The 72,089-nt window shown below is 45.3% G+C and overlaps 2 long non-coding RNA genes across 3 annotated transcripts; both read right to left on the bottom strand.

Moving 5' to 3' along the window:
* Positions 1–15,735: 15,735 nt before the first annotated feature.
* On the bottom strand, positions 15,736–25,217 carry LOC140742123 (uncharacterized). 2 transcript variants are annotated; one of them, XR_012102227.1, is made up of 4 exons: positions 24,141–25,217; positions 22,276–22,451; positions 20,866–21,150; positions 15,736–16,549 (listed from the first exon to the last, which is right to left on the bottom strand). It is a non-coding gene; the product is annotated as an uncharacterized lncRNA (long non-coding RNA). The 2 variants fall into 2 exon arrangements; XR_012102228.1 differs by having other exon boundaries at positions 24,927–25,217.
* A 14,062-nt stretch (positions 25,218–39,279) lies between these two features.
* Positions 39,280–68,193, bottom strand: LOC140742122 (uncharacterized). Its single transcript, XR_012102226.1, has 3 exons — positions 68,101–68,193; positions 41,593–41,665; positions 39,280–39,382 (listed from the first exon to the last, which is right to left on the bottom strand). It is a non-coding gene; the product is annotated as an uncharacterized lncRNA (long non-coding RNA).
* Positions 68,194–72,089: the final 3,896 nt, after the last annotated feature.

Genomic DNA, 72,089 nt, shown 5'->3' with positions numbered 1-72,089 from the left:
GTGTGAGCTACTGGTCAGTGTGGGTTACAGGTCAATGTGAGTTACTGGTCTCTGTGTGTTACTGGTCAGTGTGGGTTACTGGTCTGTGTGAGTTCTGGTCAGTGGATGTTACTGGTCAGTGTGGGTTACTGGTCAGTGTGTGTTACTGGTCAGTGTGGGTTACTGTTCAGTGTGAGTTGCTGGTCAGTGTGTGTTACTGGTCAGTATGTGTTACTGTCACTGTGGGTTACTGTCAGTGTGGGTTACTGGTCAGTGTGTATTACTGGTCACTGTGTGTTACCGGTCAGTGTGTGTCACTAGTCGGTGTGAGCTACTGGTCAGTGTGGGTTACAGGTCAGTGCGTGTCACTGGTCAGTGTGAGTTACTGCCAGTGTGTGTCACTGGTCAGTGTGAGTTACTGGTCAGTGTGTGTTACTGGTCAGTGTGGGTTACAGGTCAGTGTGTGTCACTGGTCAGTGTGTGTTACTGGTCAGTGTGAGTTACTGGTCAGTGTGTGTCACTGGTCAGTGTGTGTTACTGGTCAGTATGTGTTACTGTCACTGTGGGTTACTGTCAGTGTGGGTTACTGGTCAGTGTGTATTACTGGTCACTGTGTGTTACTGGTCAGTGTGTGTCACTGGTCGGTGTGAGCTACTGGTCAGTGTGAGTTACAGGTCAATGTGAGTTACTGGTCTCTGTGTGTTACTGGTCAGTGTGGGTTACTGGTCTGTGTGAGTTCTGGTCAGTGGATGTTACTGGTCAGTGTGGGTTACAGGTCAGTGTGTGTCACTGGTCAGTGTGAGTTACTGTCAGTGTGTGTTACTGGTCAGTGTGAGTCACTGGTCAGTGTGTGTCACTGGTCAGTGTGAGTTACTGTCACTTTGTGTCACTGGTCAGTGTGTGTTACTGGTCAGTGTGAGTTACTGGTCAGTGTGAGTTACCGGTCAGTGTGTGTCACTGGTCAGTGTGAGTTACTGTCAGTGTGTGTTACTGGTCAGTATGTGTCACTGGTCGGTGTGAGCTACTGGTCAGTGTGGGTTACAGGTCAATGTGAGTTACTGGTCTCTGTGTGTTACTGGTCAGTGTGGGTTACTGGTCTGTGTGAGTTCTGGTCAGTGGATGTTACTGGTCAGTGTGGGTTACTGGTCAGTGTGTGTTACTTGTCAATGTGTGTTACTGGTCAGTGTTGGTTACTGATCAGTGTCAGTTACTGATCAGTGTGTGTGTTACTGTCAGTGTGAGTTACTGGTCAGTGTGTGTTTCTGTCAGTGTGTGTTACTGGTCTGTGTTGGTTACTGGTCAGTGTGTTTTACTGGTCAGTGTGTGTTACTGGTCAGTGTGGGTTACTGGTCAGTGTGAGTTACTGGTCAGTTTGTGTTACTGGTCAGTGTGTGTTACTGGTCAGTGTGTGTGTTTCTGGTCAGTGTGAGTTACTGGTCAGTGTGAGTTACTGGTCAGTTTGTGTTACTGGTCAGTGTGTGTGTTACTGGTCAGTATGAGTTACTGGTCAGTATGTGTTACTGGTCAGTGTGTGTTACTGGTCAGTGTGAGTTACTGGTCAGTTTGTGTTACTGTCAGTGTGGGTTACTGGTCATTGTTTGTTACTGTCATTGTTGCTACTGGTCAGTATGAGTTACAGGTCAGTGTGTGTTACTGATCAGTGTGTGTTGCTGTCAGTGTGTGTTACTCATCAGTGTGAGTTACTGGTCAGTGTATGTTACTGTCAGTGTGTGTTACTGGTCAGTATGTGTTCTGGTCAGTATGTGTTACTGCTCAGTGTGTGTTACTGGTCAGTGGGAGTCACTGGTCAGTGTGTGTCACTGGTCCGTGTGAGTTACTGTCAGTGTGTGTTACTGATCAGTGTGCATTACTGTCAGTATGTGTTACTGGTCAGTGTGTGTTACTGTCAGTGTGTGTTACTGGTCAGTGTGTGTTACTGGTCAGTGTGAGTCACTGGTCAGTGTGTGTCACTGGTCAGTGTGAGTTATTGTCAGTTTGTGTCACTGGTCATTGTGTGTTACTGGTCAGTGTGAGTTACTGTCAGTGTGTGTTACTGGTCAGTATGTGTCACTGGTCGGTGTGAGCTACTGGTCAGTGTGGGTTACAGGTCAATGTGAGTTACTGGTCTCTGTGTGTTACTGGTCAGTGTGGGTTACTGGTCTGTGTGAGTTCTGGTCAGTGGATGTTACTGGTCAGTGTGGGTTACTGGTCAGTGTGTGTTACTTGTCAATGTGTGTTACTGGTCAGTGTTGGTTACTGATCAGTGTCAGTTACTGATCAGTGTGTGTGTTACTGTCAGTGTGAGTTACTGGTCAGTGTGTGTTTCTGTCAGTGTGTGTTACTGGTCTGTGTTGGTTACTGGTCAGTGTGTTTTACTGGTCAGTGTGTGTTACTGGTCAGTGTGGGTTACTGGTCAGTGTGAGTTACTGGTCAGTTTGTGTTACTGGTCAGTGTGTGTTACTGGTCAGTGTGTGTGTTTCTGGTCAGTGTGAGTTACTGGTCAGTGTGAGTTACTGGTCAGTTTGTGTTACTGGTCAGTGTGTGTGTTACTGGTCAGTATGAGTTACTGGTCAGTATGTGTTACTGGTCAGTGTGTGTTACTGGTCAGTGTGAGTTACTGGTCAGTTTGTGTTACTGTCAGTGTGGGTTACTGGTCATTGTTTGTTACTGTCATTGTTGCTACTGGTCAGTATGAGTTACAGGTCAGTGTGTGTTACTGATCAGTGTGTGTTGCTGTCAGTGTGTGTTACTCATCAGTGTGAGTTACTGGTCAGTGTATGTTACTGTCAGTGTGTGTTACTGGTCAGTATGTGTTCTGGTCAGTATGTGTTACTGCTCAGTGTGTGTTACTGGTCAGTGGGAGTCACTGGTCAGTGTGTGTCACTGGTCCGTGTGAGTTACTGTCAGTGTGTGTTACTGATCAGTGTGCATTACTGTCAGTATGTGTTACTGGTCAGTGTGTGTTACTGTCAGTGTGTGTTACTGGTCAGTGTGTGTTACTGGTCAGTGTGAGTCACTGGTCAGTGTGTGTCACTGGTCAGTGTGAGTTACTGTCAGTTTGTGTCACTGGTCATTGTGTGTTACTGGTCAGTGTGAGTTACTGGTCAGTGTGTGTTACTGGTCAGTGTGAGTTACTGGTCTGTGTGTGTCACTGGTCAGTGTGAGTTACTGTCAGTGTGTGTTACTGGTCAGTATGTGTTACTGTCACTGTGGGTTACTGTCAGTGTGGGTTACTGGTCGGTGTGAGCTACTGGTCAGTGTGGGTTACAGGTCAGTGTGTGTCACTGGTCAGTGTGAGTTACTGTCAGTGTGTGTCACTGATCAGTGTGAGTTACTGGTCAGTGTGTGTTACTGGTCAGTGTGGGTTACAGGTCAGTGTGTGTCACTGTTCAGTGTGTGTTACTGGTCAGTGTGGGTTACTGTCAGTGTGTGTCACTGGTGAATGTGTGTTACTGGTCAGTGTGAGTTACTGGTCAGTGTGAGTTACTGGTCAGTGTGTGTTACTGGTCAGTGTGAGTTACTTGACCTGGTCTGTATTCCTTATCCAGAGGCTTACTTGATTGCTTCTTCAATTTGTTGGTAAAGATATCGCACTTTCAGACAAAATGTTGTTCCTGCCTATTGAAAGTCCTGTTCTATTGTCCAATATCAGTAAATAGTTTTGTTCTGTCCAATAGCCCTTCTTACATTCTCAGTTATTTAAAATAACTTTTGATATCTTTTGAAATGTTTTCTTTCTGCAGTGAAATGAGCAACAGTATTTTAGTCGGTTAACTGAGAACCAAGACCTGTATTTTCCCTTTGGGAAACAGCTGATTGTGTTGCAGTGGAAAGTTGGTGTTGAATTTCACAGTCCCGAGCACAGTGAGCAGAGTCAGGGTGTCTCCATGGCTCGAACTGGAACACATGAGCTGTGCTGAGTGCTGAAGTTCTGTTTGCTCTGAGATTTGGATGGAGAATTTTGGAACATTGTCCCTTTAACAATGAGAAGCGTGAATCTATTGGGAGACAACACTTGTTCAAATTCAAGTTCAAGTTCAAATTTCTTTTATTGTCATTTCAACCATAAACTGCTGGTACAGTACACAGTAAAAATGAAACAACATTCCTCCAGGACCATGGTGCTACATGAAACAACACAAAACTACACGAGACTATGTGAGACAGCACAAGGCTACACTAGACTACGTAAAAACAACACAAAAACTACACTAGACTACAGACCTGCACAGGACTACATAAAGTGCAGAAAACAGTGCAGGGCAGTACAATAATTAATAAACAAGACAATAGGCACAGTAGAGGACAAATTTCAATATAATAATAAATGATGTAGATGTCAGTCTAGACTCTGGGTATTGAGGAGCCTGATGGCTTGGGGGAAGAAACTGTTGCACAGTCTGGTCGTGAGAGGCCGAATGCTTCAGTGCCTTTTCCCAGATGGCAGGAGGGAGAGGAGTTTGTCTGAGGGGTGCGTGAGGTCCTTCACAATGCTGTTTCCTTTGTGAATGCAGCGTGTAGTGTAAATGTCCATGATGGCAGGAAGAGAGACCCTGATGATCTTCTCAGCTGACCTCACTATCCGCTGCAGGGTCTTGCAATCCGAGATGGTGCAATTTCCGAACCAGGCAGTGATGCAGCTGCTCAGGATGCTCTCAATACAACCCCTGTAGAATGTGATGAGGATGGAGGATGGGAGATGGACTTTGCTCAGCCTTTGCAGAAAGTAGAGATGCTGCTGGGCTTTCTTGGCTATGGAGCTGGTGTTGAGGGACCACTTGTCATTGGAAGTCACTATTTCTTCCACCAACTTCTACTTTTAGTTCTCTTGGAGGTTTTGAGTTATTTAGGATGGAGTTTCTACTGGTGTTGGCAGTAGTGAAACATTAGGAAGCAGGCAAGTTCAGCAGGTAGACAATAGTTCATAAGATATTGTATCAAGTCTGCTCTAATATTCAAGCCTGGTTTGATGTTTGTTTCTCTATTCAATCCTATATGCTTCCTTTGCCCTGTAACCCTTAGTCACTTACCAATCAAGAGCCTACCAATCTCTGCCTTAAATACACCCAATGACTTGGCCTCCACAGCCGTCTGTGGCAACAAATTACACAAATACATACAAATAAACATAGCTGGTGCAGCCCCTTTAAGAATTCAGGACTGTCCCACTAATTGGCTGCCATGTTTTGGCGCCCAATTTCAGTGTTTAAGAAGCTCCTGAGCGGAGGTTCAGTGCTCACTCGTAAGCTCAACTAGAGATATCATCCAGCACCTTGCTTAGTGCTCAGTTATCGTTCCAGTTTCGTACCGTGTCTCGATCCTTGCCTCAAATACTCCAGTATTATAGTTCTAACATTCCTCATCAAGGTCTCTCGTCACAGTACAATTGAGCCAAACAGGGATCCAGCAGGGTGTCAGAGTCTCTTGTCTGCTGTGGCCCACCCAGTGAGAGCATTTCCAGACAGAACCTGGAGATACACTACCTCCTAGTCACCACGTTCCAGCTATCGTATGGAGGAAGCCAGGGTCACTCGGGTGAGGCTGTTGGTCACTCTGCAGAGTCAAAACATCTTCTGACCGCAGAGAGATTCGACGGTGACCTGGACTCTTGCCCTGGTTTCCTCACTCAATGTTCAATGGTGTTCGAACTCCAGCCGTCCTGGTTCCCTTTGGAGCACGGAAAACTGGCCTTTGTGATCTCTGTCCTGACAGGGAATGCCCTCACCTGGGCCACCGTGCATTGGGAACAAAGGTTGGAGATTAGTGTGGATGCACAAGAATTCATGGCTGCCATGAGAGAGGTGAGATTAGGGCCTCAGAACGTCTGATAAAGGTGCATCAGGGCAGTCAGTTAGCGGTCGACTACACTATCGAGTTCTGGACTTTGGCCCAAGAGCGTGGCTGGATCAGGGAATCCTTGGTCACTCTACGCCACCACAGGCTCCAGGGTCAACTAAGGAGCGTGCTCCTCGTGGGAGAGCCTGCTGGGGACTCAAAGGTTCCGATCAACCAGTCCATCCGCCTCACCTGGCGTAAGAGGAACTACATCAAGAGGTCGGAAAGGACTAGCCCAAGCTCAGCCTCAAAGCATTGCAGTTCCATCTCCCTATCTCCCTCCCAGCCCATCCTCTGTTCAGGACTCATTCAAAACCCATACAGACTGGTTACACAAGGCTCTCCGTAGATCAGAGGTCCTGGTGTCGGAGTCAAGGCTGCTGTTATTACTGTGGGGAGACAGGTCACCCACAGGCTGAATGCTCGAGGCTGCAACCATTGGGGAAAATTGCTAAGACCATCATGTGCTAGAGAAATGAGAGTGTTGCAGCCTCCAATCCCAACCTGTGGTTTCTGGCGTCACATTGAAGGCCAAGGCAGAGAACTCCTAGGGTAAGAAGAACTGAAGAGAGGTGAAAGCTCTTGTAGACTCTGGGACATCTGGTAATTTCCTGGATTTGGGAACCGTCCGTTAGCTCAGTACACAGCTGTGAGAGTTGAGCCAGTCCCTGCCCACTGCTGTCTTGGATGGTTGTCCACTAGGTTCTGGGCAGATCTGGCTACATTTGTGGACTTGCAGATGAGGATTGACGATCATGCGGAAGACATTAGTTTCTGCACCACTGACTCGCTAATCATAATCCTGATCCTCAGGCACCCTCACGTCTCCCAGCATAACCCTTCTGTGAACTGGAAGGAAGGGAGAATCATTGCATGGTCCAGTCATTGTAAGAAGGTATGTTTACACCATGCTGATCTGACTCCCAGACTCTCCCGAGACCAATGACCAAAAAGGGGCCAGACTTCAGTGTGAGGTAACCTGAGGCCTTCTGGAGACCTACTCCTGTCCTCACAGACGGACGAACCATTCCCATCCATCGGGACCCTGTCTAGCTGGGGATGCACTGGAAATAGAGAGAGGGAATCTCTAGTTCAGATGAAGACCAAGGAGGTGCCAAAGCGGTTGCAGACTCTGGCAGGTAAGCCTAAGGGCTCCAGCCGCCAGGTTGCGACTAAATGAAAGACTCCAAAACACAGACCCTCGGAGCCTGTTCCTGGGGGTGCAAGGACCATCTGCAACACCTCGTTGCAATCCCCAGAGAATACAGACAAGGATCTGGACTTCGATTTCACCACTGGTTCAACAGAGTAGTCTAGTGAACGTAGGGAGAAGACTCTGAGATCTGTCGAATCACCCCTGCCACCTAAGAAGCCTCAGGGGTCACCCCTGAAGGAATGCCCTGAGGAACTTGCAACACATAGACTCATCAAAGTTCCTTCCATTTACAAGGATCTGGAGGAGGTCTTCAGCAAAGGAAAGGCCGCAATTCTTCCACCGCCACACCGACCCTACAACCGTGCTACAGACCTGGTATTGTTCTGCATGGGATCGATTCAATGTGCTCCCAGCTCACAGAGAAGTGCAATGGAAGAGTATAATATGGAGGCTCTTGCCATGGGATTCATTCAGCCCTCCACCTCACCAGCTGGTTCAGGCTTCTTCATATAGAAGAACGATGGGAGCCTGCAGCCATGCATTGATTATAGAGGGTTGAACCACATAATGGTCAAGGATTGTTACCCCCTTCCACTCATACATGCTGCCTTTGAGATTCTCCAAGGGGCAAGAGAATTTGCAAAGCTAGACTTGTGGAGCACGTTCAATCTGGTCTGCATAAAGGAAGGTGATGAGTGGATGATCGCTTTCAATACACCGACGGGGCATTGAGTACCTGGTTATGCCTTTTGGTCCCGAGAATGTTCCAGCAGTTTTTCAGGCCTTTATAAATGACATGCTTCAGGATGCCTTCATCTACTTGGATGATATCCAAATCGTCTTGAAGTCCAAGGAGGTTGATCATGTCAGCGACATTTTATAGAGACTTCTAGACCATGGATTTTATGTTAAGCTGGAGAAATTTGAGTTTCATGTGGCAATCATTTCTTTTTTGGGGTTCATCATCTCCAATGGCAACATTAAGATGGACCCTACCAGGACCCTGGCAGTCAGAGACTGGCCACAACAATTCAGTGTCAAACAAGTCCAAAGATTCCTGGGATTTGCTAACTTTCCCCCGAAGTTCATCAGGAACTTCAGCTTGCTGGCAGCTCCAACTAAGAAATCCACGGGTCCTTTTGTCTGGACTACTGAAACAGAGGCAGCTCTCAGCTTTATTTCCCCTAACCCAATCTTCTTTTAATCATGGAGGTGAATGCCTCAGACATCAGAGTGGGTGCAGTGTTGTCTCAACGGTCATCTTCAGCAGTAAACCGCACCTGTGTGCCTTTTTCTGCAGGCAGCTATCCCTGGCAAAGAGAAACTATGACATTGGGAACTGGGAGTTAATTGTGGTTAAGTTGGTCTTTGAGGAATGGTGTCACTGGCCTGAGGGGGCCAAGAACCCTCTATTGTCTGGACAGACCACAAGAATCTGACTTGTATTCAAAAGGTCAAGAGACTGAACTCCTGGCAGGCCAGGTGATCTCTTTTCTTTAACCGTTTTAATTTTGTCCTGGCCTATCAACTGGGTTCAAATAAATAGAATCCCGGACACAAAAGAGAGGAGCAGCCTGCCATCATTTTGCCCCAGGCCAAGGTGATAGAGCCAATTCGTTGGGGAATTGATGAACTTGTTTGCAAGGCCCAGACACAAGCAGAGTCTCCTGAGAACGGCCCTTCGGGGCATTTGTTTGTCCCAGGATCCATCAGGCCACAGGTACTCCAAAAAGGACGTTCATCGAGAATGACTGCTCACCCAGGAACTGCTAGGACCCTTAAGTTCATCAGGAGAAGGTATCGGTGGCCCAAATGATGAGAGTTTTGACAATCTGTGCAGGCGTATGAGGTGTGCGCTTGGAACAAGGAGCCCTGTACCCAACCTCAAGGATACCTCCACCCTCTACCTGTGACGGGCAGAACATGGCACACATCCCTTCGACTTTGTCCTGGGTCTTCCGCCATCCAAGGGGACTACTGTCATCATGGTCATTGTCAATTGGTTTTTAAAGCCTGCAAATTCATTGTCTTGGACAAGCTACCATCTGCAGTGGAGACAGCCGAGATAGTCCAGGACCAGGTCTTCACAATCCTCAGATTCCCGTGGACATTGCCACGGATCATGGTCCACAATTTGCATCATGCTTCTGGAGGGAATTCTGTAAGCTGACTGGGGCAACAGCAAATCTTTCCTCTGGGTTTCACCTGCAGTCCAAAGGCCAGATGGAGTGGGTCAACCAAGATTTGGACTGAACTCTAAGATGCCTGGCCTTGTAAAGACCTGACGAGTGTTGCAACCTTTGCTGTCCTTTCAACTTGGATGCCATCTTGGACAATGACTCTCATCCACTCCATAATGTACTGGTTAGGCACAGGAGTACATTCAACCAGAGACTCATTCCACCGAGATGTAACACTGAGCAGAATAGGGAGTCATTCCTGCCTGTGGCCATCAAACTTTACAACTTCTCCCTCGGAGTGTCAGACACCCCAAGCCAATAGGCTGGTCCTGGACTTATTTCCACTTGGCATGATTAACTTATTATTATTTAATTATTTATGGTTTTATATTGCTATATTTCTTCACTATTCTTGGTTGGTGCAGCTGTAATGAAACTCAATTTCCCTCGGGATCAATAAAGTATGTATGTCTGTCTGTCTGTCAATGTGAGCAGAGGTCACACACAACATCTCACAGCATTCAGCACATGGCATGTCACCTTTCGAACGCCAGTTTGGATATTCTCCAACAACCTTTCCAGAGCAGGAGGCCAAAGATCTCATCCAACACTGCAAGCAGAAATGGACTAGAGCAAGAGAGATTTTGCTAGCCTCTACCCGAAAAGCAGAAACCAGGGCGAACCAAAGGAGAAGACAGGGCAACAGGTCTGGATGTCCTCTCAGGATTTGCCTCTCCATGTGGAGTCCAGAAGGTTAGCACCCAAGTTCATTGGACCCTTCAAAGTCCTCAAGAAAATAAACCCGGTGGCTTACACCCTGCAGCTCCCCAAGAACCGGAAGATGAATCCCACTTTCCACATCTCTAAATTAAAAACCAGTCTCTTAGCTCCACCACTATCAGCCCCAGCGCCACCCATGTTTATCAATGGGGAGCAGCTCTTCACAGTAAGAAGAATTTTGGATGTGTGAACTGTCTGTGGTGCTCCGCAGCCCCTCGCGGATAGGGAAGGATTCAGACTCGAGAAAAGTGCTGGGAGTCTGAGAAGGACATCTTGGATCTGACTCTCATCCATGACTACCATCAACATCTCTCCGAGCAGCCAGGGTTGTCAGGAGTCAGCCATGGGGAGGGGGTCCTATTGCGATACGCACCCAACCGTGCCAACTTCCAGAATTTGACGCTCTGACTCGCAGGAGTATGGATAGCTGGTCTGGCCCCTTTAAGGATTCAGGACCATACCACTAATTGGCTGCCATGTTTTAGTGCCAGGATTTCAGTGTTTAAGGAGCTCCCGAGCGGAGGTTCGGTGCTCAGTCGTAAGTTCAACTAGAGATATCATCCAGCGCCTTGTTTAGTGCTCATTTCTCGTTCCAGTTCTGTACTGCGTCTCGGTCCTTGCCTCGGATACTCCAGCATTTGGGTCCTAACCTTCCTCATCAGGATCTCTCATCACACTCTCTTAGTCCTATTCTCTGTCTTCTCCCCGGACCCTTTCAATAAGACCCCCCTCACATTCTTCTGAACGGCCTCAAGTGCAGATCCAGAAACATCAAATACTCCTCACTGTGTTCAGCCTTTCAGTGCTGGAATCATTCCTGTGAACCTCCTCTGAATCCTCTCCAGGGCTAGTGTATCATTCACCAATTAGCATGCAGCATTCCGAAGATTGCTGTCAATATTCAAATATAGGCTGATCAATGCCTCATAAAGCCATAACCATCCAACTTGATGGCTAAGTTCATTTATTGGCATTGAAAGTGAGCTATTAGAGTCAGCATCGATCTCCTCAGCCAGCTGCCTTAAACAACACAAGCTGAAATGGAGATATATTTAAACACAGAAAGTGGATTAAGAATTTGGAGTGAGACTTAACGACATTGAAAGACCTAAAATATAGTGCAGCATTGATACTTTTGATCTCATTTCTTTCTGGACCATTGAAGAGATCGTTTCAAACAATATGGCACCGTACACTCAGTGGCCACTTTATTAGGTACAACCGTACACCTGCTAATTAATGAAAATATCTAATCAGCCAATCATCTGGCAGCAACTCAAAGCATGAAAGCATACGGATGGGGTCAAGAGGTTAAGATCAGGATGGGGAAGGAATGTGATCTAAGTGACTGTGACTGTGGAATGATTATTGGTGCCAGATGGGGTGGTTTGAGTATCTCAGAAACTGCTGATGTCCTGGCATTTTCACACACACCAGTCTCTAGAGTTCACAGAGAATGGTGCAAAAAAAACCCAAAAAGCATCCCGTAAGTGGCAGTTCTGTGGCTTTAAATGCATTGTTAATGAGAGGTCAGAGGCAAATAGCCAACTGATTCAAGCTGAAAGGGAGGTGACCACACATTACATTGGTGTGCAGAAGAGCATCTCTGAATACACACACATCAGACCTTGAAATAGATGGGCTACAACAGCAGAAGATCAGGAAGACTTGCAGAAGCACAATAGCATTATGAAGGGTCTCCTCAGACAATGCTGGCTGTCTCTCAAGCCTTTACATCACACAAGTAGAGGGCACAAGGCATGTATGGAGACACCACAGTGTAGAAGTCCACCCCCTATCAGTAGCACAGATCCAACATTGGGTAATGTAGCTTCCGATTGTCTGACGTTCCACTGTAGTTTATTCTCTCAACAGAATGACTTCAAAAGGCAGTGTACAAACCGCAGATGGTAGTATTAGTGTTAGGGACTGACGTGACTTTCTAGGCAAGCGTATCTTCCGAAAACCTAAACAGCTCAGTGACACTGTACCCCACTGTTTTAAGGTAGATGCCTGTCATTCCTGCCACTCATTTATAGGGTATGGCTTCCTTGCCAAGGACAGATTTGATTGGCTGCCCGTTACTTAGCTACTGAGAGGGCACAGGTCGTGGCACTCGTTTTGAAGGAGAGCTTCACAGACATTAGGTGTCATTCTGGCGGCCCAGCCAGCGGCGGGAGCAGCACGGAGAGGAGTAAATCAAAGTGCAGAAGGGACAAGTGGTGTGGCCTTGTTGGGAGTGGGCCGGTGGTAAGAGTGAGAGCTATATGAAGGTGCTCCACCAATGCGGCAATTTGAGGCAGCGACGTTGATGGTCAGCAGGTCTGTTTCCATATCAGGAAGGTGTGTGGCTTAGAGGCGAGTTTGCAGATAGTGGAGTGGGCTTGGATCGACACCCCTCAGGGCTTGGGGATAGCCTAGGCAAGTAACTGAAGTAGATTGTGCAACCAGTACGCAGCCAGGCACCATGCACTACCGGTGGGAGAGTTAGATGTTTAGAGTGGGCCCTGGGGTGCCACTCAAATAGGCAATATCCTCCTCTGTAACACCAGTGGACTCTGTCCGACAACACCTCTCATCCTGCTGAAACCTTCATCCTGAACTTTGTCACTTTAGTCTTGATATTCCAGACAAGACTCCCTGATTCTCCGCACAATCTCTCCAAATCCTGACCTCCTGTTACCCTGGTGCTTGCTAAAGTCAATAGATGACCAGGTAAGCACACCTTGCTTTCAGTCTTTCACCTTTGTTTTGCTTCCCTCCTCCCTACTTCTGCCTACTGCCCACCCATCCTCCCAATAATCCACATCTTCCGACTGTAGCACCTTCCTCAGGCTCTTAGTCTACACTACCCATTGGCACACATTTACATAAGCCTTATTTATTCTCCCTGGATTTTCGCCACAGATTCTGCCACCCACCTACACACTTGCAACGGTTTACAGTGGCTAATTTACGCAGTAACCTTGTATTGGTAAATTGTATTGAAGTTTGTATTTTTATAAATTAAATCAGTAAATTGGTTTATCATTGCCACATGGACAGAGGTCCAGTGAAAAACCTGTCTTGTATACCGTTGTCATGGAGTATTGAGGTGGTACAAGGTAAAACAGCAGGAGTGTTACAGTGCAGGGAGACAAAACCGGGTCTGCGATGTGGGTGGAAACTGAAGCACCCGGGGGAAATCACAAGAACATGCAAACTCCACACAGTTGATATCACAATTGAACCTGGGTGCTACGATGGAAAGGTGGAACAGGCTTACTTTTGTACTTATGCTCTGCGGAGCTGTGGGCCAGTATCACATTCCCTTTGATGATACATATGCCAAACACCGCGAGACGTTCTGCTGTGATAAAGGTGTTATATGAAGGTTTTTGCTTCTTGGATGAGTTTAAGGATTGTACATGTACATTGAAACTTTCAGATGTTATGACCTCGGCCCCCTCCTTTGTGAGAATCGCAAGAGCCCTAGTCAAGGGGGGGTCAACTGACCCAAGAGGGGGAGAGACGTGCTGAATAGACACGGGAAATGGGAAAGAGACAGAGAGACGTGCGGAAGACCACGTTCTCCCGAGAAGCAGAATAAAGGCGATATTGACTATTGTCTCATGGAGACCACATGAAAAGCCCTCGGGCAAAGTGGGCTGGTTGAGAGAGAGAGAGATCGCATCACCTGCAACCTGATTGACACCTGCGATCCCGTGAAGAAGTATAAAGGAGGGTCTGAGGGGGGGACAACCCTCAGACGCACCAAGGAGACACCAAGGAAGCACGATACCGATTCCCGTGGGAGCGGGAAGCCATTTTGAAGGAAGCCACGTGCGTTAGATTCCAAATTTTGAATCTGTGGCTAGAACCAACAGAAGACCGCTTTTAACTAACAACGGGGAAGCCTGCTCCCCTGATTCCAAGGATTTGCTCTGTAAAGACAACGGGCAAGTGTTTATCCTTTCTCAACCATCCTTTCTCCACAACGTGAAACCCCAGCGGTTCCCAAAAGGGAAAAGCCTGCAAACTTCTGAGTGACTCTTTATATTTCAATTGGACTCAGTATTATCCCCTAGACAACTATAGAGCTTATTTCTGATTGATTATTATTACACCGGTGTTTTAGATTGAGTTTTGACGATGTATATGATCTGAATGTTTTGTTTTAACCATACGTTTGTGCCCCTTTTTGAATAAAACGTTTGAAAATAGTAGCATCCGACTCAGCTGATCCCGCTATCTTTGCTGGTAAGTTACCTGGTTACGAGGTTACGTAACACAGTGAAATGTGTAACTCCAGTCATCTCAAATCAACGAGCGCTGGGCATCCGGCTAGGTAGCAGCTGGAGAGAATCAAACGGGCTAGGTGATGGTGGTGACTTCGTGTCAAGGTCAAGGTGAACCATCTAGTCTGCACTTGCAGCTGAAGCTGATCACAAACCTTTCAACCCGTTGTATTGGATGGCCACTTCTCCCCACTTCATTTCATTCTCCACCAACTGAAGCTTGCATTTTTATGAATTAAGCTGGTAAATGGGTTTACGGCAGGGGAGCTGCATAGACTTTGTGTGTCGCATGGACCGGGCGTTCAAACCACAAAGTCACCTGTTATAGTCACCCAGAGGAAGAGGCGCTGCAAGTGGTGGTATCCACGCTAGGTTAAAACGCTAACCCCCGCTGGTCAGCTCTTCCATCGATGCTGCTCTCTGATCCTCGCTCCCTGGAAAGCAAACTGGATTACCTTTGTCTGCAGCTGACCCTGTGCAAGATGAGGAACTGCTGTATCCTTATTCTTATGGAAACATGGCTCTAGAACAACATCCCATGCACCATCAACCTTCAAGCCATGCCACTCACGGACCTCTGCAAGTATTATTTTCTGACTATATTGTACTTTATACTGTAGTTCTGATATGTCCTGTATCATGACTATAGAGCCATAGAAAAGCACAGCACACAAACATGCCCTTCGGCCCATCTAGTCCATGCTGAAAATTTTAAACATCCTGCTCCCATCGACCTGCACCGGGACCATAGCCCTCCGTACCCCTCCCATCCAGGTACCTATCCAAACTTCTCTTAAACTTTGAAATCAAGCTCACATGCATCACTTGCGCTGGCAGCCTGTTCCACATTTTCACCACTCCCTGAATGAAGAAGCTTCCTTTCATGTTCCCCTTAAAGTTCTCACCTTTCACCCCTAACTCATGTTGTAGTTCAACCCACCCTCAATGGAAAAAGCCTACTTGCATTTACCCTTCATACCCTCCATAATCAAATCTCCTCTCAATCTTCTACATTCTAAGAAATACACCTGTTCAATCTTTCCTTATAACTCAGGTCCTCCAGACCCAGCATCATCCTTGTAAATTTTGTCTGTACCCTTTCAACTTCATATACATCTTTCCTGTAGGCAGGTGACCATACCTGCACAAAATGCTCCAAATCAGGCCTCAACATAACATTCCACATCCTGTACTCAGTACTTTGATTTATGAAGGCTTTCTTTACAGCCCTATCTACCTGTGACGACTCTTTCAATGAATTCTGGACTTGTACTGTGTCTTGCATCTTGGCCCCAGAGAAACAACGTTTCATTTCGCTGTATACATGTGTATGGGTGAATGACAGTGAACTTGAACGTATACTGAGATACTGTGTAATGAAAAGCTTGTCTTGTATACCAACCATACAGATCAATTCATTACAATGGCATTTGAGATAGTACAAGGTAAAATAAAAACAGAGTTACAGAACAAAGGAAGTTCAGTGCAAGAGGACCACAAGGTGCAAATCAAAATTCAAAGTAAGCGTTTATTATCAGAGTACATACAACCCTGAGATTCTTTTTCTGCGGGCATACTTAGCACATCTATAAAATAATAACTGTAAACAACAGGAACCGTGAACTGTAAACAAACTGCAAATGCAGGAAATTAATAAATGGCAATAAATAAAGAGCATCAAATAACAAGATAAACAAGTCTTTAAATGAGTGTAGTGTGGTAACTTCTACTTTACAAAAGACCACTCGACAATTTTATGGCCAATTTTATATCTTTATCTGGGACGGCAAATGATATTTACAATACAGAGGCTTCCAGGTACCTCGTGCGGTATGGGTGCATACTGGGGGTAAAAAGAGTGGAAGTAAAAACCCTGCCAACCCTGGATCCCGCGTCTTGTTACCAACAGCTTCCTGATTAGTATTAACTTACTTTTAATAATACTCACATTACAACATATAGTTATCCCCTTTTGTTCAAGGGGCTGACAATTGAAGGGTAGTAACTATTCTTGAACGTGGTAGATTTGAGGTCAAGAGTCCTTTCTCATCTCATTAGGACAGAGTTAAGATGGCGTCAAATGGCTGCCTCTTTGCAAAGAACAGCTTAATTTCTCTCTTTAATGACTTTTTTTTTAAGGTTGTTGGGGTTCTACCGAGGTCCTGATCTGCAAGTGGATTCAAGCTGCGGTTATTTTATGAGTTCCCGTTCCTGGAGCTCATTGGCTGACCATTTTCCAACATTCTCCAGGCATGTCTTGGATGACGGTCCCTCCGGAGTGACTGATTTCAGGCCAGTGTTGCAGACTGAGGCGTCGCGGGAGATGGAACATCAGGATTTCACTGTGGCGGAAGAATGGAAAACAACATGGCAGACTTTAATGTGGTAACAGCGCCTGTCAAACGGGTGATATCTTTCTGAGCCTTGTTACTCAGAGGCAGAGCCTGCGGCGTATCGAACCGTCAGGTAAACAACAGTTTCTGTTACCTGCCGATCATGGTCTCTCTCTGGGTGCTTTGCCATTGCTTGGGGGGGGGGGGGGGTGGGCACGGATGCTTTTTGCTGAAACGGGTGGGAGGTTGGGGGGTGTTGATGCTTGCTGCTGCTCATGCAGGGGAGGGGGAGAGGGGGCTTTGGGGTTTTAACAATTTTCTGTCGTTCATTCGCTTCTGTTTTCTTGTGGATGTCTGCGAAGACAAGTTTTTCAGGTTGTATACAGTCTCTGATTAAAAAATGGAACCATTTGGATCTTTAAACAGTCTTATGGCAGCGGGATAGAAGATGTAATTGAGCCCAGTGGTATGTGCTTTCAGGCTTTTGTATCTGCCCAGGGGGAGGAGGGAGAAGAGAGAATGTCTGGGCTGGATGGAATCTTTGATTAAGTTGATACTTCACCAAGGCCATCACTTTACCAAGTGATGAAGGGGAGGATATTTTCTGCGATGTGCTGAGCTGAGCTGAGCTCAGAACGCTGTGTAGTTTCTTGTGGTCAAGGGCAGAGTGGTTGCCCCGCTCAGCCACGATGCTTCAGGATAGGATGCTTCCTGTTATATCACACGCTCCTCCAAAACAAGAAAGTGCTTGCACGCAGTAGTGTCACTGGAGTACAGGATAGAGCAGTCAATCAATGCAGAGCATGATCCCACAATCGACAATTACAAAATCATCATCTTGTAGTTTTATTTGAGGAATCTAGTGCAAAAGATTCCAGAGGAATCGTCCCTGCACTCGATAAGGTTCAAGATTCAAGTTTATTTATCATGTGTGCATTGAAACATGCAGTGAACCGTGTTGTTTGTGTTAACAACCAACACACCCGAGGATGTGTTGTGGGAGGCCTACAAGTGTCACCACACATTCTGGCACTAGCATAGCGTACCCACAATGCTCAGCAGAGAAACACAGAGCACAACAAAACAACAGTAGCAACTCAAGCCCTTTTCCTCCCTCTGCCCTGTGCTTTCAGGCAGTCCCCCAACCCCAAGAGAGTCTGCATTCTTCAACCTCCAGCCTCTGGCGGGCGCAGATTTAGACCCTGACGTGTAGATGTCGGGCTCTGACTACCCCAGCGGATTCACAGAGATTCGAAGACCCAGGGCTCCGGCCAACAGGACTTGACTTCCAGATTTCTGATTGGACCTCGGGCGTCAATCCTCAGCCTCGACCATAGGACCCACCTCAAACCCTGGACTCGCCGTTGATTCAACCCCATACACTAGGCTTCAGAACTCCAGTCTCACTAATTCACAAGCCCAGGGGGGTGGGTAGGGGAGGTCATCGGACCTCACTGCCCCTGTCTGCATGAAACTCCAATTCTGGAACCTGCTGACAACTCACTAGCCCAGGGGGAGGCCACCAGCCTTCGTCCACACAGGTCATCAGCTGAACCTCCTGGCCCAGTCCCACATCCTTCGTTACTGTGTCACTGTCCTTTGAACATGGAGTGGAGACTTACGACTCCGGCCTATACTTTAGTTCCCCTAATTCCCCCACATCACTGTTCCTAAAACTCTAGTCTGCCCCTCCTCCCTTCTCTGTCCCCAAGACCACTCGTAAGGACCCAGAATTAACCACTAGAAAGCAACCAGTAAATAGCTAAAACTGTGACCACTACGGAGGCCACAGATCTGCGCTTTCTTGAGGGAAGAGAACTCATTTAGCCTCAGATTAGATAGGGCACCGTTGGCAGTGCAGCATTCCTGTACTGCACTGAAGTGTCAGGGTAGGTCATATGTACCCACATCAGCAGCAGAAGCCCTCTCCAGCATTCCGACCCTGAGTGGGCCGAACCGTGTCGGTATGGGCAGGACAAGGCGTGGCTTGAGCTGTCACCCGCTGTTAAAGATCAGCTTTATTTGTCATGCGTACATCGAAACTTGCAGTGAACTGCATCATTTGTGTCAGATCATATCAGTGAGGATTGTGCTGGGCCACACCTCCAATGCCAGCATAGCATGCACACAACTCACTAACCCTAACCGTTGGTCTTTTGAATGTGGGAGGAAAGTGAAGCAGCTAGAGGAAACCCACGTGGTCACGAGAGAACATACAGACTCCTTGTCAGGCCTGCACAGGCAGGCACCTCCCAGTCTCCACCCAGCTAACAGGAGTCACCTGCCACTTGTTTCCAACTCATCACCTGCAGCCTATTTAAACCCAGTCTCATCCACAGCCTCTGTTCACTCATTGAACCAGCCAAACAGAGCCAGTTGCTCCTAGCCTTCAGTTACCGTGTCGCCTTGTCATGTTATGTGTCTGTTCTCTCTTGTTTTGTGACCCTTTGTGGCCTATAGTTTTGCAGTTTATTATTAAAATGAACACTCACTGCTCAACTGTCTCCGCTGCTCTGACTTTGAGTCAAGCCTCCTCTACGTTTCCTCACACTTCTTACAGACAGCAGCAGGAACTGAACCCCAATCTTACAGCTGGCAACGTAAAATGACCGCGGTAACCGTGACGCTACCGTGCCGGCCCTTTCTGCTTGGCACAGAGATGTGGCAGTTTTCTTCGATAGAGAGTGCTGAGCCTCTGGAACTCTCTACCTTTATAGGGTGGTGGAAGCAGGGTCTCTGACCAGAGGTCAATTAATTCTTCATGATGAGGGAGGGAAAGGACATCAGGGTAGGTGGGAATGCTGAATCGATCAATGATGATCTCATTGAATGGTGGAATAGGAAAGGAATGTGCATGTTCATATGTAATGATCTGAGCTCGTCTAGGCACAAGAGTCCCTTGGGTGAAGTGCCAAAGACCACAGCCTAGTAGATGCCAATGTCTTCAGGAACAAAGGATGCAAAGTTCAAGTTCACCATTATCTGACTGTACATATATACAAACACATGAAATGGTTCTCCTCTGGATGATGGTGCACCCACAAACACGTATCATACACGGCACATAATCCAAAGTATTATTATAAATAAACTAGTTAAATGAAATTCCTGAACACTAGTAGTGTACAGCACAGGGAAGCAGTGCATAGTAAAATGGACGATGACACAGCTTTTGACGTCAGAATCTTAGATGATGACAAGGAGGATATAGGAGTGAGATAGAATTGCTGGTTGAGTGGTGTCACAGGAACTACCTTGCACTCAACATCAGTAAGACCAAGGAGCTGATTCTGGACTTCAGGAAGGGGAAATCGACAGAACACACACTCGTCCTCAGTGAGGGGTCGCCAGTAGAAAGAATGAGCAGCCTGGGCCCAACATATTGACGCAATCACAAAGAAGGCGTGACAGTGTCTATATTTCATTAGGAGCCAGAGTAGACTTGGTACATCACCAAAGATTCCAGCAAATTTCCACAGATGTAACGTGGAGAGTATTCTAACTGGTTGCATCACTGTCTGGTCTGGAGGTACTAATGCAGACAATCAGAAAACACTGCAAAGGGTGATGCCTCCAAAATGCAACATCCATCATTAAGGACTCCACCACCCAGACATGCCCTCCTCTCTTATAGTTGTAATGAGAAGAGGTACAGGAGCCTGAAGACACACACTCCTTTTAGGAATAGCCTCTTCCCCTCCACCATCAGATTTGTGAATGAACAATGAACCCATGAACAGTACCCCACTATTTTTGCGCTCATTATTCATTTTTTTACTGCATATACACACTCAGTGGCCACTTTATTAGGTACAGCTGCTCATTAATGCAACTATCTAATGAGCCAATTTTGTGGCAGCAACTCAATGCATAAAAGCACGCAGACATGGTCAAGAGGTTCGGTTGTCTTGAATGGACAATTTCCTGGCTGTTTCAGAATCGGAATCAGGTTTATTATCGTTGACATACACTATGTCTTGATTTTTTTTTGTTTTGTGGCAGCAGCACAGTGCAATAGATAAAATACTATAAATTACAGTAAGATATAAGTGGCCAGTTTTTTAGTTACAGGTTTCTCCTGCTATCCAAAAGTAGAGCGTTCCTATGAAACCTTTTGTAAGCCGAAAAAGTTTGTAAAACAAAGAAGCAATTATATGACAAATATTCTTGAGCGTTCCCAGACCCAAAAAATAACCAACCAAATCATACCAAATAACATGTAAAACCAGAAATAACACTAACATGTAGTAAAAACAGGAATGATATGACAAATACACAGCCTATATAATGCAGAAATAATGTATGTACAGTGTAGTTTCACTTACCAGAATCGGGAAGACAGCGAGCACACTGGAAGGTTCATGCATTTTTCTATCATACAGTTGTAGCACTATCAATCGTAGTGAAAATCTCACGCAGTTCAAAGCTATGGCGGCTTGACGCTGAGATGCTGAGTGTTTGTTTTTCGCTATTTTCGCTTTTCGCCACTCTCACTGCTCGGGGTGCGCGCTGTCTCTATAACGGCTCGCCTGCGAAGCAAACGCTGAACGCTATTTTCGCTTTTCGCCACTCTCGCTGCTCGGGGTGCGCGCTGTCTCTATAACGGCTCGCTGCGAAGCAAACGCTGAACATTATTTTCGCTTTTCGTCACTCTCGCTGCTCGGGGTGCGTGCTGTCTCTATAACGGCTCGCTGCGAAGCAAACGCTGAACATTATTTTCGCTTTTCGTCACTCTCGCTGCTCGGGGTGCGTGCTGTCTCTATAACGGCTCGCTGCGAAGCAAACGCTGAACATTATTTTCGCTTTTCGTCACTCTCGCTGCTCGGGGTGCGTGCTGTCTCTATAACGGCTCGCTGCGAAGCAAACGCTGAATGCTATTTTCGCTTTTCGCCTTTTATCGTAAAAGCAAAAATCCTCCAGATTTCTTTCAGATAGCAAAAACAGGTATCAATGTAGGTCTTTCGTAAAAGTGAAGTGGCGTAAAGCGAACTTTCGTAAAGCGGGGGATGCCTGTCCACCCACGCACCAGCTTGTTAATGCAAATATCTAATCAGCCAACAATGTGGCGGAAACTCAATGCATAAAAGCACGCAGACATGGCCAAGAGGTTCAATTGTTGTTTAGACCAAACATCAGAATGGGGAAGAAATGTGACCTAAGCTGACTTTGACCGTGGAATGATTGCTGGTGTCAGACAGCAGGGTTTGAGTATCTCAGATTCTGCTGATCTCCTGGAACCTTCACACACAAGACTCTCTAGAGTTTGCAGAGAATCGTGCGAAAAACAAAAAACATTCAGTGAGAGACAGTTGTGTGGGTGAAAAAGCCTTGTAAAATAGAGAGGTCAGAGGAGAATGGGCAGACTCACTAAAGCTGATAGGAAGGCAACAGTAAGTCAAGTAACCATGCATTACAACAGTGATGTGTAGCAGAGCATGGCCTATCAAATCTGGAAGGCATAGGCTACAGCAGCAAAAGGCCACAAATATACACTTTTTTACCTTACTAGGTGCAGGAGGTCTCTAATAAAGTGGCCACTGAGTGTGTATTTCTTATTGTAATGTATAGTATTGCTCTGTACTGCTGAAACAGAACAATAAAGTTCATGAGATATATCAGTGATAGGAAGTCTGATTCTGAAGGTGAGCTGGCAGGAAATGAGAAACGTGTGGTGCAGAGCTTGTGGCTGGCAATAACTATCCGGTGTGAGGAACGTCCGCTGGTAAATAAATCACCTGGTGATTTAGTGCTCGAGCAGAAGGCTCCGGGTTGGGGCAGTTTCAATGGCTGGCGCAGGTGTTCCCATTGACCGTACTTCTCCCATCAGCCTCTTGTTCCTCCCTTCACTATCTCCGAATGGTCTCAGGCATGGCCGTTCTGCTGTTTGGCACAGGTCCCGAGGACCTGTAGTCTAAAACAATAAAGCAATCACCACAATTTGCCCAGCAATCGGAACTGCTCCGGAGTTTAGTGAGCCCCAGGCATTTCATGGGACCCATCTGCACCACAGAATCCCTTCAGCCGGCTGAAGCGTGCAGCAGCAGGTTCTGTTGAAGGATTATCCCTCTCACAGGGGTTATCAGCAAGATTAAAGAGTCCAGCTGCTCATCCTAAAGAGATAAGTGGAAGCTTGTTAAGGTTTCAGAATCTGCAACAGAAGCTTTGTGGGTTATAATACAATAACTACTATTCTATGAATGACCTGCAGCTCCGAAGAGTAACCTGCACATTGTAAACTTGACCTTTATCGTACAGAAAGGCTACGGAGAGACTGGCGAGGAAACAAGATGGATAAACAAGAATGATACCAGAATAGAGGGGTGACATTTATCAGGAAATATTGAACAGGGTATGGCTCTTCTCCAAGACCAAGGGATATGTTTTATGAGGGTAGATGCAGAGCTGTTTCTATCTGGGTGTGAGACCACAAAAATAAGTCAGTCACCAAAGAGAGATTAAAGATACATGACCTTCATTTGTCACACGTGCATCAAAGCATACAGTGAAATGTGTCGTTTGCGTTAAATCAGCTGGGCAGCTCCCATGCATTCACAACCTTCCAGCACCAACGTAGCATTCCCACAACTCACTATCCGTAACTGCACGTGTTTGGAATACGGGAGGAAATGGGAGAATCCAACACAGCAGCAATTCACTCCACACAGAGAGTAACTCTTACTCTGCTGCATAAACTCATTCCACACAACGACTGATCCTTACTTTAAAAAATGATGTAGGAAATCAGCATGGTAACAGGCCTTTCTGCCTCAACAGGCCTGTGCTGCCCAATTACACCCATGTGACCATCTAACCTACTGATCCGTGTCTTTGGAATGTGGAAGGAAACCGGAGATACCAGAGGAAACTGACCCTGTCTGGAGGAGAATGTACCAACTGCTGAGGACAGCAGTGGAACCCAGCACAGGAGCAGGCGCTGGAGGCGGTGTGGGAGAGAACAGAGGTGTAATGGGCGTGCTGGTTTGGGGGCTGGTTCCTGCAGACAGGCTCTCCGGTCAGTATTTGCTCCCTGCAAGACAAACTGGATGGTGTTCGTCTGTGGCTGACCAAGTGAGAGACAAGCTGGACTAACTTCGTCTGTGGCTGACCCATCACAAGATGAGGAACTACTGCATTTTTGTCTCTGTGTCTCCAGGACAACGTGCCATGCACCATCCTTCTTCATGCCAAGCTACTCAGGAACTTGTGCTAATATTATGTTGTGACTGTATGTGCTACCGTGACTGTGTATGTTGTGTTTAGCCCCTTGGCCCCAGAGAAACATTGTTTTGTTTAGCTCTATTGACAATTGCACTTGAACTTAAAGATCAGGGTTCAAATCCACTGCTGTCTGAGAAGATTTTGTATGTTTTTCCTGTAACCACGTGGGTTTCCTCCAGGTGCTCCAGTTTCCTCCTGCATTCCAAAGACAGACGAGTTAGGATTAGTAAGCTGTGGGCATGCTATGTTGGTGTCAGATGCGTGGCAACACTGCCCCCAGCTCATCTCGGACTGTGTTGGTCATCGATGCAAACATTGACTTTTCAATGTACACGTGACAAATAAAACTAATCTGAGACAGAACCTTTCGCCCATCACTTACCTGCACAAGGACAGTATTGTTCACCGCCTCGCCTGTTTAAATGCCTGTTGCCTCAACATATGTCTCCAACATCTCCTCTGAGAGTGAATAGACAAGTGTATAGTCAAGTAATCCAAACCAACAATTCTTCTGATCTTCAATTTGAAAAATGTTATCTCCTGAAGAAAATATTTTAACAGAACGACTTGAAGTTACCGATATTCCTGAACTGGACAGTTAGCTTCCGAGTTGAGTTTCTCAGAACTTGCCTTCCCTGGATTTGTGGAGGGTCGTTATCAGCCGCTGACCTTACAGGGTTCAAACATGCATCTGTCAGTTTGCTTTTGCGCAAGAGTGCCTAGATCTCCGTAAAGCACAGGGATATTTCTTTAATTAAGTTGTTCTTGACAGTGGGTTTGGTCAGCTGGCAGAAATTAGTGGAGCTGCCGAGTGAAAGACATCAAAACAAAGGGGTCGACACCTGAGGTGTATGAAACTTGCTGTTGGAGGATGGGGCACATTAGACACAGCTCGAGCAGGAACAGCTGCATGTTAAAACTTGTGAACAAAGTGGTGTGTGCCAGGTGTTAGCAACTTCCTGACCTCACTGACCCCTTTCCTGCTCCCAAAGTATTCACAGAAAATATCTCATCTGGATGCATCACAGCTTGGTGCGGCAACTGCTCTGCCGAAAATAGCTAGAAATTGCCGAGAACACAGCCCAGTTCATTACGCAAACCAGCCTGACCCCGTCCAAACTACTTGCTGCCTCGGGGAAGTGACGGCTTGATCAGAGACCCCTCCTACCTGGCCATTATCTCTTCACCCTCCACCTGTTGGGAAGAAGATCCAAAATTTTGAAAGCAAGCACCACCGGTCCTGCCGAAGGGTTTCAGCACAAAACGTCGACTGTACTCTTTCCCTAGACGCTGCCTGGCCTGCTGAGTTCCTCCAGCATTCTGTGTGTGTTGCTCAGATTTCCAGCAGCTGCAGATTTTCTCTTGTTTGTGATCGGATCACTAGACTGAAGGACAGCTTCTATCCCACAGGCTCTTTAAACCTGATTCTGACCTCTCTCAGCTAAAAATGAACTCTTGAGATGGCATTAACTGCAGACGCTGGAACCTAGAGCAAAGTGTTGGAGGAACTCCGCTGGTCAAGCAACATTTATGCAGGGATGGCTGATGTTTCAGATTAGCACCAACAAAGTGCTGGAATAACTCATCAGGAGTGGCAAAATAATTGGAAAAGAATAAACAGTCGGCATTTCCAGCCAAGACTCTTCTTCAGGATGTTCGCCCCTTCTAACATGGCATGGTCTTTCATCTGGTCCAGATGAAGGGTCTCACCCAAAACCATTGACATCCATTCTGCACCACAGACGATGAACTCGTGATCTCCCAATCTACCTTGATCTCCAATCTATCTACCTAAGGCAAGCTAGAGTTTTATGTTAGGTCATGTTGACATTTTTGAACATGATACCTTTCCTGTTAGCATTAAACATTAGAAGATTTAACTACATTTGGATGTACTCAGGTATTGATTCAGCTGTGATATATTAATGAAAGTTCATCAATTTCTTTTAGTCATTCCATTGAAATTACGGAATGCAGATCCATAACAATATTTGCAAGATTCAGTCAAAATGGTGCTGGCGATACACAGCGACGCTTTGCGGGCTACAAGCAAAACTATTAACTATTCTACCAAACATATTTTATTTGGAACTCAATCACTGCAATCCGCAGCCTATAATTTCCCTTTGGGGATTGTGCTTTTGAACCATCTGAACGATCAAGTGCTTTTGCGGTACGCTGAAGGATTCGTCGAACTGGACTCTGGAGAATGCAGACTTGGCCACATCGGGCATTGCTGGAACAGACTTCGGGCCGGATTGAAGCAGCGGACCCCAGGCCCAAGACCAAAATGTGAACGGCTGTGCAGCCAACTCAAGCGCCGAATCAGGTTAAGATGATTAAGATGCCAAGACCATGGGCAGAGGACAAACTGGTGATCAGCTCTCTTCTCCGCGTCAGCCAGGATCCCCAACCTAAGCCCGTCCCATCTGCCTGCGAATGATCATCTGCCTCTCTTCTTGATACTGCCATTGGGTTTGACTGGCCATACTCGCCTCAGCGTTGAACAGCTTACGTGGCTGTGGACTCACTTTCGGGAACTCTGTGGTTCACACTCTCTGTGTTATTTGTTTACTTGGTTACTGTTTGCCCAATTTGTCTTTTTTTTGCAATTGGGATGTTTTACAGTCTTAGCTGTGGGGGTTTCATGGACTCTATTGTACTTCTTTGCTGAGTGTCTGCCTGCAAGAAAATGAATCTCAAAGTTGTGTATGGTACACATACTTTGATAATGAATGTACTTTCATCTTTGAACCAGCTTTCATTGATTACTTATTGTTCTGTTCATTATGGCAGATATTTGCAGTTCTACTGTTCTAGCCTGTGTCCCCTCTGTTATACTGATGAATATTATCAATGAGCAAAAATATATCTTTCCACTTTGGCTTTTGTTGCCTTATCATTGGCTAAAAATGGGGAACAAAAACACCAAGCCCCAACATGAAACACTGTTCTTAAATCTCATGGATTGTTCACGACCAACAAAACTTTGACATATGTTTGCCTAGCAAATAAGCAAAATGCTTCTGTGAGTGGTTTGGAAACCCATGCCTTGTCTTTCCGTCCAGGCTAAACAGTACAATCAAGCCTGTTTTCAATGAAGTACCTCATTAAAATGACATACCTTATTGACTAAATGACTCTTTGCAGTGGAGGTAATACGAAACGAAATTGAAGTGCTGAACGGTTGTTGAAATAGAACAGATATATTCCGTGAAACCTGTGATGGCATTGGCTGTTAATTTATCTCCCTGCACTGTAGTTCCCTTGATGCGCAATGGTGGGGTGTTGTGGGGGGGGGGGGGGGGTTTGTTATGCAATCAATTCCTTGAGGATTAAATCCAGCCAGCTTTAACGATACTATCAGATACAGGGAGTTTTGTTTAAAAGCACACTCAGCTAAAGCTGGAGCATCCTTACATCCAAGCGGTTCTGCGAGGAGACCTCATGTAGGTGATCCGTAAGGAATTTTGTGTTCCTCTAAAGAATGCCCCACTTGTCCGGGTTATTAGCTAGTGTGATTTTGGGATGTGGGTGGGAGGAAACCAGAACAGCTGGCACAAACATTGGAGTCACTGAGAGCAAAGCAAGTTCAAAGTCAATTTGTTATCAAAGTGCATATATGTCACCATATACAACCCAGAGATGTGTTTTCTTGTGGGCATTCACAGTAAATACAAGAAGCAGAATAGAACCAGTGAAAGATGGCATCCAACAGGATGGAGAAACAACCAATGTGCTAAAGACAACAGACTGTGCAAATCCAAAAAAAAGCAAAGAAGTAACAATATTAAAAATAAATAAGTAAATAAATATCAAGAACATGAGATGAAGAGTCCTTGAAAGTGAGTCCATGGGTTCTGGGAACTTCTCAGTGATGGGATGAGTGATGTTATCTCCTCTGGCTCCTGAACCTGGTGGTGTGCATTCAGAGGCTATTGTACCTCCTTCTTGATGGCAGTGGTAAGAAGAGAGCATGGCCTGGATAGTGGATGTCCCTGACGATGGATGCTGTTTTACTGCAACAACGCTCCATGTAGATGTGCTCACTGGTGGGGAGGGCTTTATCTATGATAGACTCGGCCACATCCACTAATTTTTCTAGGCTTTTCTGTTCAAGGGCATTGGTGTTCCTAAACCCGGCTGTGATGCAGCCAGTCAATATACATACATCTGTAGAGGTTTGTCAAAGTTTTATATGACATGTTGAATCTTTGCAGACTTCTAAGAAAGGAGAGGCACTGCCATGGTTTTTTTTCATAATGGCCCTTATGTGCTGGATTCAGGACAGGACCTCTGAAATGCCAACACCAAGGAATTTGAAGTTGCTGACTGTTGTGTACGTGGCCGGGCTACACAACAATGCTGTTAATGAAAACACTGGAGACAGGAGCTAAGTTTCATGGTTCTTTACTGGTAGAAACCGAACTCTGAACACACACATACAGATCAATACGCACCTAATAGCGCATTCAACAACGTGTTACTAAAACATAAAGTAGTCCCTTATTACGCTGTAGGCTATACAGTACACTCCTCCCCTTTTGTTTTAATAGTGTATCGACTGTTTTTTTTACTGGGGCACTATGCTAAACAAATATGTTTACCCTTAACATACAAACGCCTACCATTTGTTTACTTATTAACTTAATAACATCAAATTATAACAAAGTAACGTAACAATATCAAATTATAACAAGCCCCTGTTTTCACTTTTTGTCTAAGACCCATTTATAACTCAAGTCTCTGGGGAGGGATCTTCTCCACCTCTCTGGATAATGTCTGTCAATAACTTGTCTGTTTTAATACAGATTTCCATATAAAAGCCATGAGAAGTGGACCCCTGAGCATAAGGAGCTAAGAAGATGTGTGTCTCCAACTTGCTAAGGGTTCTAGGCAGCAGATTGCCTCCACATAATGAAGACTCCTCTGTGCAGCTGTCCTAGATATATATGCATCTTCGTGCTATCACTTGTCTTCCTTACCCATATCTCATTTCATCCAACTGAGCTAATTACACAGCCAATCTTCGTATTCTCCTTAGATTCCAAATAGATAGCCTGACCTTCATGATACCATCTCTTATCGTAATATAACTTTCCATCTTCTATTCTTGCTTCATATCTTTGTGCTGGTGATTCAGTAGGAGTGCTGGGAAGATGCTCAGGAGAAGACAGAGATGCTGGTCTTCTCAGAGATTTAAGCTTATTGAGAGTTCGCAGATCTTCCATTATCTATTCATCTGTAAACAAGTAATTTAACTGCACAGATGCAGGTTTCCATCTTTTGTCTGTAATTGAAACAGGGTCATTAGGTCTCCTCTTTAGTTTCCTAGTCATTATTGGCTTTACCTCCGTAGAATCTCCTGTGAGTTCCATCGTTAGCTTCTCATTCTCAATCATCTTTTTCTTTTCTTCAAACTCAATCTTTTTATCTTCAAATTCCTTCACTGCTGCTTTCTTCTCTCTAATATAATTCCTTTCCACTTGTTTGCTCTCCAGTTGCAGAAAAAGCTCTGCATTTCGTATTCCTTGCTTGTATTGTTGATCTAGTTTCTTCATCCTTTTCTGATACTCCTGCAAAGTGCCTTTCTGTAACCACTGTAGCTGTCTTTTCAGAGATGTCAATTTCTCCTGGTACATCTGCTCTTTTATTTCCAGGTAGTCTTCATCATCCTGCCTATTGGCAATATCTGACTCCCTGTCGACACTGTCTAGCTCCTCCTCGTCATTGTAATAGTCGACAATGGGAGATAGTAGAGCTGTGGACATCTTCCCCGCCGAGCTGCCCTCCTTTGTTGACACATCTAGTGCCTTGATGGTGTGCTAATCCAACTGGATTTTCCTGAGCCATTCACGTCCCAGCAACGGTGGTGCTTCATTTTCCAGTACACAGAGGTTCAGCTGCTGTGTTTTGTCCCCGTAGGTCACTGTCACTTTCATTTTACCTTTGGGACGCACTTTCTGTCCTGTGTTAAGTCTTTACCAGTAGTTTAGTTCATTTCATAGGTATGTGAGAAAACAGTCGTTTCTAGTTGTGTACAGAGATTACTGTTAAAGCTGAGCTTGTGCCCAACTCCATTTTCAGTCTCACGCCTGCCACTTGTGGAGTGATCCTTATTACTCTTCGATCATCTTTCGCTTCCACACTGTGAAGTTGCAGATTAGACAATTCACTGAGTCTGAGTCATTTTCATTAGAACTGCCTTCTTTCATTTTGTGTACATTGTTGTGTTTTCCTTTCTGGGGTTTCCTGTTTCTCTGTATTTTGCCCTTTTTCTACTGTTTACTAGCTTTGCATACTCTGCCAATGTGGCCCTGTTTTGCCACAGTTCCTGCATTCTTTGTCTTTAAACCAACAGTCCTCAGGGTCATGTGACATGTTCCCACAATGGTAATATTTCTTTCTTTCATTTCTGCTCTGTGACATTTTACTCGTAGCATATTTCATGGATTTTTGTTGTATCTCTGAAGCACCATTGATATTGTAATGTTCAGTGCCTTCTCTAATGTATGGTCTTTTTCACCCAAGAGCTTCTTCTGGGTGGTTTCACAGTGCGTGCCACACACTAACCTGTCCCTCAATGCATCCGATAGACCAGCTCCAAATTGACAATGTTCTTATAATTTGTGCAATTCAGCACAGTATTCAGAAATGCTTTCATTTTTGCTCTGATTCCATTTGTGAAATTTAAATCTTTCAGCAATGACCAGCGGTTTGGGATTTAAATGCTGTTGGAGAGTGTCTACTATTTGCTTGAACGTTTTGTCAGCTGGCTTTTCAGGGGTTAACAAGCTCCATAGCAGCCCGTATGTTTTTGCTCCCATAAGACTGAGTAAGACGCTGGCTTTCTTTTCATCATAAACACTGTTAGCCTCACAATATAACTCCACTCTCTCAATGTAAGATGCCCAGTCTTCATTGCCACTATCAAACGCTGTAATGATTCTAATCATCACCATCTTTGTTATGTTAATTTAGCCCCATTCTCCCATTGTTTTCTTTATGACTCACATGTCCTTTTTGCTAGGGCCATGAGCGCACTACGTCCAGATATGTGTGTGTTGCTCCTTTTTATCTCCCTCCTGGGCCAGGCAGACCCTCAGCCTCTGGGGGTCAGCGCCAGCTGTGGTCTCGCCTGGACGTGCTGCAGTTCCGACTGTGTCTCTTGGTCTCTCAACATGCCTGACCCCTGGCTGTGCTCCCGCTTCCTTTCAGACTCGCAGCCTCGCTCTACCTTGGCTCATACCTTGCGCTCTTCTTTCGAGTGTCATTATCAATTAAAACATGATGTTCCGATATGACGTAGGTTCGTTAAACTCGTTGCCAATTTGTTGTCAATGTGGCCGGGCTACACAACAATGCTATTAATAAAAACACTGGAGACAGGAGCTAAGTTTCATGGTTCTTTACTGGTAGAAACCGAACTCTGAACACACACATACAGATCAATACACACCTAATAGCGCATTCAATGACATGTTACTAAAACATAAAGTAGTCCCTAATTATACTGTAGGCTACACGGCACACTGACCCTCTCCACCTCTGATCTCCCAGTAAGGACTAGCTGAAAGACCTCTGGTTTCTTTTTCCTGAAGTCAATAATCAGCTTTATAGTCTTGTTCATATTGAGTGAGTGTTGTCGTAGCACCAGTCTGTTCAATTTTTCACTCTTAAATTTAACTGAAGTATAGATTGGAGCTGTGTTTAGCCACACAGTCTTAAATATAAAGTGAATAGAGCAGGCAGGGGATTAAGCACACAGCCTTGTGGTGCACCTGTGCTGATGGGGATTATGGAGGAGATGCTGTTGCCTATCCAAACTGACTGGAGTCTGCAAATGAGGAAATTGAGGATCCAGTTGCATAAGAGATATTGAGGCTCAGGTCTTGAAGCTTATTGCTTTGTTTTGAGGGAATGCTGAGCTGTAGTCAATGAAGAACATCCTGATGAATGCATCTTCACTGTCCAGATCTTACATGCTTGAGTGAAGAGCCCACGAAACACGCTGATGCACCATCAATAACTCTCGGAGACGTGAGGTGAGATATAGGCTTTTATTGGCTGGAAGAAAGAACAAACGGCAAGTGACCACCACACAACATCCTGGAGACTGAGGCCGGGGCTGTGCCTCCGATCGCCTTTATACCGGGGTCTGTGGGAGGAGCCACAGGAGCAGTCAGCGGTGGGGGGGGGGGGGAGGGGGCGTGTCCAGACAGGTATATGTAGTTCACCACACACACAAAATCCTGGAGGATCTCACCAGGTCAGGCAGCATCTATGGAGAGGAATGAACAGTTGACATTTTGGGCCGAGACCCTTCATCCCTTCATCAGGACGGGAAAGGAAGAAGAAAGAACCAGATAAAGTAGTTGGTGGGGGGTTGGGGGGGGGGAAGGAGTACAAGCTGGCAGGTGATAAGTGAAAGCAGGTGAGGGGGGGAGGGCTGGTGGATGTGGGAGGGGTGATGAAGTTAGAAACTGGAAGGTGATAGGTAGAAAAGGTAAAGGGCTGAAGTTGAAGGAATCTTTTAGGAGAGGAAAAAGGGAAGGAGGAGGGGCACCAGAGGGACATGATAGATATGTGAGGAGGAGAAGGGGTAAGAGGGGAGCCAGAATGGGGAATTGAAAAAGAGAGGAGGAAGGGGGAGAAGTGACCAGAAGCTGGAGAAATCGATGTCAATGCCATCAAGTTGGAGGCTACCCAGACATAATATCAGTTATTGTTCTTCCAACCTGAGGGTGTCTTCATTGTGGTAGTAGAGCAGACCATGGACTGTACCACATGTTCTACTTGGGTAGCCTCTGCCTTGACGGTACAAACACTGGACTTTCCAGTTCCACTCGTTATGTTCTTTTCCCACACCCACCAGTCCATCCCAGGCCTCCCTACAATTCTTCACAATTCCCGCTCATTACCTTTCCCCACCTGGCTCCATCTGCTCATCATCAATCCCTTACTAGATTCTACCCATCGTCTACCATCCTCTTGTCTCATCCCTCCCTCTCACTACATACTTCCCTCCCTTCAGATCCGATGCACATTCCCAATCCGGGATATTGACCACCCCTTTGCCTCCACAGATGCTGCCGGACTTGCTAGTTTCTTCCAGTAGTTTATATCTGGCTCCAGGTTCCTGCATCTTTAGTCTCTTGTGACTCCACTCCACTTGATTATGCCTTTTACAAAAGGGATATTTTAGAAATAATTACTCACAAGAACTACAGAAATAAAAAACACAAACATACCAGGAATAGGTCACAGGTCAGGTAGCATCAGTGGAGAGACTCACAATCAGAATCAGGTTTATTATATCTGACATATATCCTGTGGCAGGTTAATGGAGTTAAGTTTAAAACCGTGCTCAGGAAGCATAAGGTTCTTTAACTCTTCAGTAGGAAGATGGAGGTTTTAGAGCTCAACGCCACACTGGAAGGCAGACTGGGCTGCAGCACTCCCAGAACTTGGACAGGATTCTGACCCTCTGCAGTTTTCCATCAGCTGCAAGCCCACGCAACATCAGCTGAGCTATCAGCATTTTAAAAAGGCCATTGCGTAGTTCTTTAAAAAGAAGTTGGACCAATTTAGATTCTGAAAGGAGATCAGAAGGTTCAGGTGTCAGAGTCTTATAAAAGACTCTGCCCTCACTATTACCCTATAAAAGCCAATCATTTCAGGTTACTTGGAAATCGGAATAAATTCCATGTATTTGCCAATACTAGCTTATACTCAAGACACATTTGGCTCTAGAGTACACAGGGCTTTTTAAAAAAATTATCTGGCCACAGACAACAGCGAAACCCAATGAACAGATTCTTATCTGAGACCTGGATTACAAGAACCAGACAGACATAATACAGTCGGCCCTCCTTATCTGCGGGTTCCACATCCACGAATTCAACCAACCGTGAATCGAGAAAACCTGGAAGTGCTCTTCCAGCACTTGTTCGAGCATGTACAGACTTTTTATCTTGTCATTATTCCCTAAACAATGCAGTATAACAGCTATTTTACATAGCATTTACATTGTATTAGGTACTATGAGTAATCTAGAGATGATTTAAAGTATACGGGAGGATGTGCGTAAGTTACTGTGGATCGGGATTTTAAAAAATCATAAGTTCTCTTACTAAGTAAGTCGGAACAGGTACATCCGGTATTATCTAGCGTCAGTTGGTCAAACGTTTGTCTTAGTATATAGTATATATTTTACCTTTCTATGCATGTAAAACACTTAAGAGCGTATGTTTCAGTGCCGGGCTCGGGAACAGAAGTTCCTGAGTTCGATCCAGTGACAGACCACTATTGAGTGCACTCTCCATCTGTGTGTGGTTGATGTGGAGGATCAAAAACCCAAAACCCAATAATTAAACCACTGCGTTGCTTAGTAATAATTGTACCTTTCATCAGGGCAGGGCCTTTCTCACTTTTTCCTTTAAAATTGTTCCGATCGTTGACCGATTGTAGCCTAACGCTTTTCCAATGACTGATGGCATTTCACCTCTTTCCGATCGCTTTATTATTTCCACTTTATTTTCAATCGTGATCGTGATTATTTTCATGGACAGAAACACTGTGGATTCAGAGCTTTACCGCCGGGTCCTAATGTCCACCGCACTGAGACAGGTTAAATAAGGTCTGGGGTTCCGCTGGGTCCTAAGGCCCACTGCATTAAGACAGGGTGAATAAGGGACTTGAGCATCCGCGTTTTTTGCTATCCACGCGGGGTCCCGGAACCAATCCCTCACGGATAAGGAGGGCCGACTGTACTAAAATGAACACGGGGGTTTGTGAAGTGCCATCAAGTCTCCACTCTTCAGAACTCAAAGCACTGACCAGAAATGCAGCTTTCCAGTGCTGGTTGGAGTTTAGGACTATTGTTGGAGGCACTGGTACTTGGGAGAGTTGTGTTATAGTGGCTGATGGGCAGAACTATATTCTACCTAATGTTTCACTATACTTCACACTTTTGTGCAACTCAGTCATAAAATAGATGCTGAACTAAAGACTCGAGATATTGGGAACATGTCGTAGGTTTTGTCTCAAGGAGGAGGGGAAGGTAGAGGACTGATGGGAAGGAATTGTGGATTGTTGGGGGATAGTGAAATTGGCAAAACAAGGCCTGAGTGAACATCTGTGGGGTAAGGGGAAGTAAGACTATGAAATAATTCTTATGCTGGATTATAGAGTCAAAGCGGGATGGAGCAGAACAGGCTCTTCAATCCGCTAAGTCTGACCATCAAGCACGAGTAGAATTTCGAATCCGGTTTATTACCGCTGATATACATTGTGGAATGAATTGTTTTGTGGCAACAGTACAGTGCAATACATAAAATATACTATAAATTACAATAGCAATATCAAATAAAATAAATAGTGCAAAATGAATGAGGTGGTGTTCACAGGTTCATTGACCACTCAGAAATCCGATGGCGGAGGGGGAAAGAGCTGTTGCTAAAATGCTGAACGCGTGTCTTCAGCACCTGTACCTCCTCCATGACGGTAGCAATGAGGAGAGGGCATGTCCCGGATGTGGCGGTGGGGGGGGGGGGGTCCTTAATGATGAATCTTCTTGATGGAGTTGGTTGAAAGGAGTTCCAGTCTAGCACGTTTATTGCGTATGGTTTCCCTCACCCTGCAACTAGAGTTCAATAATGCCAGGTCTTGGATCTCAGTTATAAGTGGAGGTTGGACGGGCTAGGACTTTGTTCCTCAAAATGTGAGATGAAGGGTGATCTGATGGAGGAGTATAAAATCATAAGGGACATAGACAAGGTGAATGCCTTCAGATTCCTCCCCCTCCCACCCCAGGAAAGGAACCAAAAACTAGAGGGCCCAGGCTTAAGTTGAGGGAAGAAAGATTTAAAAGAGACCCGAATGATAACTTCTTCACACAGGGAGTGTTGCATATTTGGAATGAGCGGCCAGAGGAAGTGGCTGAGGCAGGAACAATAATGTTGAAGAGACATTTGGATAGGTACGTGGATAGGAAAGGCTTTGAGGAATAAGGGCCAAACACGGGCAAATGGGATCAGCTTTGATGGGCATAGACGAGTCAGGCCAAAGGGACTGTATCCGTGCTGTACGACTGAGCCCAGCGGCGGTCAGTGCAACAGGCTTAACTGTCCATAGTCTACCCGTGGGCACGACTGAGTGAGTGAGGAAGTGACTGTCCATTACAGCTCTGAGCTTTCCTGTTTCCGTTCCTGTCCCAGCCCCTGAAGAGGGCAGCTGCTGCCATCACTCCGGCCATGAGGGATGCTCTGCACGGTCCCAAAATACCGTTTCCTTCATTAGCTGCGAAACACTATCCTGCGCCTGGCAGCCGCTGCCTTCCCCGCCCCGCACATTGCCTCAGGCATTGGGCACGGCTCAGTTAAAATTTGCTGCCCTTTCATTAAGTACGAGGAGCTTGTTAAACTCTGACAGGTGATCCACCCACTCCCCCAACTCCTATTCTCTGCTGTTAGCCAAAGTGCCTTGCTGTTGCTGGAGTTCGAAGTTCAAAATAAATGTATTATCAAAGTACATATATGTCACCATATACTACATAGAAACATAGAAAACCTACAGCACAATACAGGCCTTGTGACCCACGATGCTGTGCTGAACATGTACTTAATTCAGAAATTACCTAGGGTTACCCATAGCCCTCTATTTTTCTAAGCTCCATGTACATATCCTGGAGTCTCGTAAAAGACCCTATTATATCTGCCTCAACCACCATTGCCGGCAGCCCATTCCAGGCACTCACCACTCTCTGAGTAAAAAACTTACCCCTGACATCTCCTCTGTACTTACTTCCAAGCACCTTAAAACTGTGCCCACTCATGCTAGCCATTTCAGCCCTGGGGAAAAGCCTCTGACTATCCACATGATTAATGCCTCTCATCATCTTTTACACCTCTATCAAGTCACCTCTCATCCTCCACCGCTCCAAGGAGAAAAGGCCGAGTTCACTCAACACATTCTCATAGGGCGTGCTCCTCAATCCAGGCAACATCCTTGTAAATCTCCTCTGCACCCTTTCTATGGCTTCCACATCCTTCCTGTAGTGAGGCGACCAGAACTGAGCACAGTACCCCAAGTGGGGTCTGACCAGGGTCCTATATAGCTGCAACATTACCTTAAACTCAATGCCAATCCTCAATCCCAACTACCCTGAGATTCATTTTCTAGCTGACATTCACAGTAGAACAAAGACATATTAGAGAAACAATGGAAAACTACACACAACTCTCAAACAGCCAACTTGCAAAGGAAGACAAGCTGTGCAAATACATAAATAAACAAACAGAACTGAGAGCGTGAGTTGTGAGTCTTTGAAAGGGAATCTGTAGTTTGTGGAGTCAGTTTAGAGTTGTGGTGAGTGCGGTTATCCAAATTGGTTCAGGAGCCTGATGGTTGTAGGATAATAACTGTTTATTTATGTAATTAATTTACTGAGATACAGTGTGGAGTAGACCTTCCCTGCCCTTTGAGCCATGATGCCCAGCAACCCCCAATTTAACCCCTGCCTAATCAATCGTGGGGCAATTTAAAATGACCAACTGACTACCAATCGGTACATCTTTGGACTGTGGGTGAAAACCCACACAGTCACGGAGAGAATGTACATTCTCGTTAGACAGTGGCAGGAATTGAACCGGAGTCACTGGTAAAATGTTATGCTAACCACTACCCTACCCTGCCATCCAACCTGAACCTGGTGGTAGGAGATCTAAGATAAAACGGGTTGGAATTTGAGGGTACAAGATCCCTCAAGAGACTCTGCCTGAGTGAATATCAATGTACCTTCAGCAATGCCCCAGGTCGGGACCTTGTTCCTTTATGCCTGTCGGCTTGCTGGAGGGTGCGTATCTGCAGTCTGGGATACAGAGAACTGAGATCCAGAGGAGGAAGGACTGAACTGGAGACAGTACTTAGCACCCTCTTGGTAGAGGGCCACAGCGGCCCGTTCTAACAAGGTGGCCCAGAGTAAACATCCCTCTGTAAAGGGTCAACATGGAGGCAAGTTGCTGTGCACTGTGTGTGATTGTTGGTGCTGATCTGCAGCTTGGCCCTGGAAGAACACTGTTTTATTTAGTCGTGTGCAATCCAACTTGAAATTCAAGTACAGACTTTCAACTACCATTGTGAAGAACTGTCGGCTGCAGATCTAAGGTAAATTAACTGGGATGAACTATCCTGCTCACTCTGGGCACTAGCTGCATATGAAAGAGCAGGAGAATGATCCCCTGAGAATAAAAGGGTTAATATAGGAGGACGTGTGACAGTTCTGGGCTCTACTCGCAGGAGTTTAGAAGAATGAAGAACGGGGGGGAATTCACAGACACCTATTGAGCATTGAAAAGCCCAGACAGCATGGATGTTTAGAGCACGTTTCCAATATTGAAGGCGTCTAGGACCAAGTGCACAGCTTCAGAGTACAAGGACATCCCTTTAGAACCGAGATGAGGGGAAATTTCCTTAGCCAAAGGGTGCTGAATCCGTGAAATTCATTGCTACAGACAGTGTGGAGGCCAGGTCGTGGGTGTACTTAAAGTGGAGTTTGATACATTCTGGATTAATAGGAGCATCAAAGGTTATGGTGAGAAGGCAGGAGAATGGGTTTGAGAGGAATAGTACATCAGCCAGGATAAAATGGTGGAGCAGGCTTTATGGGCTGAATAGTCTTATAGCGGTCATGTGTCTACTAGTGATGGTCACACCCATAGACAGGTGACAGTCACACCCGTAGACAGGTGAAGGTCACACCCGTAGACAGGTAACGGTCACACCCGTAGACAGGTAACGGTCACACCCGTAGACAGGTGAAGGCCACACCCGTGGACAGGTGAAGGCCACACCCGTGGACAGGTGAAGTCCACACCCGTAGACCGGTGAAGTCCACACCCGTAGACAGGTGAAGGTCACACCCGTGGACAGGTGAAGACCACACCCATAGCTAAGTGAAGATCCCATTAGTAGACAGGTGAAGGTCACACCTACAACGGAATCATTCCAGCCATGAGGTCTCTCATTTGTGAATCAGCAGAGGTCAGTGCCTGTTTCAGGAGCGGGTTATCAACACCATGACCTTCTCCAGCCCCATGGAGAACACCCTTCCTGCCAGGACGGTCCACAGCTCCTGACAGGGCCCAGAATGTGCTGGGATGGTAGCTCAGTCTCTCACTCAGCCAAGTCCCTTGATGAGCTTCAGTCTGAGTCTCTTCCCTAGCCGACCTTGATCACTCCAGCTGTCCATGGCGTGAGCTCTCCTGTGAGGGGCTGGAGGCGAGGAACAGGACACATTGCTCACATTCCTCACTGTATTAATAAACCGGCGACTGCACTCAGCAGTCTTAGAGGAGAGACTGAACAAGGATTCGTATTTTAAAAAAACAGGTCCAATGATTGCAGGCGTCAAATTGAGGAAGGGTTGATATTGCCAAATAGCTTGGCTTAATCAGTAACTAACATTCCAAACCCAAGTGATTCCCTCAGAGAAACATTTATTAAGCATTTATCTTCCAGCAGTCCAGCTCTGACTCCAGAATGAAGGAGCATGTTTACACAGGATCTTTCATACCCCGGCGCATTTCCCATATTTCTTTACAGCGGAGGAAAAGGCTCCATGACCTATTAAAGATAAAGAAAGGTTAGCTTTATTTGTCACGCGTACACAGAAACATACAGTGAAATGCATCATTAGGATCAAATCAGTGAGGATTGTGCAGGTTGCAGTCCGCACATGGCCCCAATGTTTCTGGTGCCAACAGAGCATGCCCACAACTTCCTCACCCTACCCCACGCTCTTTTTGAACGTGGCAGGAAACTGGAGCACCCTGAGAAAAGCACAGGCTCACAGTGAGGAGGGATCTTAAAATCTCCTTTTAAAAGCGACAGCGGCTGAACCCCGATGGGGGACCGCTGGCACTGTAAAGCAACTGTGCTAATCGCCATGCCGACATGCCGACCCAAATCCATGTTTTCTCATTTCTCCACTCGCCATCCTGTGATCTATTCTCTCCGCGTGCTCATCAGCCAATGGAGTCATTTGGCGATCAGGTAGCCAAGCTGTACACAGCAAGCTCTCGCAAACAGCTAAGTGATAAATTAAAATCATAATAAATAAATAATTGTGGTCGATGCCAAGGATTGAGGCCCAAGAGTTGAACTGGAAGTCCGGGAGTCAAGGCCCATTGGTCAGAGTCGCAGGTCAGCAAATCTCTGCGAGTTCACTAGGGTAGTTGAATCCAAGTCTGCTGGAGCCCGGAGGCCAAAGAATAGACTAGATATGTGTATGGAGGAAAGGGCTGTTGTAGTTTTGTTGCTTGTTGTGATCTGCCAAGCATGGTGGTCATACTAAGTTGGCATCAGGATGTGTGGCTTTGATTGGGTTGGTTGTTAACGCAAATGACACGCTTCACGGCTGGTCTTGATGTGCATGTGATAAGTAAATCGGAATCGGAATCTGTCAACACCCTGCAAACGTTTATTGCAGGGAATTCAGTCTGCTGATTTGGTAAGGAGGACAGAGGAGACCAAAACTATTTTTTAACAAAACAAAGACAAACTCTAAAACATTCAAGTTGCATAGATACAGTACGTATCCAAGTGCGCCCGTGGGCCCTCTATCTGCAGCACCAATCTCTCCACAGCACATCTTTGCCGTGAGTCCAGCGAGCGAGAGCCCCATGCAAGCTACATTGATATGCTGGCAGTACCTCGATGTCAGAAGTCAGTACCATGGTGCCAGAAGCAGCTGATGGAAGGGCCAATACATAACAACGCGGCGGCTTTCAACCGCATGATAGTGTTAGACTCTCACACTACTACCTTCTCTGGGCTCTATCCAGTTTATACATCTTTTCTATAACAGGGGGACCAAACTGTCTGTGTGTGTGTGTGTGTGTGTGTGTGTGTGTGTGTGTGTGTGTGTGTGTGTGTGTGTGTGTGTGTGTGTGTGTGTGTGTGTGTGTGTGTGTGTGTGTGTGTGTGTGTGTGTGTGTGTGTGTGTGTGTGTGTGTGTGTTGGCGCAGGAAGAATTCCAAACTTCTAGTGACAGTCTGCAGATACTTCTGTGCAAAGATAGCCCACTAAAGATAACCCAGAGAATGGAGGAGTCTGCCAAGCCTGGGGGTCAGCAGTGTCTGGAGGAGAGGCAAACAACAATCTCTTTACCACTCCGACCTCAGCTCTAAAAATAATTGCCAGAGTTTGTTCCTCAGTTGGTGTTGCAGACACGCCCTGTAGCATCAGCTTCTCCATGCATTTAACACCCAGTATTCAGATGTCATTATAGGCATCCGTTAGTCTCTGTGAGACCATGGTGAGACCCAGGCGCAGGCCTGGGCAGGGTTGTATGGGAGACCGGCAGTTGCCCAAGCTGCAGGCCTTCCCCTCTCCATGCCTCTGATGTTGTCCAAGGGAAGGGCACTAGGACCCAAGCAGCTTGGCACCGGTGTCGTCGCAGAGCAATGTGTTGTTAAATGTCTTCCTCAAGGACACAAACACGCTGCCTCAGCTGAGGCTCAAACCAGTGACCTTCAGATCACTAGCCCGATGACTTATCCACTAGGCCACGCGCCAACAGATGTCATTATCTCCACACTGATCACACCCAACCCCTTGCTAATGAGCTAAGTCACTCCCTGTCATTCAACACCAAAGTATATTATGGAAGCATGTATGTGTCACCATATACCACCCTGAAATCCAGTTTCCTGCAGGCGTTCACAGGAAAATAAAGAGACACAATAGATTTATGAAAAACTACACATAAACCAAGACTGACAAACAACCAATGTGCAAAAGATGACCAGTTGTGCAGAGAAAAAAGACAGTACCTCAGTTGTAGACTGATGTACTGTAGAGTCTGTAGCTTGTGGAATCGTTCAGCCATTGTTTGGTCTTTCATTCCTTTAATTAAAGAACATGCGAATTCTTTGATCCAAAATCAGATTTGCTGAAATGATTTAAATCTCAGATGGTTGATTGATGACTGCAATATTATCATTAAAATCACATCCACTTCAAATCATTGCACGTCTCTTTTAAGCCAACCTTTATGTTTAGAAAAACATAAATTCCCCTGATTCACTGCCTTACACTCAAAGAACACACATTTCAACACTATGGTAGACAATGGTTTTAACCATATAGTGTTTCATCTGTTTGAATCATAAGGCCATAAGACAAAGGAGCAGAATTAAGCCATTCGGCCCATCTGGTGTTCCCCACATTCTATCATGGCCGATTTATTACCCCTCAACCCCATTCTCCTGTCTTCCCCCCATCCTTTGACACCCTTACTAATTAAGAACTTATCAACCTTCACTTCAAACATATATTCAATGATTGGCCTACACAGCTACCTACAGCAGTGAATTCCACAGATTCACCAACTTATGGCTGAAGGAATTCCTTCTGATCTCTCTTCTAAAGGGGCGACCTGTGCCCTCTGATTCTAGACTTTCCCACTTTAGGAAACAACCTCTCCACATTCAAACTATCAAGGCCTTTCAATATTCTGAACTGCAGCAAGTACAGGTCTAGACCCACTAAACACTCCTCATACACCATGGCAGAGAGCTTGTGGCAAGCAGCTCCTTACTATGAGAGAGATGGATCATTCCAGAAAGCTGGGCGCGATCGGATTTCTGAAGGACAATAGTCTGGTTTGGGGTCTGTTGGCAGGAGCTGCAGAGCGGGACCCAAGGGAAGATACTTGGAGGATCCCAACCAAAGGGGAGAACCTTTTATAAGAAGTGCTTTGTGTGGACAAATAGTTCAAAGGAGGAAGTGCCAGTACTCCTGAGTTAGCCAGTTCGTTCGAGATGGTCTTTGAGGGAAGTTCAAACTGTGACTGATGTCCTTCATGCAGAATGTGAGTTCAGCGTGTGAGTAAAGCAACACACCTGACTACTCCAGAAACGAGCTCCAATGTTTATGTGCACATTGGACTGCTTTAACTGTAATGGGCCCTTTTATTTTTCTTTTCATTCTCCATAACTGCTTGTTAAAGTTGAAAATGTAATATTGTAAAAATGTCTTTGTCATTTTTTGCTGGTGTATGATCTGTCATTTCCTGGCAAATAATAACTGTGTATTCATACAGCATATATTTATACAGCATTAACTATGATCAATGTTCCTCAATCAGAACATCCTAACTTTACTGTTTGGTTGAACTCCAAATCATACTGACCCTTGACATGTATTGCTTATGACATGTGGCCTTCTCACTGCTGAGTCACATGGCTGTTAGCAAAGTTAGCTAATGAGCCAAGTTTGGATACGAGCCCAGTGAGAGGATTACACTAGAAACTGAGGTCATGGGTTACGGGTGAAAGGTGAAATGTTTAAGGGGAACATGAGGGGGAACTTCTTCACCCAGAGAGTGTGGAATGAGCTGCCAGCAGAAGTGGTGAATGTGGGTTCAATGTCAACATTTAACAGAAATTTGTGGAAGGACATGGCTGGGAAGCGTATGGAGGGCTATAGTCCAGGAACAGGTTGATGGGACTAGGCAGAATAACAGTTCAGCAGACTAGATGGGCTGAAGGGCCTGTGATCAGAAACTGAATAAAATTTGCATAAATAAATAAATATTCGCATGTATTTATATTGTAAACAGTATTATAAAAAGTGGTTTAAAGGTCTACAGTGCAAGTTACAAGTTAGGACACAATAGGGTCTTTTAAGAGAATCTTAGATAGGTACATGGAGCTCAGAAAATTAAAGGGCTATGCAGTAGGGAAATTCCAGGCAGTTTTTAGAGTACCGTAGATTCCGGATTTTAAGCCGCTACTTTTTTCCCACATTTTGAACAGCTTTGAACTCTGCGGCCTTTAATACGGTGCGGCTAATACATGATTTTTTTCATGCCGCCAAAAACATTTTGCCTCGTAACAGTAGACCAATAAAATTGATGAGTAGTTCACAGAGGTCCAATGAAATTGTACGATAAATCAAGCGCACTTTCACAATTAAATTATTGTAAATCAGTCATTTGTACTCACCCTCATCAACATGGAAAACACTCGAAGAAAAGCATTGTGCTGCCTTTATGGCAGTTATTTAGTTTATAATATTTTCGCTTAGTAATTCATTTTCTAGTTAAAGTTAGAAGAGTTTTAACTATATTTGTTTTCTGTACTACATCGCGGGATGCTATGACGTCACACCCGGTTTCGCCGCGTCTTGTGGGAAAAATGCCAGTTTGCGATAAACGGAAAGGAGGGGGCTTTAGACCCGAGTGAAACGCTGCTTTTAAATGCCGTTTGCGATAAACAGGACGGGGGGGGAGCGGCGGACCGGCTTTGGATCTGAGCGAACGCTGCTTTTAAGTTAAAGGCGATCAATAACTTTTCCTGGTAGGCTGCAGTATATATATTTTTTACCAGTCGTTAGGAGATATTGGAATGTTGTTCAGTAAAAAAAGTATACGCAACGTATATTTAAAAGTAGCCGCGTTACAGGCATGGTTCGAAAAAAAGCATTTGCAATATGTATTTGTTTATGTTACCATATGGATTTAATTAAAAGTTAAAAAATCCTCACGTGTAATATCTTTCTGTGTAAATATCTCATATTACAACGTGGGACACCTGTGGCCGAAAATCCGGTGCGGCCTAAAATCCGGTGCGGCCTGTACAAGTAAAAAATTGATTTTATTTCTAAAATTAGAGCCAACGGCTTTTAATCAGGTGCGCTCTGTAGTCCGGAATCTACGGTAGGTTACATGCTCGACACAATATTGTGGGCCTAAGGGCCTGTAATCTGTAGGTTTCGATGTTTCTGTGCTCCATAATGTCATATACCCGAGAATATAACAAACAGTGAAAAACTTACTCGCAAGAGCATCACATGCACGTAACATCATATAAGCAGCTTTCACATGCTAAACGTCAATTAATGATAAATTATACACAACTTTTACAAGAAAGAATGCAAATTGAAGGAAAAAAGGTCAATTACCATGCAAAGTGATCAAAGTGTTGCTAAAGCTGTAGGGGTTAGGGTTGTGCCAGTTGGCTGGAGAACTGAACAGGTGAGGAGAGGTAGGTGTTCTTGAACCTGGTGGAGTGGGGCTTGGAGCTTCCATATCTCCTGCCCAACCGTAGCTGCAAGAAAAGGGCATTGCCCGGATGGTGGGTGCCTTGATGATGGATGCTCCTTTCGCGAGGCGGTGCCTCCTGCAGATATTACTGCTGATAGGGAGGGCTATGCCTGTGAAGTATTGGGCTGAGTTTACTACTCTCTGCAATTTCTTACAATAGAATTATCACACCGGACCATAAAGCAATCAGTCAGGGTACTTTTACCTCTTATGCACTTCATCCCTGCATACAGAGGCTCCTGTATATATCCTCTGTATGTGCCCCCTGTACATTTCCTGTAAGTATGCTCTGATTATTTCTCCTGCACATGTCCCTATACTTGTCTCTTTGCAATTTGTTCAATATTGAATGTTGAAATTTGGAATCAGAATCAGGTGTGTTGTCACTGTCACTAGTTGTGAAATTTGCTGTTCAATGGCAGCAGTGAAGTGCAGGCACAACAAATTGTGAGCGTTACAATATAAAATAGTGAAAAAGATGAATATTGAGAGGACGTTGTTCCTGGGATCGTGGACCATTCAGAAATCTGATGGTGGAAGGGGACCTGTTCCTGAAACGTTGAGTGTGGACATTCAGGCTCCTGTGCCTCCTCTCTGATGGGAGTTATGGGCGTGTTCTGGGAGGTGGGGGTCCTTGATGATTGACGCCACCTTCTAGAGGCACCGCCTCTTGATGATGAGCTCAATGGTTTGGAGGCTTGTGTCTGGCCAGTTCTACAACTTTCTGAAGCCTCTTATGGTCCTGCCTCCATACCAGATGGTGAAGCAACCAGTTAGAATGCTCTCCGCAGTACATCTCTGGAAATTTTCTAGATTCTTTGGTGATATACTAAATCTCCTCAAGCTCCTAATGGAATACAGCCCTCATGACAATTGCATCAATATGTTGGGCCCAGGATAGATTGTCTGAGATACTGAGGCCAGGTATTTGAAACTGTTCATCCTCAGTGTTGACCCTTCAATGCGGACTGCTGTGTGTTCTCCAGACTTCGCCCTCCTGAACTCTACCATCAGTTCCTTGGTCTCACTGCTGTTGCAACACCACCCAACCATTTGATCTATCTCACTCCTAAATAGCCTCCTTGTTGCCGTCTGAGACACTGCCAATAGCAGCGATGTCATTGGGTGAATTTACTGATGGTGTCTGAGGTGTGCCTCGTCACGGTTATAAGTGTAGAGAGTCTAGAGCAGTGGGCGAAGCACGCATCCTTGAGATACCTCTATGTTGATTGCCAGCAAGGAGGAGCTACTATCACTGGTCTGTACAATCTGTGCTCTCCCGGTGAGAAAATCAAGGGTCCAGTTGCAGCGGTCCAGGTTCTGAAGCTTGTTGATTAGTACTGTTGGTGTTGAATGGTGAGCTCCTAATGTAAAGCTTTTCCCTGCTGCTGGTGATAGTCACCTCAGCACATGTCATTCTGCTTCATCCGGTGCAGACAAAACATTTGACACTTTCTCCAGTTGATGCTTGAGTAGCTGCCCAGGAATTTGTTGTGACTGAGACAACCCATGCAGGTAGATCAATCAGCCATTATTATGAAGACTTCAGCTGTTTCCTGCTAAGGACCACCTTAAATTCAAAACTTAAGCATCAGTATCTCGTTAAAGGTGTAATCGCTCGATCTATCAAGACCACTGGGACTGTTAGACATAAAAAAAACAGCCTATCTATTTTCCTTTCTCCCGTCCTGGTAGTCGATGATAATGGAGCTGCTGATTAATCACAGCAATCAATCTCCATTGATTGGTCTACAGCTCACACAGACTGAGGAAATCCCTGTGTTGGCAGGTTTCTAACCATATCTCTTTAGTTCCTCCTCCACTTATCATGTGCCTTTCCTCAACTTTTTTTCAAATGCTCTATCCCAAAATTTTATCTTCTGGAAGTGTTCTGAGTTAATCAATACCACCTGCTTCCATCCGAGTGTCAGTTCCACGAACTGGTCTCTCACACACTGAGATGCTCTCTTGAATTCCCCCCTTTGAGACAGGCCCAGTTCCCTGGTACCAGTCTCCCTCAGAATCAGAACGATGTTAGACCATTCCTCAGACTTTACTAATTACACAACAGTGTCTCCATTTGGAACCACTTTTTCTTTTTATTCTTCAGGTTAAAACACAAAACTGCAGACAACATTCTTATTCTAGTTTCTGCCCCTTTCTTTTCTTTTGTAATTTATTTTTTTGTCAAAGTTCATCAAACAAACATTTCCATAAGATATATTTCAGACATTGTACATATACATCACATAATCATATATATCACAAAATCTCCACAAAGTATTTATCTGGGGTATACACTTATAGAAAAGAGTGGAAAGAAAAAACAAGTAAAAGGAAAAAACTATGTACAAGTAGGGAGTGATCTTTTTTTTTACAACATATTCATTGATTTGTGAGAATAAAATCAGGCCTATGAGGCATTATGTAGTTAAACCATTTTTCCCAGTATGAATCAAATTGTTCCAGCTTATGATTAACAGATGCTGTTATCTTCTCCATTTTGTAAATGTCCATTGTAATTTCCATCCATGCATTTAAAGTTGGGCTCTCCTGTGATAACCATTTCCTAGTAAGAGTCTTTTTACCAGCCACCAACAGTATATTCATTAAATATTTATCTCTTTTCAACCATTCTTGAGGTATATATCCAAAATATATGGCCTTACTCTCCAAGGGTATTTCACATTTAAAGATGTCTTATAGGGCATTGTGTATCCCCCTCCAATAGTTTTTAATAACAGGGCAGTCCCAAAAAATATGATAATGACTTGCATTTTGATTTCCACAATTTCTCCAGCAAACAGGGAGGTTACTATCATAATGGGATTTCTGAGAGGGTGTAATAAAATATCTTATCAAGTTTTTCCATCCAAACTCCCTCCATTTCTGTGAACTGGTACACTTCCATTGATACCTCCATGTTGTTGTCCATTCTTCCTCAGATATAATTATCCTTCCTTCCTTCTCCCATTTTGTTTTAATGTATGAAGTCAAATGTGTTTTAAGATTTGACAACCCCTTATACATGCTTGAAATGATTCTGCTACCATTATCTGAATTATATGCTTTTCTAAAGAGCTCAATCAAGCATGTATTTGCCTTGGTTACATTTTTAAGCGTCTTATTAACATATTGTCGCATCTGTAAATACCGATAAAAATCTTGTTTTTCTAACAAGTGTTTCTCTTTAAGCATTTCAAAACTGAACAGTGTTCCTTCTTTCATTATGTTGCAAAGAACTGTTATTCCTTCAGCTGTCCAGTCCTTAAATCTAGCATCCAATTTATTTGGTGTAAAATCAGAGTCATATGCACACCATTTAAGAATTGCAATATCTCCCTTGAGATTATATTCTTTTATAGTAGTTTTCCATATTTTAAGAGCCAATTTCACCCATGGGTTATCAATAGTATTTATGTACCTTTGCAGGTTTTATCAGCCAAAATTGCTTGTATGGGGATGGGAAGTACCCGCTCCTCAATGTTTTTCCAATGAGCGTCATATGATGGGTTGCACCAACATATCACAGCTCTCAACTGTGCTGCAAGATAATAATCTCTAAGAGAAGGCAAGTCCCATACCCCCTTTTCCTTTGCTAATTGCAAAGTTTCGAGACGGACTCTAGGCCTTTTACCCTGCCAAATATACCTTGATAACATCTTGTTCCATTCATTGAATTGATTTTGATTCATCTCTATTGGTAGGGTCTGAAAGAGATATAACAGTCTGGGCAGTATATTCATTTTAATAGACTCAATCCTTGAACTGAGACTGAAACAAGGAATCAGGTTCCATCTTGCCACATCTTCCTTAATTTTTTTATATAAAGGCTGATAATTACATTCTGATAATTTTGCCAAATCTTTTGGCATAATGATGCCCAAATATTTGAAAGACTCTGTGTGCCATGCCCAGGGATACTGACTTTCAATTTCTCTTGGTGGACTATAGTAATATGAAAGTAATTGGGTTTTATCTATGTTGATCTTGTATCCTGATAATTGACCATATTGTTCAAAGGATTGCATCAATTTAGGTAAAGAGTATGTTGGTTGCCCGAGATAGATCAAAATGTCATCCGTATAACAAGCCAATTTATGCTCTGTCCCTTTAATAGTAATTCCCCTGATATCTTCATTTTGTCTGATGTATTGAGCTAATGGTTCCAGATATAATGTGAAGAGTAGTGGTGACCATGCACAACCCTGTCTCGTGCCCCTTTCTAGGGTAAGACTATTTGATAAATATCCATTGATTTTAATCCTAGCAGTAGGATTGTCATATAGTGTCTGTATAGTTTTAATAATTGTGTCTTGGAAACCAAATCTATGTAAAACTCTGTAAAGAAAATTCCAATTAACCAAATCAAATGCTTTTTCAGCGTCCACGCTTATCACTATTGCTTCGATTTTTTTTTTGTATGTGATCCATAATGTGAAGTGTCCTTCATATATTGTCTTGAGTCTGGCGTTGTCATATAAAACCTGTCTGATCATTACGTATCAGTATGGGTAGAAACTCCTCTAATCGTTTGGCCATGATGGAGGTAAATAATCTATAATCTACATTAAGAACGGATATTGGTCTAAGTGACCCACATTCCATTTTATCCTTGCCTTCTTTCGGTGTAGCTGAGATTATCGCTTCCTTCCAACTGGGTGGCATTTGTGCCTTTTTTAGAGCCCAGTTCAGTGTGAGGAGTAAAACAGGAATTAACTCATTTTTAAATTCTTTGTACCACTCTGCCGCATACCCATCTGATCCTGGTGACTTGCTTAATTTAAGCCTACTAATTGCAGCTTTTAATTCAACTTCAGTTATGTCAGCAATCATCGTTCTATTTTGTTCTTTGCTTAAAGTGGGTAACTCTAGAGAATTCAAGAAGGTGTCAATTTGGGTTATGCTTCCCCCTGAAACTTCGGAATATAGAGTTTTGTAAAACACTTCAAAAGCTTCTTGAATTTCACTTAGCTTATTTTTTTTTATCATTTTTGTTCTTGGGTCCCTAATTCTGTGAATTGTATTTTCTGTTTTTTTTTTCAGTTTCCACACCAGTATTTTCCTAGATTTTGATCCACTTTCATAATGTTTCTGTTTCAGGAACATTAAATTTTTCCTGATTTCTTGCATAGCCAAAACTATTAATTTCATTCCTAATTCTTTTAATTTCCCCTCATGTATCCTGTGCCAAATTCAATTTGTTTTTTCTCTAGTTCCTTCAGCCTATTTTGTAATTCCTCTAATGTTTTATTCCTTATTTTTTCTTATATGAAGATATCGCTATAATTTTCCCTCTTAAGACCGCCTTCAGAGTATCCCATAAAATGGGAGGTGAAACCTCTCCACTATCATTAAATTCTAAGTAGAGACCAATTTCTCTTTTAATTTGTTCCTTAAAGTACGGATCATTGAGTAGACTTGAATTTAGTTTCCAAATAGTATTCTTTGGTTGTAGGTCAAAATCAACAGATAAATATATAGGTGCATGGTCACTTACATCTATTGTCCCAATTCCACAGGTGTTTATTTTGTCTTTGTCTTTTCCAAATTTTATGAAATAGTCTATTCTTGTACAAACGTTTGTATATACAGAATGGGGAGCAGAATAATGAGTGTAATCCCTTCTGTCAGGGAAAAGGTCCCTCCATATATCAATTACACCAATATCCTCAAAAAGTGTATTAAGTTTCTTATGTAAAGATTTTGTTTCATAGGTTTTTCTATTGGAAGAGTCTAAGTTGGGGTGTAATTGTAAATTTAAGTCTCCCCCACATATCAGGAGACCTTCTGTTTCCGTTACCATAATATCAGTAATTTTCTGAAAGAAACCAATATCACTTCCCGGGGGTGCGTATATATTCAATAGACTAACTGAATTGCCGTCTATATTCCCCCTTACCATAATATATCTGCCTTCTTTATCTCCCATTTTGAATATTTTCTCAAAATTTAGCTTACTTGAGATAAGAATAGCAACTCCTCTCCTATGTCCTGATTTATATGAGGAGAAAAACAGATTAGTGAAGCCCATTCTCTTTAGTTTTTTATGCTCATCATCACTTAAATGAGTTTCCTGTAAATATACTACATGGGCTTGTTCTTTTTTCATTTTGGATAAAATTCTCTAACATTTGATTGGATTTAATAGCCCATTTACATTAAAAGAAATTAATTTTATCTTGTCCTTAGCCATCTGTATTTATCTGTCAATGTATCACTGAGATTAGAATAAAACTTAATTGATCTACTCGCTGAACAAATAAGAACCAAGAAACTCAAATAATAACAAAAATGGCAACGAACGTGTGACTCCAAGGCTGAGGTCTCTAGTAAATGACCCTGCATTGAGCTAGAGGAAATGTCTAGCTGTGGGGGATAACCCCTCTTACTTGTGAGTTGAGGGCCCCCATTACAGTATTCATAAAAGTCAGTGAACAAATCCATTACACAGAAAAGGTTTCCCTGTGTACTCCCCCTATCTATACATGCACACACACACACAAATATATATATATATATATATACACATACACATACACACACATATATATACACACACATTACACACGTACACATATATGCACACATATATATGTACATTCTCATTTTGGTGGGGAAAAAGGAGTAAGTGAGCGAATAAAGAATAACAACTAAGTAATATAAAATCCACATTATAATAAGTATTTCTCGAGATAGGTATTATCACCATGTACTTTTGCTTCTGTTTAGCTTCTCAACATTTTTTAAATTAGCCAAACTTTATGGCTCTTCTGAAGGGGGTGAGGACTGTCTTTGGGAAACTCCCGGTCTCTTCCTGATATGTTTCTCTCGGCCTCCTCCCATCTCCTGCCTTCTCGTTTCTCGCACTATTTCCCAAGCAGAGTGAGACAATTCCTCAGCCAGGCTTTCCTTCGTTTTGATCACGCTAACGGACAACCCTCTGGCCTTCATGTCAGTAGTTGCCTCTTCCACTGTTTGGTACAACTGCGTCCCGTTGTCATAAAACACTCGAAGTTTAGCAGGGTACGGAGTTTGAAATCTAATCTTATTTTGCTTTAATACTCGCTTTACTTCGGAGTATTCTTTGCGTTTCTGGAGGACCGCGAGGGGGGTCATCTTGGTCGAAATATATTAATTTATCCTCTAAAAACACTCTCTTCTTACCCCAGGCCCTTCGTAGAATCTCCGCCTTGGTGCTGTACTGAAGGAATTTAATTATTATTGAGCGTGGCTTTCTATCCTGGGTAGGTTTTGGGACTAACACGCGGTGGGCTCTTTCGACTTCCAGCTTCATAGCCAGGAGAAGATCCAACGCGTCCTGCAGTAACTTCCCGACAAACTCCATCATAGACTCCGCTCCTTCGGGAACATTGTAGATTCTGATATTTTTCTGCCGTGATCTTCCCTCCAGGTCAAGCAGTTTACCTTCTAGGTGATTTAATATTTTTATTGTCTTGCTCAGTATCCATTCCACGTTTTGAATGCAATCTTCCACCTTCTCAATGCGAGTCTCTGCCACTGCTATTTTTTGATTAACGCTGGCGAGCTCTGCCTTAATATCATGGAGCTGCTGCTTTATATCTTTCTGGACCTCCATTATTTCTTTCAGGATTTCGAAGACATTCGCCACGTCGACTGAACAAGGCCCAGCAGCCGCCTCGCTAGCACACGGTCGGGTCGAAGAGCCGCTCGCTGCACTCCTCTCAGACGCAGGCTCCGCAGTGTCGCTTTTTTTATTTCCATTTCTTCTCCCCATTCTTGCCCCTCTTTTCAGTTCAAATATTTTTTGGAAAATATTATATTTGACCGGTTAATGGGGCTTAATATGTGTTTTTCCGGAGGAGCTGATGACTTAAGCTGCCATTCTCGACAATGACGTCACCGGAAACCTGCCCCTTTCTTTTCAAGTCCTGGGAACAGGTCTCAGCCTGAAGTGTCAACTGCTTATTCCTCTCCGCAGATGCTGGCCGACTTCCTGAATTCCTCCAGCATTTTGTGCATGTTGATCTTTGTGCTTGAATTAATAGAATCATTCTTCAATCAATACAGTACCGGTAACAGGCATAAAGGAAAGGAGTGTGATAAATGAGTTACCTGGAACATAGTACATTAGCCACCACTGAGAACATCCACATGAAACATTGTCTCAGGAAAGCAGCATCCATCATCAGGGACGCCCAACACCCGGGGCATGCTCCCTTCCTGCTTTTGCCATCAGGAACCTCAGGTCTCACAGCACCAGATTCAGGAACAGTTATTACCCCTCAACCATCAGAATCTTGAACCAAAGGGGATAACTTCACGCAATTTCACTTGCTCCATCACTGAAATGTTCCTACAACCTATGACTCACTTTCAAGGACTCTTCATCTCATGTTTGTGATAATTTATTGCTTGTTTATTATTATTTCTTCCTTTTTGTATTGGTACAGTTTGTTGTCTTTTGCACACTGGCTGAATGCCCAAGTTGGTACAGCCTTTCATTGATTCTATTATGGATTTATTGAGTATGCCCACAAGAAAATTAATCTCAGGGTTGTATGTGGTGACATATTAGGGGTGATTGATAAGTTTGTGGCCTAAGGTAGAAGGAGTCAATTTTAGAAAACCTTGCACATTTATTTTTCGACATAGTCCCCTCCTACATTTACACACTTAGTCCAGCGGTCGTGGAGCATACGGATCCCTTCTTTGTAGAAGTGGTCCACAGCAAGGGCGATTGTGGCCTAAGGTAGAAGGAGATGAATTATTAACTTCAAACTTTCTGCATTATCACTCAAAGAATTTACCTGTATGTCCATGTAACAAGAGCTGTATAATTCATCTCCTTTTATCTGGCCACAAACTTCTCAATCACCCCTGCTGTGGACACTTTCTGGAGGTCCAAGATCCATATGCTCCACGATCGCTGGACTAAGTGTGTAAATGTAGGAGGGGACTATGTTGAAAAAAAAAGTGCTAGGTTTTCTAAAATTGACTCCTCCTACCTTAGGCCACAAAATTATCAGCCACTCCTCGTATATGTATTTTGATAATAAATTTACTTTGAAGTTTAGTATAATGTAGAAATCACTTGCAGGGACCCATTCACAGCTGTGATGACAGACCTAGATGAGGACATTTAGGACACAAGTGCTAGAGCAACGAGAGACGATATAGATACTGAAATAAAGTCAGGGTTCTAAACTAGATGCTAAACAAGAATCCAAACTTGACCTGATGATTGAGCACCGAACTTCAGATCAGGTGTGCTTTAAATATTAAAATCATAGTGCCAAAACATGGCCGCCAGTTAGTGGGATGGGCCTGAATCTTTAAAGGGGCAGCACCAGCTATCCATATTCCAGAGAGTTAGAGCTTTTAAACCCTGGAGGCTGGCACGGTCAGGTCCATGTTGTGACAGGACCCACCCTTCCCTCCCCATGGCCGACTGCTGACGGCCCTGGTTGCTTGGAGAGATGATGTGGTAGTCATGGACGTGAACCGGATCCAAGATGTCCCATTCAGGAGCTCAGCACCATTCCTCGGGTCTGAATCCTTCCCAGTCAACAAGGAACTGCTGAACATCCTGAACAGTTTGTAAATCCAGAATTATTTTAACAGCTAAGACATGTTCCTCATCGACAAACCTTGGTGGCGGCAGGACTGATGGTGGTGGGGCTAAAGGACTGGTGTTTATGGGTTTTAATTTGGGAACATGGAAGGTGGGATTGATCTTGAGGGTCTTGGGGAACTGCAAGGTGTAAGCCACGTACACAACACTGGAAGAACTCAGCAGGCCAGGCAGCATCAGTGAGAAAAGAGTAGCCAACGTTTCGGGCCAAGACCCTTCATCAGGAATGGGAGGGGGTAGAGAGGGCCGAAGCCCAGTAATAGAGATAGGGGAGGGAGTAGGGCCTAGAGGCGCCAGGTGGAAAACCAATCAGAGGAAAGATAAAGGGGGGAGAGGGAGGGGATAAGCATGAAAGAACTGTAGAGATAAAGAAGCAGAAAGTTGAAAGGGGAGAGAGGCAGAGAGGGACCTGGGATAGGGGAAGGGGGAGGGGGAGGGAATTACTGGAAATTGGAGAATTCAATGTTCATACCACCAGGCTGGAGGCTACCCAGACGGTAGATGAGGTGTTGCTCCTCCAACCTGAGTTTGGCCTCATCATGGCAGTAGAGGAGGCCATGTATGGACATAGATGGGAATGAGAGGCAGAGTTGAAGTGGGTGGCAACTGGGAGGTCCTGTCTATTGTGACGAACGTAGGTGCTCGACGAAGCGGTCCCCCAATCTGCGTTGGGCTCGCCGATGTAGAGGAGGCCGCACCAGGAGCACCAAATGCAATAGACAACTTCAGCAGACTTGCAGGTGAAGTGTTGCCTCACCTGGAAGGACTGTCTGGGGCCCGGAATGGTGGTAAGGGGGGAGGTGTGGAGACAGGTGTAGCATTTGTGCTTGCAGGGATGAGTGCCAGGTGGGAGTTCTGTGGGGAGGGACGTGTGGACCAGGTAGTCGCAGAGGGAACGATCCCTGCGAAAAGCTGAGAGGGGCAGGGAGGGAAAGATGTGTTTGGTGGTGGGGTCCTGTTGAAGGTGGCGGAAGTTGCGGAGGATAATGTGTTGGATCCAGAGGCAGGTGGGGTGATAGGTGAGGACAAGGAGAACCCTGTCCCTGTTGCGGTGACGGGAGGATGGGTTAAGGGCTGAAGTGCGGTAAGTGGAGGAGATGCGGGTGAGGGCATCTTTGATGACGCCAGAAGGGAAACCACGATCCTGAAAGAAAGAGGACATTTGAGAAGTCCTGGAAAGGAAAGCCTCATCCTGGGAGCAGATGCGGCGGAGACGGAGGAACTGGGAATAGGGAATGGTATTTTTGCATTGGGCAGGGTGGGAAGAGGTATAGTCAAGATAGTTATGGGAGTCAGTGGGTTTGTAGAAGATGTCAGTGGATAGTCTGTCTCCAGAGATGGAGACCTAGAGATCAAGAAAGGAGACAGAAGTGTCTGAGATGGACCAAGTGAATTTAAGGGCTGGGTGAAAGTTAGAAGCAAAATTAATGAAATTGATGAGCTCAGCATGGGTGCAGGAAGCAGCACCAATGTAGCGGAGGAAAAGTTGGGGAGTGGTGCCAGTATAGATTTGGAACATAGACTGTTCCACATAGCCCACAAAGAGGCAGGCATAGCTGGGGCCCATGCGAGTGCCCATGGCTACGCCCTTGATCTGGAGAAAGTGGAAAGAACCAAAGGAGAAGTTATTGAGAGTTAGAACAAGCTCTGCCAACCGGAGGAGTGTGGTGGTGCTGGGGAACTGGTGGGGTCTGTTACCCAAAAAAGTAGCGGATGGCTTTGAGGCCTTCTTGATGGGGGAGTAAGCCACAGTGTTTACTTTCTTGAGAACTTCGAATGGTCCAATGAACTTGGGCACCATCTTCCTAGATTCCACCTGGAGGGGTAAATCCTGAGTAGACAGCCAGACCTGTTGCCCAGGCTGCAAAGCTGGTCCCTGTCTTCTCTTTATTTCAGACTTCCAGGAAGAGGTCAAAAAGATCTCTCATGCCCTGGTCCAGCATTGGATGAGATCTTTGGCTGCAAGAACCCCAACCTCGGCCTCCTGAACAGAGAAGAGTGGCAGAGAATAGCCAAATTGGCATTAGAACAGGGACATCTTGTACGCAGAATGGGCACTTCCACCTTAGCTCAGGGTAAAATGGTAGTTGGCTGCTCCTCTCTTTTGGGTTTGTCGAACTGATGAGACAAGGCATCCGCTTTCTGAATTTTTGACCCTGGTCAGGATGAAATTGAATCAGTTAAAGAAAAGAGACCACCAGGCCTGCCTGGAATCTGGTCTTTTGGTCTCCTGAATATGAGCCAGATTCTTGCGGTCTGGCCATACAATAACAGGGTTCTTGGCCCCCTCAAGCCAGTGACGCCATTCCTCCAAAGCCAACTTGACTGCGAGCAGCTCTCGGTTTCTGATGTTGTTCACCTCTGCCAGAGATAGCTACCTGGAGAAGAACGCTCATCGGAGCAGTTTATTGTCCAAAGGTGTCTGTTGAGACAACATCCGGGGCGTCCAACTCCACAGTGAAGGGAAGGTCCTGGTTAGGTGAGACCAAAATGGGGAGCTGTTGAAAACTGCTGTTTGAGCTCTGCAAAAGCAGCCTCCACTTGGGTAGTCCAAACAAAAGGATCTGTGGATCTCTTAGTTCCTGCTGTCAGTGGAGCTGCCACTAAGCTAAAGTTCCTGACGAACTTTCTGTAAAAGTTGGCAAATCCCAGGAATCATAGGACTTGCTTCATATAGGATGGCTGTGGCCAATCTCTGACTGCTTGAGTCTTAGTAGAGTCCATCTTGAGATTGCCATTGGAGATGATAAAACCCAAAAGTGAAATGGTGGTTAAATGAAATTCAGATTCTCCAGCTTGACATGATTTCCATGATCTAGAAGCCTCTAAGATATCTCTGATGTGAGCTATGTGCTCCTCCATGGACTTTGAGAAGATCAGGAGATCATCCAAGTAGACAAAGGCATACTTATGAAGACCATCCCAGAGCACATCACTTATAAAGGCCTAGGAACATGCTGGTGCTTTCACAAGGCCAAAGGCCATGACCAGGTACTAGGGACAACTTCTGAAGCTCCTTCAGTAGTGAGGGTGATTCAGCAGACCTCAGAGTCTCCTCCATAGGTTCACTAGAGTCTTTAGTTGAAACAGAGACCAAATCAGCGTCCAAATACTCATTTGTATCCTCAGACAACAGCAACGAGGCACTGCAAATGTTCTTTATGCTCCAGGGGTCTACGTTTAGGAGCCTTTCCCTCAGGCCTGGCTGCTAGAACTCCAGATTACTTGGGCGCCTCCTTGGCTTGAGACCCTCTCTCTCTAATTCCAGCACACTCCTGACCATACAGGGTTGGGACTCACATGGTCCTGTTAGCTTGTTTGCCCTTTGAGGCAGGTCTGGGTCTTCCCTTTGGCTCATTGGCTGCTGGTCTCAGGAGAGCCTGGGGTTTGGAACTACAAGCTGAAAACATAACCCCTTGCAACGACTGGACCATGCAATAATCCTCCCTTCCTTCCAGTTCATGGAAGGCTTATGTTGGGACAGCCAAGGGTGCCTGACATCCCCCACATGGATCCCCCACATCCTCATCTGCAAAACCGATGTCTGCTGCAAGGTCTGCCCTGATCCAAGAGGACGACTGTCTAGGGATGTTGTGGTCATGGGCTGGCTCAACTCCTGCAGAGGTATGTTGGGCCGGCAGGTGGTCCCCAAAGCAGGACATTACTGGCTGCCCTGGAGCCCAACCAGGCATTCACCTCTCGTTGACTCTGATCCCAGGAGATCTCTGCCTTCAGCATGACACCAGATCAGTAGGAGCGGGGTAGTGGCTGCTACCATCACAGTCCTCCTGACACTAGTCGATTTTAGCAGTGTCGGCTGCAACTTTGGACACTTGACCCAAAGGTGATCTGCTTCCCCACAGTAATAGCAGCAACTTCGACTCCAATGCCAGGACTTCCAATTGGCGGAGAGTCTTATGCAGCCGATTTGCATAGGCTGGACAGGATCCTGAGCGGGGTCAGGCTAGTTATTGTCCAAAGTTGGCAAGTGGAACTAGAATGCATTGAGGCCGGACTCAGGCTAGTTCTCTTTGACCACTTGAGGTAGTCTCACTCTTGGTCTTCCGAGAGATTATCGAGGCAGATGGACTGATCGATCAGAGCCTCTACGTCTTTTACCAGCTCTCCCAAGGCAAGGGCATCCTTAGTTCACCTTGCACTCCGTCTGAGAAGCTACTCCTAAAACACTGAGTGTGTCTTCAGGCTCCTGCACCTCCTCCCTGATGGCAGCAATAAGAAGAGGGTGATGATTGCTGCCATTTTAGGTCATCGTCTTTTGAAGATGTCCTCAATGCTGGGGAGGCTAGTGCCCACACTTGAGCTGATTGAGTTTACAACGATCTTCAGCTTTTTCTGATCCTGTCCAGTGACCCCTCCATTCCAGTCTGATAAAACCAGTTAGAATGTTCTCCGCAGTACATCTGTAGAAATTTGCTAGAGTCTTTGGTGACATCCCAAATCTCCTCAAACTGGAGATAGCTGTAGGTGTACCTTCTTCATAATTGCATCAATATGTCAGGCCCAGGTTAGATCTTCAGCGACGGTGACACCCAGGAACTTGAAACTGCTCACCCACTGTTGATCCCTTGACGAGGTTTGGTGTGTGTCTTTTCGACTTCCTGAAGTCCACAATCAATTCCTCGGTCTTACTGATGTTGAGTGCAAGATTGCTGCTGCAACACCACTCAAGCAGCAGATCTATCTCGCTCCCGTACGCCCTCTTGTCACCATCTGAGACTCTGTCAACAACAGGTGTGTCATCGGCAGATTTATAGATGGAGTTTGAGCTGTGCGTAGTCGCACAGTTGTGGTTGTAGAGAGAGTAGAGCCGTGGGCTAAGCATGCGTTCTTGGGGTGCGCCAGTGTTGATTGTCATGGAGGAGAAGATGGTATTTCTGAGCTGCACTGATTGTGGTCTCCCGATGAGGAATCAAGGATCCAATTGCAGAGGATGGTACGGAGGCCCAGGTTTTGGAGCTTGGTGAATAGTGCTGAGGGAATGATGGTGTTGAACACTGAGCTGTAATCAATGAACAGCAGCCTGACGTAAGTGTTGCTGTAGTCCAAAGCCGAGTGGAGGCCCAGTGAGATTGCATGCACTGTAGATGTTAACCTCTCGGCTGACATCAATCCTCCAACCAGCATTGGTGCTCTTGGGGAAGTTGGGGGAGGGAGAGTTTATTGAGCACAAATTGGTTTCTATGTTTTGCACAGCAGTCATAAGATTTCAAATATCCAATTGGTTGTGAAGATTGTGAAAGACACTAAATAAATGGAAGCTGTAAATTGCAAAGGTTATAGAGAAATAAATAGGAATGGGCCTCATAAACTTTGGTCAGGCTTCCAGCCATGTACAGATGTCGATTTTAACTGACGGTTTGATGACAAAGTCTACCGTCTTCATGTGATGAATAGGCCTGTTGGGTTGGTCTGAGAACAAGCATAAACTCAATGGTCTGAATGGCCTCCTGTATCATTAATCTCATGATAAAACGGACCATTCAGCCCAAACAGTGAATGCTGGTGTTTATGACCCCCTTCTGCCCCTATTCTTCTAACCCTATGTTATCCCATTTTCCCTTAGTTTTATCTGCTTTCTTCTCCTCAACCACTGTTACAGCTCGAAAGACCCTGGTTAGACCACACTTGGAATGTTGTGTTCAGTTCTGGTCACCACTTTATAGGAAGCATGTGGAAGCTTTAGAGAGGGTGAGAGGAGATTTACCAGGATGCTGCCTGGATTAGAGTGCATAATTCTAAGGTGATTGGAGAGAAGTATAGGGGAGGATGACAGAGGTAAGTTTTTTTACAGAGAGTGGTAGGTGCTTGGAAGAGTCAGGTACATTAGAGACATTTAATAAACTTTTTTTGGCACACGGCTGATAGAACCATGGAGGGCTATGTAGAAAGGAAGGGTTAGCGTCATCTTAGAGTAGGTTAATGACGACGCTGGAGAAACTCCCAGTGATTTTGGCTGTTGGCTGATGAAATAAAGAAAACTTTGCTCATCACACTTTTTCTGGCAAACAATGATCGCAAGTAATAGTCTGTAACTTCCCTTTGGGTTGATGTGGCAGTGAGCCTGTCACCAAGAGTGAGGAAGATCCGAGGTTCGATTGAGTTAACCACCATACCGGATCAGAGGAATTGGAGGCCGAGTCAAGGTGGTGAGCTCTGGGCACCAGAGTGTATCGAAGCGACTGAGCCCAATGTTTGGATGGAGACTTTAGTGAGGGCCGAATCAGAAGGGTTGGGTACAAACCAATTCGAGGAGGCAATGTCCAGGCCCAAGAGCGCATTAAGGTGACTGAACCCAAAGTTTGGACATAGATTTAAGCCCCGAGCTAAATCGGAAAGATTAGGTACAGGCTGAATCGAGACAGTGGGGTCCTGGCCACAGAGCGTTTCAAGGTGATTGAAACTAATATTGGGACATTGATTTAGCTGCCAGACCTGATTAAAATGGTCAGGGTGTCGGGGCCCAAGGCAAGGGATGGGCTGGTTCAGATTGCTGACCACAACGTGGCTCTGTGCTGAACTACGGAACTCTGTTTCTGAGTTTCTTTGTTTCATGGCTGTCTGTTGGGAGACGAATCTCAAGGTTGTGTAATGTATACATACTTTGATAATAAGTGTACTTTGAACCTTGAAAAGATCACATAACATGGGCTGAGGGGAATGTACTGTGCTGTAATTTTCTATATTCTTACAATAGTACATTTTGTGTTGGCACGTGGCCAAGGCGTTCGTCTAGTGATCTGAAGGTCGCTAGTTCAAGCCTTGGCTGAGGCTGCGTGTGTATCCTTGAGCAAGGCACTTAACCACACATTGCTCTGCGACGATGCCGGTGCCAAGCTGTATGAGTCTGAATTCCCTTCCCTTGGACAACATCGGTGGCGTGGAGAGGGGAGACTTGCAGCTTGGGCAACTGCCAGTCTTCCATACAACTTTGCCCAGGCTTGCGCCCTGGAAACTTTCCAAGGCGCGAATCCATGGCCTATTGAGACTAACGGAGGCCTATACACTACACAGTATTGCAACCATTCTCTGGGTAGGTCTAAATTCAGTGACTAGATAAATTAAAAACATTTAGTTCTGCTGGGCACAAGTATTAATATCTCCTCTAAGTCTATCTATCCAAACCCTTCGTATTCTTAAGGACATTAAACGAGCCACCGTTTGAACTCTTCCAGAGAAGCTCTTCCGCCTTTTTGGCTTTTTCTGAGGTATTGTTGGATTTTGAATTGGTTTATTATTGTCAGAAGTGCCAAAATAGAGTGAAAAGCTTTTGTTTGAGAGTCATCCAGACAGATCATTCTACACGTAAATACATTGAGGTGGCCGTTGGCCATCCCAGAGACGACAGGAAGCTTGTGTGGGAGAGTTTTTAAAGTGTACTGGGGCAATTCCACTCTCTTGACCTCAGAACTTCGTTTCCAGTACAAGCATCGTAAACTGGGGTCTTCCTTGGTTGTAGTGGGTGACCATGATGTCTTCCCTTTGATCTCCATGGAGCATTGCATTACCACCTTCCTGGTCATTGGATCTCACTGTAGATCTCATCTACACAGTCCACTGGAGCTGTAAGCACAGGCATGTCCCTATCTCACTGGAGCACGAGGCTACCGGTTACCCTCACATGGTTTAGTCCACCTGTCTAAGCTGGTACCAGGGTGTGGCAGCTGTCATGTGCAGACAGCTGCCTGGAGCCACAGGTGAGAACTGAGTGTCCAGTGGGGACCAAAGGTGAGTGAGCTGCCCCGGAATGGACCCGACAAACCCTTTCACCTGAGGTGCCATCTCTCCTTAGACACCCCCTTCACCCGAGGTGCCATCTCTCCTTAGACACCCCCTTCACCCGAGGTGCCATCTCTCCTTGGACACCCCCTTCACCTGAGGTGCCATCTCTCCTTGGACACCCCCTTCACCCGAGGTGCCATCTCTCCTTGGACACCCCCTTCACCCGAGGTGCCATCTCTCCTTAGACACCCCCTTCACCCGAGGTGCCATCTCTCCTTGGACACCCCCTTCACCTGAGGTGCCATCTCTCCTTGGACACCCCCTTCACCCGAGGTGCCATCTCTCCTTGGACACCCCCTTCACCCGAGGTGCCATCTCTCCTTAGACACCCCCTTCACCCGAGGTGCCATCTCTCCTTAGACACCCCCTTCACCCGAGGTGCCATCTCTCCTTAGACACCCCCTTCACCCGAGGTGCCATCTCTCCTTGGACACCCCCTTCACCTGAGGTGCCATCTCTCCTTGGACACCCCCTTCACCCGAGGTGCCATCTCTCCTTAGACACCCCCTTCACCCGAGGTGCCATCTCTCCTTGGACACCCCCTTCACCTGAGGTGCCATCTCTCCTTGGACACCCCCTTCACCCGAGGTGCCATCTCTCCTTGGACACCCCCTTCACCCGAGGTGCCATCTCTCCTTGGACACCCCCTTCACCCGAGGTGCCATCTCTCCTTGGACACCCCCCTTCACCTGAGGTGCCATCTCTCCTTAGACACCCCCTTCACCCGAGGTGCCATCTCTCCTTGGCCACCCCCTTCACCTGAGGTGCCATCTCTCCTTAGACACCCCCTTCACCCGAGGTGCCATCTCTCCTTGGCCACCCCCTTCACCCGAGGTGCCATCTCTCCTTGGCCACCCCCTTCACCTGAGGTGCCATCTCTCCTTGGCCACCCCCTTTCACCCGAGGTGCCATCTCTCCTTGGCCACCCCCTTCACCCGAGGTGCCATCTCTCCTTGGCCACCCCCTTCACCTGAGGTGCCATCTCTCCTTGGCCACCCCCTTTCACCCGAGGTGCCATCTCTCCTTGGACACCCCCTTCACCTGAGGTGCCATCTCTCCTTGGACACCCCCTTCACCCGAGGTGCCATCTCTCCTTGGCCACCCCCTTTCACCCGAGGTGCCATCTCTCCTTAGACACCCCCTTCACCCGAGGTGCCATCTCTCCTTAGACACCCCCTTCACCCGAGGTGCCATCTCTCCTTGGCCACCCCCTTCACCCGAGGTGCCATCTCTCCTTGGCCACCCCCTTCACCTGAGGTGCCATCTCTCCTTGGCCACCCCCTTTCACCCGAGGTGCCATCTCTCCTTGGCCACCCCCTTCACCCGAGGTGCCATCTCTCCTTGGCCACCCCCTTCACCTGAGGTGCCATCTCTCCTTGGCCACCCCCTTTCACCCGAGGTGCCATCTCTCCTTGGACACCCCCTTCACCTGAGGTGCCATCTCTCCTTGGACACCCCCTTCACCTGAGGTGCCATCTCTCCTTGGCCACCCCCTTTCACCCGAGGTGCCATCTCTCCTTAGACACCCCCTTCACCCGAGGTGCCATCTCTCCTTAGACACCCCCTCCACCCGAGGTGCCATCTCTCCTTGGCCACCCCCTTTCACCCGAGGTGCCATCTCTCCTTGGACACCCCCTCCACCCGAGGTGCCATCTCTCCTTGGACACCCCCTTCACCCGAGGTGCCATCTCTCCTTGGACACCCCCTTCACCTGAGGTGCCATCTCTCCTTGGACACCCCCTTTCACCCGAGGTGCCATCTCTCCTTAGACACCCCCTTCACCCGAGGTGCCATCTCTCCTTGGACACCCCCTTTCACCCGAGGTGCCATCTCTCCTTAGACACCCCCTTCACCCGAGGTGCCATCTCTCCTTGGACACCCCCCTTCACCTGAGGTGCCATCTCTCCTTGGCCACCCCCTTCACCCGAGGTGCCATCTCTCCTTGGCCACCCCCTTCACCTGAGGTGCCATCTCTCCTTGGACACCCCCTTCACCTGAGGTGCCATCTCTCCTTGGACACCCCCTTCACCTGAGGTGCCATCTCTCCTTGGCCACCCCCTTCACCTGAGGTGCCATCTCTCCTTGGACACCCCCTTCACCCGAGGTGCCATCTCTCCTTGGCCACCCCCTTCACCCGAGGTGCCATCTCTCCTTGGACACCCCCTTCACCTGAGGTGCCATCTCTCCTTGGACACCCCCTTCACCTGAGGTGCCATCTCTCCTTGGACACCCCCTTCACCCGAGGTGCCATCTCTCCTTGGACACCCCCTTCACCTGAGGTGCCATCTCTCCTTGGACACCCCCTTTCACCCGAGGTGCCATCTCTCCTTGGACACCCCCTTCACCCGAGGTGCCATCTCTCCTTGGACACCCCCTTTCACCCGAGGTGCCATCTCTCCTTAGACACCCCCTTCACCCGAGGTGCCATCTCTCCTTAGACACCCCCTTCACCCGAGGTGCCATCTCTCCTTGGACACCCCCTTCACCCGAGGTGCCATCTCTCCTTGGCCACCCCCTTCACCCGAGGTGCCATCTCTCCTTGGACACCCCCTTCACCCGAGGTGCCATCTCTCCTTGGACACCCCCTGCGCCCCACACTGAAGCAGTAAATAGGAAAAAGTGACCTCAGAATAAGTGTTACAGAGAAAGAGCAGTGCAGATAGACAATAAGGTATAAGGGCCACAGCGAGGGAGACTGAGAGATTCATCTTTTACTGAATGGGAGGTCCATTTAGTTGTCTGATAGCAGCCGGGTAGAAGCTGTCCTTGAGTCTGGTGTTACATGCTTTCAGGCGTTTGTACCTTCTGCACCGTGGAAGGTGGAGACGAGAGAATGTCCAGGCTGCGAGAAGTCTTTGATTATAATGGCCGCTTTTCTGAGACAACAGGAAATGTTGATGGACTCAGCGAAGGGGAGGCTGGCTTGCCTGGGCTAGGCAACCATCTGCAATTTCTTACAGTCCTGAGCAGAGCAAGTTGCCAAACTAAGTGTGATGTATCTGGATAGGGTGATTTGTGTGGTGCACCTGTAAACATTGTGAGATTCATCAGGGAAGTTGAATTCCTCAATTCGAGTATTGTCTATGAATCCTTTGATATAAGAAGCAAAAATCTGAGACTGAGCAATCACTGCTTAATCTCAAGGCTGATCCCATATCTTGAGTTCATATCCCCATCCTATCCCCATGTCTTCTGATTCCCTGAGATGTTGAATGATCTATATTTCCTAGTCCTGAATAAGCTCAGTGTCTGAGCTTCCTCAGCTTTCTGGAATACAAAACACAAGCACCATTACAAAGAAGGCATGACAGTGCCTCTACTTTCTTAAAAGTTTGTGTAGATTCAGCATGTCACCTAAAACTTCAGCAGACTTGTTTAGATGCACAGTGGAGAACGTCCTAACTGGTTAAGTCATGGAAGCACCAATGTCCAGGAATGTAAAAGTCTACAAAAAGTAATGGATCCTGCCCAGGCAAAGCCCTCCCCCCACTTTGATCATACTCACAGAGAGCACTGCCACAAGGAAGCAGCATCCCAAACCAGGGGCTCCCATCATCCAGACCACACTCTCTTCTCACTACTACCACTGGGCAGGAGGTAGGGGAGCCTTAGGTCCCACTAACAAGTTCAGGAATAGCTAATCCCCTTTAACCATCAGGACCCTGAACCAGACTGGACAAAGTCGCTCACCTCAACTCTGAACTGATTCAACACTCTCAGTTTCAAGTACTCCACAGCTCATGTTCTCAGAATTAATTTTAATTTTTTATTTGCACAATTTGCCTACTTTGCATATGAGTTGTTTGTCAGTCTTTTTTTAAGTATAGTTTTTCATAATTTTTGTTGCATTATTTTATTTTCCTGTAAATGCATGCAAGAAAATGAATCTCAAGGTAGCACATGGTAACATATATGTACTTTGATAATAAATTTATTTTGATGTTTCATTGTGTAGATTCCCAGTCCACTGGGTGAACGTACACATATGTCATCAGAAAGATCTTATCCTGTCACCATGACCCCTGATTCTTGACTCCAGCCTTTCAACATCTAACCTGCCAGCATCTTACACATTTCCTGAGGTCACCTCTAACTCTGATACTGGATTCAGTATAAGCTTCATCTCATCTCTTCTCATGGAAGAACAGGCCCTTCTTCATTGGGATCTGTCAGTGCTCGACATCTCCTACACCCCTTGTCTAATAACTGTACATGTCATTTTCATTATCACCTCACCAAAGGTTTATAGAATAACAACGTTCTCCATATTCTTGTCCTCCCTTGAAAATGAACTCCATTGACCTTCTCAATTGCCTGTTGTACATTTCATGCTGCAGTACTGCACTAAGCACATGAAGATCCCGATTCTCACCATTTCCACATTTCCCACCACTGAAGGAACATTTTGCTATTTTCCTTGTTAAAATGACCAGCTTTATACTTTCGCATATTACGTTCCACCTTTCTGCCCGCTCACATGTCTATAATCCCTTCCTATCATGGCTCTTCTCCTTACTGCCATCAGAAAGGAGGTTCAGGAGTCTAAAGACACACATTCAGTGTTTTAGGGCCAGCTGCTTCCCTCAGCCATCTGATTTCTAAATGGTCAATGAACCATGAACACTACTGCTTTTCCTCTCGTTTTGCACATATTTCTTATTATAATTTATAGTATATTTTGTGACTTGCACTGCTGCTGCAAAACAGCAAATTCCTCGCTATACACTACTGCGTAGAATCGTTAGGCACTTATATATAGCTAGGGTGCCCAAGACATTTAGGCACAGTACTGCAGTAATTTTATGTATTGCACTGTACTGCTGCCACAAAAAAACAAATTTCAGGACATACATGAGTAATGACAAACCTGATTCTGATCTGGGTCTCTATTGTGTTCTGAGAGTGGGAAGGGAGCAGGGTTGGCAAAAGGGGAAGGGAGAGGGGAGGGAGCGGGAAGCACCAGAGAGATATTTTGTAATAATCAATAAACTGATTGTTTGAAATCAAATGGCCTTGCCTGGTGTCTCAGGGCTGTGTGCGTCTGCACCCATGTCATCCTGCATTTTTGGCATTCCTACTCTGCCACCTGTCCCACACCCCACCCGCGCGCGGCACTCCACTCTCACAATTCCCAACACACTTACAAACTCGCTCTCTGTTCCACATGAAGAAATACAGTAGTGTGCAAACGTTTTAGGCACCCTAGCTACAGATCTGTGCCTAAGACGTTTGACAGCGCTGTATGTCAGACATAATAAACCTGATTCTGATTCCTTTTCACGGCTCTACAACATGACTTTGTGCCACGGATAAAGTTGAACACTTTGTCCTTTCATCTTATACAGAAGGTAAATATCTTGCCTCTGCAAATTTTAAAATGACTCATTTATTCTTAATTACTGTTGAAGTCCTTTCTTGTCCTTTAACTAGTCTCTCCCTGCTATCTATTGCCCGTGAACTTTTTTGATTTGCTCTTTATCAGTTACCTTTTAAAAATACCAACACAATTCCTTTGATCAGGTATATCAACATAAAACTCTTATCAAATAATTTTTTTTTCTTTGTAGAACTATGTGGCTGTGTCTAATCATATTATGATTTCCCAAGTATTCTGTTGGCACTTCAAAAGAAAGAATTCTGATATTTACTCAACGACCAATCTATATTTCCCACTGTTTCCTACCTGCTTGTATTTGCTGAATGAGGGAAAGTATTTGTTTAATGTCACAGACGTTTGCTGGCTTTTAAACCCTTAATTTATCAAGTAGTTTTTCGTCCTTGATACTACTTATCGTAAGATTTTCATGTTTACCAGACCTTCTATTCCATGTACTTCCCAGTGTCTTCAACAACAGCGACAGACACAGAATATCTCGGACTTCCTGCTTCACGTTCCAGTTTCATTTGTTTAGAGACTCAGCACGGTAACAGGTCCTTCCGTCCTAATGAGCCTGCGCTGCTCAGTTGCAGACATGTGACCAAATAACCTACTAAACTGTATGTCTTTCGAATGTGGGAGCATTTCAGTAGAGAAAAGGAAATTACAGTGGTATGAGAGAGGAGTTGGCCAAAGTAAATTGGAAGGAGATGCTGGCAGGGAAGACAGCAGAGCAGCAATGGCTCGAGTTTCTGGGAAAAATGAGGAAGGTGCAGGATAGATGTATTCCAAAAACAAAGAAATACTCAAATGGCAAAATAGTACAACCGTGGCTGACAAGGGAGGTCAAAGCTAATGTAAAGCAAGAGAGAGGGCATATAACAGAACAAAAATTAAGGAGAAGATAGAGGATTGGGAAGCTTTTAAAAACCTACAGGGAAAAGATGAAATATGAAAGCAAGCTGGAAAACAATATCAAAGTGGATAGGTACAGCTTTATCGAGTGTGTAAAAAATAAAAGAGAGATAAGAGTGGACATAGGACTGTTAAAAAATGAGGCTGGAGAAATAATAACAGGGTCCAAGGAAATGGCAGATGAACTAAATGAGTATTTAGCATCAGTCCTCACTGTGTAAGACACCAGCAGTGTGCCAGACGTTGAAGGGTGTGAGGGAAGAGAAGAGAGTGCAGTTACTATTACAAGGGAGAAGGTGCTCAAAAAGCTGAAAGACCTAAGGGTACATAAGTCACCCGGACCAGATGAACTACACCCCAGGGTTCTGGAAGAGGTAGCAATAGAGATTGTGGAGGCCTTAGCAATAATCTTACAAAAATAATTGGACTCTAGTATGGTGCCAGAAGACTGGAAAATTGCAAAAATCACTCCACTTTTTAAGAAAGGAAGAAGGCGGCATGAAAGAAATTATAGACCAGTTGGCCTGACCTCAGCGGTTGGGAAGATGGTGGAGTCAATTGCTAAGGATGAAGTTATGGAGTACTTGGTAACACAGGACAAGATAGGACAAAGTCAGCATGATTTCCTTAAGGGAATATCTTGCCTGACAAACCCGTTGAAATTCCTTGAGGAATTTACAAGTAGGACAGATAAAGGGGGTGCAGTGTATATTTGGACTTCCAAAAGGCGCCAAATATGAGTCTGCTTACCAAGTTAAGAACCCAAGGTATTACAGGAAAGGTACTAACATGTTTAGAGCAATGGCTGATTGGAAGAGGCAGTAAGTGGGAATAAAAGGATCCTTTTCTGGTTGGCTGCCAGTGACTAGTGGTGTTCCACAGGGATTAACGTTGGGACCGCTTCGCTTTATGCTGTACATAAATGATTTAGATGATGGAATAGATGAATTTGTTGCCAAGTTTGCAGATGATACGAGGATTGGTGGAGGGGCAGGTAGTGTTGAGGAAGCAGGTAGGCTGCAGGTTAGGAGAATGGGCAAGAAAGCAGTAAATGAAATGCAATGTTGGACAATGCATTCTCATGCACTTTGCTAGAAAGAAATGTGCAGACTATTTTTTTCAACAGGAAGAAAATCCAGAAATCTGAGATGCAAAGGGATTTGGGAGTCCTTGTACAGAACACCTTAAAGGTTAACTTGCAGGTTGAGTCAGTGGCGAGGAAGGCAAATGCAATGTTAGCATTCACTTCAAGAAGTCTAGAATACAAGAATAAGGATGTGATACTGAAGCTTTATAAGGCACTGGTGAGGCCTCACCTTGAGTATTGTGAACAGTGTTGGGCTCCTCATCTAAGAAAAGATGTGCTGGCATTGAAGAGGGTTCAGAGGAGGTTCACAAGGATGATTCTGGGAATGAAAGGGTTATCATATGAGGAACGCTTGATGGCTCTGGATTTGTACTCACTGGGATTTAGAAGGATGAGGGGGATCTCACTGAAGCTTTTGAATGATGAAAGCTAGTAAGAGTAGGTGTGGAAAGGATATTTCCCATGATGGGGGAATCTAGGACAAGAGGGCACAGATTCAAGATAGAGAGGCATCCATTTAAAACAGAGATGTAGAGAAATTTCTTTAGCCAAAAGGTGGGGAATTCGTGGAATTTGTTACCACAGGCAGCTGTGGAGGCCGGGTCGCTGGGTGTATTTAAGGTAGAGATTGATAGGTTCTTGATCGGACACAGCATCAAAGGTTACGGAGAGAAGGCCGGGGAGTGGGACTGAGGAGGGGAGAAATGACTGGAACAGACTCAATGGGCTAGATGGCCTCATTCTGGTTCTATGTCTTATGGTCTTATGAAAACTAGAGTACAGGGAGCAGACCAATGCAGAGAACATACAAACTCTTTACAGACAGTGACAGAATTGAACCTGGGTCGCTGGCACTGTAAAAGTGTTATGCTAATCACTGTGCTACCATACTGCCTGCCACAGCCTTAAAGGGACCACTGTTTACTTACCTTTTCTTTCTTGTCAGATATTGAAACATCTGTAATCCTTTATATTGTGAGATTATGAATTTACACTGTCTAAATGCCAAAGTGTATTCAAATTAAGAGTTGTTTAATTTTGACCAGGAAATCAGGTTGCTGACTTCCCGGTCTGCAACATTACTATCAAAAGTCTACAGATACTGGATACCTGATTAAAAAGAGGAATCGCATGAAACACCCAGAGGTCTGCTGAAGGTCTTGACTCTAAAAAGTGAACTGTTTCACTATCCACAAATGCTGCTGAACTGCCGAATGTTCCTGTTATAACAAGAGCAAAGTTCGGAGAATGAGGATGGGAGGTCACTTTCCCATTTGGTCTTACTCTCTCTTGGCCAAAGGGGATAACTTCACTTGCCCCGTCACTGAAATGTTCCCACAGCTAATGGACTCACTTTCAAGGACTCTTCATCTCATGTTCTTGACATTTATTGCTGATTTACTATTACCATTGTTTCTTTTTGTATTTGCGGTTTGTTGTCTTTTGCACACTGATTGTCTGCTCTGTTGGGTGTGGTCTTTCATCTATTCTATTATGGTTATTAGATTTATTGAGAATGCCCACAAGAGAATTAATCTCAGGGCTGTATATCATGACATATAAGTACTTAGAGAATAAATTTACTTCGAACTTTGAACTTTGACACTAACGGATTTCTGTACGGTCCATGGATCCGTGAACACTACTTTATTGTTTTTTTTGTACTATTCATTTATTTTTTTAAACTCTTTCCATTGTACTGCTCTCTCAGAATAACAAATTTCACATCATTTCATTCAGTGATAATAACCTGATTCTGAGAGACAGAAGCCTGAAGTTCCACACCACCAGGTTAAAGAATCGTTACTTCCTTTCAACCTTTTAGTTCTTGAACCAACTCTAGTCACTAGAGTTTAGCAACACTATGACTATTTTGAACTACAACGGACTTTTTTGTTCTAATTGTGTTATTTCTAGTAAAACCTGTGAATAGTTTCTGTTCAATTTATATTCCCCTTGTCAGGTCTACTTACATGATGCTATTTGACTGTGATGCTGCCAAAAGATTGAATTTGAATTGAATTGACTTTATTACTTACATCCTTCATATACACGAGGAGTAAAAATCTTTATGTTACGTCTCTGTCTAAATGTGCAATGTGCAATTATAGTAATTTATAATAAATATTATGTATTATATATGACAGGATAGTCAATATAACATAGAAATACAGTTACATCAGCATGAATTAAGCGGTCTGATGGCCTGGTGGAAGAAGCTGTCCCAGAACATGTTGGTCCTGGCTTTCACGCTGCAGTACTGTTTCCTGTATGGTAGCAGCTAGAACAGTTTGTGGTTGGGGTGACTCAGGTCTCCAATGATCCTTCGGGCCCTTTTTACACACTTGTCTTTGTAAATGTCCGGAATAGTGGGAAGTTCACATCTGCAGATGCAGTGGGCTATCCGCACCACTCTCTGCAGAGTCC

This window comes from Hemitrygon akajei, chromosome 19 (assembly GCF_048418815.1).
Source record: "Hemitrygon akajei chromosome 19, sHemAka1.3, whole genome shotgun sequence".
Taxonomy (NCBI): domain Eukaryota; kingdom Metazoa; phylum Chordata; class Chondrichthyes; order Myliobatiformes; family Dasyatidae; genus Hemitrygon; species Hemitrygon akajei.
The sequence above is the reverse complement of the archived record's forward strand: the minus strand, read 5'-3'. Positions and strand labels throughout refer to the sequence as shown.